Genomic DNA, 63890 nt, shown 5'->3' on the forward strand with positions numbered 1-63890 from the left:
GGACCAAATGTTCCCATAAGAATAATAAAACCTGAGATCACCTACATACTTTTCAAAAGGCTTATAAATCATACAGGATGAGTTTTTTGAGAAAGTAAAAATGCACAATGTTTCTTGCAGTGTAGGTGGATAGATTGTACAGTTTGTATGGTATAAAACCATTACATCTATGGAGAGTCCCCACAAAGATAGTGAAACAGACGTGTGTGTATGTATGTATATGTATATATATATATATATATATATATATATATATATATATATATATATATATAAATATACATATAAACAAAATGCAATTATCTAATCAACCAATCACATGGCAGTTGCTTCAATGCATTTAGGGGTGTGGTCCTGGTCAAGACAATCTCCTGAACTCCAAACTGAATGTCAGAATGGGAAAGAAAGGTGATTTAAGCTATTTTGAGCATGGCATGGTTGTTGGTGCCAGACGGGCCGGTCTGAGTATTTCAAAATCTGCTCAGTTACTGGGATTTTCACGCACAACCATTTCTAGGGTTTACAAAGAATGGTGTGAAAAGGGAAAAACATCCAGTATGCGGCAGTCCTGTGGGCGAAAATGCCTTGTTGATGCTAGAGGCGAGAGGAGAATGGGCCGACTGATTCAAACTGATAGAAGAGCAGCTTTGACTGAAATAACCACTCATTACAACCGAGGTATGCAGCAAAGCAATTTTGAAGCCACAACACACACAACCTTGAGGCGGATGGGCTACAACAGCAGAAGACGCCACCGGGTATCACTCATCTCCACTGCAAATAGGAAAAAGAGGCTACAATTTGCACAAGCTCACCAAAATTGGACATAAAGACTGGAAAAATGTTGCCTTGTCTGATGAGTCTCGATTTCTGTTGAAACATTCAGACGGTAGAGTCAGAATTTGGGGTAGACAGAATGAGAACATGGATCCATCATGCCTTGTTACCACTGTGCAGGCTGGTGGTGGTGGTGTAATGGTGTGGGGGACGTTTTCTTGGCACACTTTAGGCCCCTTAGTGCCAATTGGGCATTGTTTAAATGCCACAGCCTACCTGAGAATTGTTTCTGACCATGTCCATCCCTTTATGACCACCATGTACCCATCCTCTGATGGCTACTTCTAGCAGGATAATGCACCATGTCACAAAGCTTGAATAATTACAGATTGGTTTCTTATACATGACAATGAGTTCACTATACTAAAATCGTCCCCACAGTCACCAGATCTCAACCCAATAGAGAGTCTTTGGGATGCGGTGGAACGGGAGCTTCGTGCCCTGGATGTGCATCCCACAAATCTCCATCAACTGCAAGATGCTATCCTATCAATATGGAACCTTGCCATATTGCACCTTGTTGAATCAATGCCACGTAGAATTAAGGCAGTTCTGAAGGTGAAAGTGGGTCAAACAGCATTAGTATGGTGTTCCTAATAATCCTTTATGCGAGTGAGTGTGTGTGTATATATATATATATATATATATATATATATATATATATATAAATTCTATTTAAGTTAATGAACTGTTTGACAAGCTGAACTAATTTAGGTTGAAAAATGTCATGTGCTGCAACTAAAAAAACATATTAATAAATTAATAAACTAAATAAAACAATTAATAAAACAAAAAAAGCATTAGTAAGTCTTTATATTTGTACAAAATAATAGTAGTAGTAATAATAATAATAATAATAATAATAAGTCTTAACTTTTATTAGTCATTAAACTTAAACTGTTCCTGATAATAGTACTAAAAAACATTCTAAACCATATGAAACCAACATAACCAAAACATTTCTAAATCCTTGGCTGATGTGCTGTAGACTAGGTTTTAAAAAGATTTTTATAATTAGATCACTCCTATTTGTTTATTTTTCTGTCCCTTCCAATCATCTGAGATATGAAACATAGCATTGCATAAGCAAATGCACAAGGACAAACTAACATCAGGACACTTTTGCAATAAAAGAATTCATTTGGTTTCCTTATATCTTCAGTGTCATAATGCTATGGGCACATGCATATTCCGCTGAGTGGATTTAAATAATGATTGCCCCTTATCTGGTGTCTCACTCTAATCTGTGTGGTTCGGGCCTTGCTGTGTCATTGCTCTGCTCTTGGCGTGACGTGCCAGCTGTCTATCTGCGTCTTTTCCTCATCTCCAAACCCATAAAACTCCCTGACAGGCCCTTTATTTGAGACGCGCCTGTAGTGCCTTTAAATATGTGGACTGAGGTCTCATAAGGCATAAACCGTTCATGTTCAGGTCTTTTTCGCATGACTGCAGATTCAAGCCCTTGTAAACACTCATGCTCAAACACATGATTTCCATATACTGTAGACTTTAAAATAAATATTATTTTTTGCTTCTGTAACAAGCTGAGAGACTCAACCAAACATGTTTTAAAGTAAATATATTTCTCAGCACGATTCATTTTCTGTTTGTTCTAATTTGGCATTCTTTAACACTTTTGTAGTGCTGTTTAGGAGCTTTTCCTGCTTTGGAAAAAGAAAGTGTGTGTGTGTGTGTGTGTGTGTGTGTGTGTGTGTGTGTGTGTGTGTGTGTGTGTGTGTGTGTGTGTGTGTGTGTGTGTGTGTGTGTGTGTGTGTGTGTGTGTGTGTGTGTGTGTATACACGCATAAGTTCATTTTGTAAATTTGTTTTTCAAAAGCTGGATGTGTTTTGCCATTTCGTCATGCCCTGCTACACAACCAGCCAGTTTAATAGAAAGTTCAAGTCTTTATTTTCTAATGTGATCATTTTCATTTTTGATAGTGCTTTCTGTGATAAGGTCTCTGCTTTCGCTCACACTGCCGACTGCTGCTTTGCCTCAGGCAAGCGCAGTCTGAATGTTTTGCATATCTGCTCATTTGTTAAGCAAATCTCTCTCCTTCTATCTTTTTTCTTCATCCCTCCCCGTTTTTTCCCTTTCGCTCTGCTTTTGTGAGCTTGAAAGATGTTGTGACCCCTCGTGAATGTTTCTGTGCATATTCATATAGGCTATGTGATGAATGTATGTGTCTGGAAATATTTAGTGTCATGTTGTACTGGCGCTTGGGTTCGGTGTGGATGTGTTAGCGTTGTTGGTTTATACAAGCGGACTGATGTACACTATAGGTCAAATTTCTCTTTTTACCTTCAGGCATTAACAGCTTTTGGCAGCGGACCTATTGAAGGTTTTTTTTATGATGTTGGCCAGTCATAAATATCTGAAGGCACATCTCTTTATTGTTCCTGACAATTAATTCTGAATCAACTGTTTCTGCAAATACAAAACAGCTGCAAAAGCTGAGTGAATTTAACACATGGTATGATTCGTTGGAATATATTAAAAGATTATAATCAAACTTTATACGTGCTTAACTGAATTTATTTCTCATATTTTGATGATCTTTTGATCACGAAACATTGCAAGAAAAATAGTGTGAACAAATATAATTTGTGCTGAAGTATACATTTCTTCACAAAACTAAAAAATGCTTTTCCTTTTCTAGACTGTTTCCCCACTAGATCCACAGGATAACATGGGAAAACATCCCAGGATACGTAATAACTTGGTTCGCTTTTTTACTGCCTTTTTTACCCTCTACCGCACCAGACCAATGTTTTCAACTAACCCGCCCGCAACTCGGACCGCAAAAAATCTACTCGACCCGCTTCCTGACCCGCATTAAATGCTCCCTGGCATAATAACCGTCTCATTTTGGATCAACCCGCGCATCACTGGTAGGCACTTCAGGGTTGTTCATATGACAATGTGCGGTTAAAGATATAGGGTCCTCTTTTAACGATCTAAACACATGCCGCAGGTGCACTTAGTGCGTGTCCGAATCCACTTTTGCTAGTTTAACGGTGAAAAAAAAAGGTCAGTCCAAAAGGGTTGTACCTAGTCTCTTAAAGGGATGTTGATTTTCAGCATCATTACTTCATTCATCATTACAGTCTTCAGTGTCACATAATCTTTCAGAAATCGTTCGAATATGCTGATTTGATGCTCAAAAAACATTTCTTATTATCATTATTCGCAAGAAAAGATTTGCAACATTTTTGATCCATTTAAAATCCTTCAAAATTGTACTGGCCCTAAACTTTACGACGTACCTAGACCTTAAAGGAATAGTTCACCCAAAAATGAAAATGTGATGTTTATCTGCTTACCCCCAGGGCATCCAAGATGTAGGTGTGTTTGTTTATTTGGTAGAACACAAATGAAGATTTTTAACTCCAACCGTTACTCGTATTATGCATGTCAATGGGGTGTTTTTCTATGAGAGTCACTATGAGAGTAAAAAACACATAGACATACAAATCCATATTAAACCCTGTGGCTTGTAGCGACACACTGATGTCTTAAGACACAAAACAATCTGTGAGAAACCAAAAAGTATTTGTTATTTTTTACCTCATATAATACGAATCCGTTGAGTAAGGTCAACATCCCTGCGCTATCACAGATATATTTACATAGATCCCTCATTCGACCGATCCGCACAGGCACTAATGGGCACTAATGAGGAATATATATATACATGGGTGAGGCTAGCCCCTTTTTAGGGGTGCTTCAGCTTGGAGTAAGAAATTGTGTTATTTAAAATTTTTGTTAGTCTTTTACACGGTTAAATAATGTCCAAAACATACTCCGTAGTTTGTGGTTTAAAATGTATGTGTTAAGGAGGAAAATGAAAACATCTCCGAGCAAATGGTGTCATCCTCTTCTCTTCTTCTACTTCTCCTCTGTACCTGTCCTGCACCGCTCAGCACGACGGTCATCCAGCGCGAAACACACGCAGATGAGAACCTGTGATGTAACGTTAGTGTTGTGATCGGTTGAAAGCTGTGTCTGACACTTCTTTCCTTTTACCTAGAGTTGTTCCAATTTCAAAACCATATCGGTGAGTAGGCCTACTGGAGTCAGTATCCTGAATCACCATGTTGGTACACCTATAATAAGTATTTATTCTCTGACTATTTTAGTCCGGTGGGTCGCCGCCGCTGTGGAGTAGCACAGGACCTGGGTGACTCGTCCATAGTCATAAACGGAGAGAAGTAACGCCGGTTACAATTTTCTTCCGCAAGACGCATGCAGTTCTGTTTATTAACTACTAGAGCGTGAAACAAAAACAGAAGTGCGACAAATAAACTGCGTACCTGTGTAGTGAGTACGTGTGTCTCTGTTAAAGTTTATAGTTAATTTGATACTCATTTTAACAATCGAGAGTCATGTAAACATGACGTCACATGCGTCTTTTCTGGTCAGTCGTCGTGGAAATATGAAGCGTTTGGAGTGAAAAAACTCAAGCTTCTCTTGTGAAATTAATTTGTCATTTAAAAAGTTTCTAAGCCCAATAATAATAATAATAATAATAAAGACATTTAAAATGACACGCCTCTGTGTGCCTTTTGATCATATCCTTAGAATCTGTAAATGGTCTCATTTTTGTGACATGACAAACTGACCTCAACTCTTCTGCCTATAATATATTTGTGTATGATTGTCAGTGCCAAGGGAAAGAGAGGGAGATGGCGAAGGAGAAAAGGGAAAGGGAGAACATGCGGGAAGAATCAGGTGAGGAAACAAAAACAATAAATTGACATATAGTGAATAGTGGCGAGCAAAACAGTAACTACTCCTGTTTATGTGTGTGAACTCCTACAAACTTATTGCCATTAAGTAGCCTATATTAAAAAAAATTTAACATTATTTTACACCACATTTTTTCATAATAAAGGAGGAGGAAAACAACAGGGAGAGTCCATAAGGGATGAGAGGGAATTGACTAGTGAAAGAAATGAAGAGACTGAGGGAGTGCAACATAGAGAGCACCCAGCAAAAGCAGCAGAGACAGAAGAGAGCTGTTCAGACTAAGGGGATAAGGACACTGGTCCTAAACAGTTAAAACTGTCTCAATACCCTCTTACTCAGTTTGGCACACAAAAAAGAGCCTTTCAAGAACAGTGGTTCAAAAGTGCTTCAATAAAAACTTGGAGTAAGAAATTGTGGTATTTAAAAATTGTTGTCTTTTACACGGTTAAATAATGTCCAAAACATACTCCGTAGTTTGTGGTTTAAAATGTGTGTGTTACAAGAGGTAAATGAAAACATCTCCGCATAGCAAAATCCTCTTGTCATCCTCTTCTCTAGGGTACGTGTCTCTAGGTTGTAGGTTGGTGGTAGTGGGGCTCATTGGGTGCTCAGCACCCCTAAAGCATATATATATATATATATATATATATATATATATATATATATATATATATGATCTTGGCGGGATTTTGACTCTATTGGACGGAAGTGCCATTGGGAATACTATATGGATTCATGTCTATGTGTTTTTTACTCTCATAGTGACTCTCATAGAAAACACCCCAATGACATGCATTATACGAGCAACGGTTGGAATCTTCATTTGTGTTCTACTGAAGAAACAAACACACCTACATCTTGGATGCCCTGGGGGTAAGCAGATAAACATCAAATTTAAATTTTTGGGTGAACTATTCCTTTAAGGTCTAGTTACGTTCAAAAGTTTAGGGCCAGTACAATTTTGAAGGATTTTAAATGGATCAAAAATGTTACAAATCAATTTCTTGTCAATAATGATAATAAGAAATGTTTCTTGAGCATCAAATCAGCATATTCGAACGATTTCTGAAAGATTATGTGACACTGAAGACTATATATAAATATATATATATATATATATATATATATATATATATATATATATATATATATATATATATATATATATATATATATATATATATATATATAAAACACAGTCTGTCACACCTCTTTGAAAGTATAAGTAGGCGTGTCTAATCTTTTGAAGAAAAGTGTATGTTGTTACTTGAGGTATCAAACCAAAACCGGTTTAATTTTCATAATCAGAAATTACTGTTAGTGCACTGTTGCATGAATGGTGGACAAACAGTTTTCTGATTTACAAAATCATGCAAAATCAACACACACAACAGAAAAAAAGAGGAAGTGGAACTCAGGTGTGTGCTTGCCCCTTCATTTCCCCTTTCTCCATTCAAGGCCACGTCACCCCTCCTTCTTGTCTTAGTCCTAAAATCCTGTTTGCTTGTACATTGTCTGTCATCCAAATCCGACACCGATTGGCTCCCTGACCAGGATTGTGATTTGCTGTTAAATTTACTGTCTTGTTCCAGGATGCGGCTGTAACTGTCCTCAGTCTGACTCAGACCCTGTTGCTGAGGTAATGAAAATAATCATTTGCATGGGCACCACAGATTTGTTTACCAACTGTAGAGAGGCACTGTTTCCACCCTGATGTGGACACTGATTTATGTCCCTAACTTTTTAGACAGGCGAGCAGGTGTGTGAGGCGCAGATGGGGAACAGGTCAGCAGTGGAAGTGATGAGATTTCTGACCAACTCTCTTCAGCTTTTTTCTCATCAAGTTCCTCTTTGCTGAATGACCGCACATACCTGTCCTGACCATGTTTTTCTTTTGTGATCAGGCGCTACCCCTGGTTAAGCATTCTGAGCGAACCACAGAGGTGTGTAATGTGTGATTTGTGTTACAGTACGGTGTAGATGGATTGGATTTTCCTAACTGTCTCTTTTGTTTGAGAGAGGAGGTGTGCATAAAGCTGTGTCAGTATAGGAATTTGTTTGGCAAAGCAGCTTGAGCTCCACTGATGGGGAGTGACTTGAGAAGAGACGTCAGTAAATCTCTGAGTTTTTTAGTCAACATGTTTGCACAACTAAGACTAAGAAGTCCCAGTTGGTCAAAGTTTAATCACAGGAATCATCCCATTCATAAATATACATTTCTTTGTTTCGCAGCACTGCCTTTTCTTCCAAGCTCTGGCCCACGAGGTCCGTTCGTTCAAACACATGAAGTTTACAAACCTGCCAGGCAGGAGATTTGCATGTGGAGTTCCAGGTACCTATTTGAATGAAGCTTTATCTCTAGTCACACCAGAGATTTCACACAGCCTCCGGCAGTGTGCAGAACCATCAGCAGGGCCAACGGAACTGTGTATCCGGATCCTCGACAGGGCGGAGACACAAGAAGACAAACACTGCAAAGCCTTGTTTGCTGACTCTTCTCATTTTTCACTGGACTGATTTCTTACACATTTACAGTACGTGTACCCCTCCCCCTTCTCTTCACCTCTCTGCTAGATTTAAAAATCCACTGTTATGACTTATTGATCACGCGCTTTACAGCTGATTTCAAACAATAGTATTTATTCAGCACAGTTTTTTTGTGACAAGAATTTATAAATAACACAACAAAAAAAAGTTCAATCTAAACACTAACATACAATCTTACTAATTTTTATACTAAAAGAAAATGAAAGACATATGTTTGGACTCCTTCATGATGGCAGTACCTGGCCTGTGGATATCATTTAATAGTTCAAATGGACATTTGATCCATTTTCTGCTTGTCAGATTACAATTACATTATTTCGATGGATTATTGGATTTAAAAAAAAGAAAGTCATTTTGAAATCAATTGAAAGCTCTCAATGAAATGTTTGCGTGACTTTCTTCTGTAATATTGTGACAACGTCTCTGTTATTTTGGACCCCATTGACTTTCATTGTATGAGAAAAAAACATTCTTTTAAATATCTTCTTTTGTGTTTCACAGAAGAAAAAATGTCTTAGGTTTATAGTGTTCAGTGTTATTATTAGTATTTATGAATATTTTCATTTTAACTTGCTCACCCTCAAGATGTTCTTTCTTCTGTTGAACACAAATTAAGATATTTTAAAGAATGTTGTTAACCAGACAGTTGAAGTCTTATTTTGAAGTAGTATTTTTTTCCTACAATGGAAGTCAGTTGGCTAACGTCAACTGTTTGGTTAGCAAAATTCTTCAAAAGAACAACTTTGGAACAACTTGACGGTGAGCAAGTGATGACAAAACTTTTGTTTTAGGTGAATTATCCCTTTAATTTTAGTAGAAGTAATTTTTGTAATATTTATACTTTTTATATTTATAAATGACACCATTTTTACTTTTCGAGTGAACTTATCCCTTTAACAGTCTTTTTTCCCCCAGCAACAGCCATTGGTGGTCTTCATTTGGTCCCCGCTGTCCGCCACGCCATGTACAACCTCCGTTATTTAAGGGTGTGCTGGCTCTCGTGGTGTCTGCGAAGATCTACCTTCCTCTGGAAGCCTTTGGAACAGATCTCGCAGCCGAACGGCTTGAATCCGGTGTGTTTGCGACTGTGTGTGATGAGGTTGGAGCTCTGGCTGAAGGCTTTGCCACACACCTGGCATTTGTGAGGTTTCTCACCTGCAAAACAAACATAACCAATTTTTTATTTTTCTAAAAAGTCATTTGAAGGCCAATTAAATTGGAGTAAAACACTAGAAAATCTTTGCTTTTTAAAAAAAGCATGAAGCATAGATTTGCGTGCCACTCAGATTTGTCCTGTTTTCCAACACGGGAGTGGCTGTCTGCCACACGCAAAGGTAACTTTCCCGAGAGGCATCAGGAAAGCAGGAAGACCAGCTATGCAAATCAAGACGCTATTTGTTTAATCTCCGTTTCTTGATTTATCTATAGCTGTGCCGCTCTTGGAAACACACCCTAGAAAGCAAGCCAACTTCAGCATCTGATGTGAATGTGTCCGTTCAGCATATTCAGTTTTAATCATTTACAGGGAACAAGTGTAGAGATAACATGTATTTCCAAATAATATGGGAAGAGTTTTTTTGGAAACTGTTATTTAGGGGGCATTAAACCACATTTGCCTTTTATCACAGATCTCTCGTCAACCACGACATTACAAACTCACAGTCACACCTGTCTCACCTGTGTGGATGTAGGTGTGTTTCTTCATATCGGATTTCTGGTGGAATCTCTTTCCGCAGTACTGGCAGGGGTACGGTCGCGTGTCCGAGTGGATCAGCAGGTGAGTGGACAGCGTTGAGGAGCGTTTGAAGGTCTTTCCGCACATCTTGCATGCAAAACTTCTTTCCTTTAATCACAACATCAACAAAATGAATTCTTTCCTAGCCATTATCCAAATGCCAGCTGATATCCAATGGGACTATCTGGATTAGCATGGTTAGTTCTTACCTGAGAGTGGACGTTCATGTGTTGCTCTAAGCTAACCGCGTGGCCAAAGCTCTTTCTGCAGATGCTGCAACCAAAGGGACGTGTGCCGCTGTGAGAACGTCTGACGTGAACCTCCAGTCCATGAGGGGTGGAAAACACCTGGGGAAGAGGACAGAAACCACAAATGAAATTGAGATATTTGTTTAATGTTTTTGAAATAAGCTCTTATGCTCATCAAGCCTGCATTTATTTGATTAAAAATACAGAGGAAAACTAATATTGTGACATATTATTACAATTCAAAATAATAGTTTTTGATCTTTACAATTTGATTTATTTCAGTGATGCAAAGCTGAATTTTCAGCATCATTACTCCAGTCTTCAGTGTCACATGACCCTTCAGAAATCAAGGATGTGTTAAATTGATAAAAAAAAAAAAAAAAAAAAAACATAAATATCTATATTGTCTTTAGTTTTACTTTTTGTTCATTAATGAATCCTAAAAAAGGTATAACATGTCCCCAAAAAATATTAAGCAGCACAGCAACATTTCCCAACAATGATAATAAATCAGCATATTATTAACAGCATATTCTGAATGATCATGTGACACTGAAGCTTGGAATAACAGGCTGATAAAAATTTAGCTTTGTATTACATAAATAAATTATATTTGAAAGAATATTCAAATAGAAAATAATTATTTTAAATTGTAATAATATTTCACAATATTATGTTTTTTTCTGTATTTTTGATCAAATAAATGCAGAGCATAAGAGACTTCTTTCAAAAACATGAAAAACAGTAATGTTTCCAAAATGTTGACCGGTACTACACACACACACACACATTCATATATAATAATTTTATATTTATTTTAGATATAAATGATGCGTGTGTTATAGTTTACTTAGAAATTAAAACTATACAAATTAAAATAAATTGAAAATTTAAATTTGTACAATATATTTTTTAAAGAATAATAAAAAACATATTAAAATAAAAATATACATAACAAACAAACTATAAATAAATATCTTGCCTTATCACAGGTGATGCAGTGGTAAGTATCAGATGTAGGCGAGTAGTGTGTACTGCAATCCAGTGGTTGTTGAGCCTCTGAGCTCTGCTTCAGATGAGCTCCGTACAGGCTGCTGGCGTGCTGCAGGAGCGATGGAGAGAAGCCCATCTGCCTGAAGTCATATGTTGTGGGAACATGATCCCAGGCATAAGAGCTCTTGTAGTAGGAAGGGAACTCTGCCAGCTGCGGCTCTGCTGGAGGTAGAGTGAAATCATTAAGATTATGATTGTTATTGTGTCTAAATCTGCCCTAGAGATGTCACATGATACTTAACAATGTGTTTTTTTTTTTTAAAGATGACTTACACAAGTAGGTAATTATGCCAGTGTGCCGCACACACACTCACCAGATAAGTAAAACGGTCGTCTGGTTGAGACGGGCAGCTCAGGTAGAGATGGTACCGGGCAGTCAAGCTCTCGCTCACACTTGATGAAGTCGTACGGGTCTCTGTGGGAAGGTCGAGTGACTGAATCTACCTGGAGCCGCTCTGGGGAATTACGTTCCTTTGGCTCCAAAGGGACCAGTGCTGGGACTAAGAAATCACAAAGATTGTAAAATCATGTGGTTGCAAGCTTACAGGTTGTAACATAACAGCAATCAAAATTAAGTAAATTTGAATAACATTATATATTTTTTCCATAAAAAGTGACTTACAAATGTTTGAATGTCAATGTATTGGAAAACAAAATATTAAGCAAGTTGCATCTAATACTGATACTATCTATCTATAATTTTATATATATATATAGAGAGAGAGAGAGAGAGAGAGAGAGAGAGAGAGAGAGAGAGAGAGAGAGAGAGAGAGAGAGAGAGAGAGAGAGAGAGAGAGAGAACAACTTTACTTTTGCAATAATGATTGCAGGGATGTATGATGTTAGTTTGTTTTTCTTCAGATAAGCTATGTCTCATATATATTAATTCAATGCAATTATTATGCAAAAGCATTCATATATATTTAATACTCGCTGATCTATACAAATATTATCCATCCAGCTATATAAATATTTCACTCATGCATCTCCGCTTTACATATGGTTATTTGTGCAATTAAATGGAGGTGTGTGTGTGCATGAAAACCTATAGCATGGGACTGACAGATCTGAGATTGTTCCTAACACTTAATTACACTAATTATGTTTTCTCCAAATAAACCCTATAAAGAACAGTTATAATCCAGTGACAGTATTCCTCTCTTGTTTGAATAGGCCTAGTTTGCATATTCGAAACATCCACCCTAACCGCTAGGCAGTTTAACTTCCAGGGAAGACAGAGCCATAGCAAGAGCACATATGATAACCAAAATGCTGTCTTGAGTAAAGGTTTCAAGGCTGTCAAGGTTTTGAGACACAGCCCTAGAATCAAATAACAGTCAGCCTGAGGCTGGAGCATCAGCAAACATCAATCTGACAGGTGCACAGCACATCCGCTCACTAAACATTTATTTCCTCCAAATAAGAGAATTCGAGATTTGTAATTATGTAGGATGAATATAAAACCCACAAAGATCAACAACATAGAATTTTTTTAATAAACTATTTAAAACGTATGTTTTTTCTTCTAAATAATGAAATAAAACCTACTGATAATTTTTTAATTCAGTATTACTGAAATATAATAATGCAATTTACTTGTTTTGGGTGCTGGGTTCGGAAGTTTCTGTTCACTTTGCTCGGCGTCGCTGGGTCGGTGCACATTGTAGGACTTTTTACTTTTCACCAAAAATGATCGTGGCATGATTCCGTGATTCTGTAAAAGGAGATTAGTTTACTGTGATACTTCCATTTTCATATTTGTATGATCTAGGCTACGTGTAAACTTTCACATGTCATATAATTATTACAAAACTATAAAATGATCCATCTTGTAACAGTGACAATAAAATCTAATTTCTATAAAAAAAGAAAAAGAAAAAAAAGAAAATCCTGCTCAAAGCTCTTGTAAGATTCTGTCCAAAAAAACCCTCACAAAGTGAAGCATTTACACAGTTATTATAGGCTGCAATATTTGATGCTGATGCTTTGAAAGTTGAACTTTAAGTCGAACTTTTCTCTGGTAGGCTATGAGAACATTTTATAACATATGTTAGGCCTATATAAAACACAAAATTATTGTTGAATAATAATTAAGAATATAAATAGTTATAAATATATTTCAATAATAATAATAAAGGTCTTGAATTATTTTTAAAACTTGAAATATATGTAGGCTAGCTATTATATGAAAGTAACGTTAGCTATCTTACCTGAAATGGTGCAGATCCTGATAAAATAAATGTTTAAACGTCCTTTGATTGTTTGAGTCACAAACTTCGTGAAAAGTGCTGGGAAATCCGTTGTGATGTTTAGAAACTTAAGCACTGCATCGCTGTGAGTTGGTTGCGTTGAGTTTTTTTCAACTCCCCTCCCTGATTTTCAATCCGATAATTCTGCGGTGGAATCTGACTGAGCTTTCAACCAATTACAGGCGGAGCAGGTGCGACATTTGACTACTAAACGCAAACACATCCTGGTAGACACTATTTGGCATAATAGTTTTAAACTAGCATATTTAAGATATTTTAACAAATATTAGTTATCATTTTAAAACGTTAGTCACAATATTTGTTTATATGTTTATTTCTCTACATTCAAAGTGTGAATTGGTTAACAGAGCAATGCGTTAAAGATTCATAATATTTCATTGTCTCAAATTATCTGCTGCCAATTTAGTCATTTATCATCATTGTTATTGGGCATCTGTTGACTTACCGCCTGTAAAACAGCTAGCGGGCTTAAACATAAGACCATTAAACCATTAAACCAGCAACAAACTTTGCTTGAACGTACCCCTCAAAAAATACACACCAAACCTGTAATATTGGTAAGTTACCTCAGAATGTTTGCTTACTTTTATTTGCACAGTTGTGTTTTGGTTGCAACCTCGGGCGTTTTATCTTTGATTATTAAAAGCAGAACTATAGGCTAATAATGCATTGTTTGTAAAACTAAGCGCTGGAAGACACTTAAGTGTTTATTTATCGAGTGTCTATAATCCTGGTGCGTTTTGCCCATTTGATAATGTTCATTTAAAGATTTACCGGGATCACTTTTATTATTGCCTTGAGCGCGCGCATTATGGGATCGATTGATGTATTTACGCCCTCTAGTGGATTTGGTAGTGAACTTTTCAAATAACTGTAAAAAAATATATATAACAAAAAATGTATTGAGGCGCTTAAGAGAGTGTAGCATTTTTTCTTTTTATTTAGCTTTTATTTACCTTGTGTAAAAATAGACGTTTTGCTGAGAACTCAAATATGCTTTTTGTTAAATTAAAAAATAACTTTTTTCACGCTAACTATTTCATAGTTCACTCAGAATCCCAAATTCTATTATCACAAGGATTTCATTATAGTTTATGGCTATTATAAGCACTAATAAAAGAATCGTCATAACTAACAGTCATGATTTTACCTTCCGTTGCCATCTAGCAGAGTGGCGCAGCGGAAGCGTGCTGGGCCCATAACCCAGAGGTCGATGGATCGAAACCATCCTCTGCTAATTACGTTTTTAATTTTGTATTGTGGATTTATTTAAAGATCATAACTAGTAAATTCAAGGTTGAAATACAAACAGGGATGTTATTATAGGTAACTAAAACCATAAAAACACGATTTGAAATCAAATAAACATTAACTGAAATAAAGTTATTATTTAAGCTAGCTTATATTTGCAACAATTTTCACTTATTTTAACTTGATAGGCCCTACATTAAAATAACTTTAAACAATTAAACTGTGACGGCCTATAGACATTAATAATAATAATAATAATAATTAAATTAAAATTTAAAACTAAAATAACACTGTACGCAACTCAAAAGGAGACATGTAAACAGTAAACTGCATTTTAGCCATATTAGTAGGCTAGGATATTAACAAAAAGGACAACGCTATCAACTGCAGATGATTCAGACGTTAGAGCAATTTGTAGGCTACTATTTTGAGGGAATACGTCTTTAATGTAATTAAATAGAAGTAGATGACCATGGTTAACCACTAGAGGGACATCTCCACTAAAACACTCTTATCCAGAACATACCGTTACTTGTAGCTATAATAGGCCACCTCCTTATGTTATTGTTCACTACTTATATTCATGCTCTTTTTGATAAGCATATGGGCGTACAAAATTAGCCATGACTGTTAGATGAGATAAATAATGATTTATAATGGTCTATAATGATTTATAAAAAGTCTATAATGGTAGTGAGTGGATAAGGCTGTGAAGTTATTGATTTTACCAGTGATCTCACCCTGTGATTATATCTTCATGAGATTTATCTTTTTTTGAGTTTCGTGGAAAAAAAGGGTTTACATGGGCCTACAACAGGTTTCGAATAGCAGGAAGGGTGAACACATGATATGTCATCATCGTTTAAATGTAGGATTTTAAGCTAGTTAAAAAATAATAATAATTATGTATAGCTAACCATAAATGTAGGCCTAAATTGTTTGTTAGCCTTTCGATTTTTAAGCTAGTTACGTTCTTTCACCATTCATTCATTCATTCATTCATTCATTCATTCATTCATTCATTCATTCATTCATTCATTCGATTAATAATTTATTTATTTATTTAGCTATTGGGAATTTTTATTTTATTTTATTTGGATTTTAAGCTAGCGTATTACCTATTTATTTATGTAGGGATATATGTATGGACTATGTTAAGGCCTATATAAAGTGCTTAAACGTAAATTGTTTTTATAGGCTTGCTTGAATTTTAAGGTAGTCTCTATTTTATTTTCCTCCCCCGTATTAATGTAGGCCTATTTATTTATATCTAGGCTATGTTTATGAAAAGCTGGTAAGGTTACTTAATTTTAAACGTAAATAATTTATTAGCCTATATTTAGATTTTAAAATAGTTTACTTTCTTTTTCTTTGCTCAAATGTAGGCCTATGTATGTATCTTAAGAAAAAAAAATATTTTAAATGTAAATAGCTTGTCGATTCAGCGTCCCCACTCGCCACCTGAGTCACGCGAAAACCGCATTACAGAGCGCAGCATCCCTCCACCCTTCAGAAAAACAACTCAGGGCCTAGCTGCAGGATTCTCTAAAACTTTCATACAGGAATCTTACTCTCACCACAATTCACCGTATTTATGAAGTATGACCGCTGGTCATTCCTCTTAATATTCACGTCATATATCAACGTTCTGCATCCAGATACAGGCGTGTTTTTGCGCGCTCAGGGATTATTTCTCCTGCACAGTTGCGGATGCTGACAGCGCAGGGAGGGGTTGTGAGGTGTTCAAGATGGCGGCGCCCTGTGGAGTGCAGTTGCTCTAACAGGTAAACAGGTTTATTAAACGAAGATTTTTATGGTTGTATTTTTACATCATACGTAGTGACAGTCTAAATGTTAGATTTGCGTTCTCCTCCGTATGTTACGTGCATTATAGAGTCTTTCAGGCGTTATTTCTGGTCTGCACTAAGCTTGTCGATAATAAGGCTCTCTTGCTTGGGACTGTCAGTGTCAGTGAAATAATAGTCCTCATTGATTGTAACAGTTCCGAAATTAATCTCAACAAATCTCCTCGTGCATATGCACGAGTGTAAGGGGGAAGTTGTCATGCATGGGTGTATGTTACATTTTGCTGGCGCATTTTTTGGAGACAGTCCCGCAGATTCTGGCCATTGTTCTCGTGCGCTGTTTACGCCAGTGGTCATTTCAACACAGCTGCTGTCAGTGCGTGCAGCCTAAACCACAACATCTATATGCACATGTTTGCACTGTTATTTTGCTCCGTGCATAGGTTAAAATCTAGACATATGTTGTGGGATTTGGTGCGCGTGTGCTTTTAAACCAAACAGAAATCCTTTTGCAGGCGAGTCATGTAATGCAGTTTCAAGCGATTGGCTTTTTATTTTATGATCAATGCATATCGCAATAATTTGAAACATGTCTTCTTTGTATATTAAGTCATTTATTTTTATATTTGTTTTAATTAATATTTATTTTGATTTCATATATATATATATATATATATATATATATATATATATATATATATATATATATATATATATATATATATATATTTATATATATATATATATATTCTTTTGTTTAGGGGAAAACAAATCTTTACCTATATTAGGATGTGTAAATGACAAACTTCAAGAGAGATTTGAGACCCAAAACTCAGTTAGGCTTCGAAGAGCAAGAAGTCTCCATGACAGTTTATATACAACCTCTTTAAGGAATTTGTTTATGTGGCTCTAAACGTGGCATATAAAGCTTCTTTGTGCTGTTAACAACCCTGTTTTCCAGTTGGCAGGCACAGCCACAGTTCGCGATGAGGTCGTCCAGAACTTCATCTTATTATGTTTTTTTTTTTCCTCCTTAGTGTGATGCATGCTCATTTTGTAGGATACGGTCATGAACTTAATCAATGAACTTCTTTATATTTCTATTGAGGGGTCAGCTTGCATCACCCTTCCCCAGATAGTTTTCATCTGGCTCAAAGTTATGCTTAGAGCAGTGCTTTGTGTTTTATTACCGCTGAGTTTTTGGTGAATAACTGCAATGGTCTCCAGCAAGGAGAAAGTGTCGTCTTTGCAGTTGATTATGTTGCATACTTGACTATCAACTTGAGGTCTTGGTGACTCACATTATTCTCAGGATTAAGCTGGTTAAGATGTAGGTTAAGACCCAAATCTGCAGAACGTTATTGCTTTGGGAATGTGGTAGCCTTTTCATTGTCAAATGCAAATAAAAATAGCTATATGGGGAAGATGTCCTGATAGTCTGCCTTTTAAAGGAACACTCCTTTAATAGGGCCTTTTCAATAATTTTTTCAACTTCTTTTTTTTCTACATTTAGATATTTGGGCAAATGCATTCTGTCTTAGTGCATGTATTGTTTTAGTTTGGCAGGGTCGCCGCTAGTTTAGCTTAGCATAATGAATGGAACCCTATTTTGCCAGCTAGCATGTCCCGATTAAAAGTGATTAAAAAAAACACCTAATTACTTATTGTGGCCTGCGTATTCACAACGAGTACAAATAGCGATTTAGATTAAGACTAGGCGATTTCCTAGACAGATATTGATTTGGGACTATATTATGGGGAAGCACAGGCGAAGCACTGATATTTGGGCGCAGAGATATCACGCCTCACGTCCTCTGGCTGTTGACCGATGGCAAAGTGTTGCGTGGTATCTTAGGTGGGGTTTTTTTCTGGATCACTTTTACTCAGGACATGCTAGCTAGCCACATAGGATTTCATTCATTATGCTAAGCTAGCGACGACCCTGCCAAACTAAAATAAAACACATTTGCCCACATATCTATATGTAGCAAAGTAGTTGAATAAGCCCTATTTCTAAAAACGATGGAGTGTTCCTTTAAGCCTCAGGGCTAGTGTGAGAGTGTGTCTCGAGGCATCTGTTACTAGAACTGGAACTTTTACTAGTGTTGCATTGTCATTGCATTTTTTTTAAACATTGCCAATTACAACATTTTTATAATCATTTACAATCATACAAACAATCATTCATTTTTCTGTTATGTATTATACACAGTTCTTGTAAATTGTGCTGATTTACCATTCCAAGCATTAGTCCATTAGACAGACTGTAAGATTTTTTAGCAATTAATACATGACTGTAAAGTCATAATGTTACAAAATGCTGTGCTTTTGAACTTTTAATATTGAAAATATTAAGCATCTGTTTTCCACATTGTTAATAATAATTTAAAAAAAATCTTGAGCATCAAATCATTACAATGATTTCTGAAGGATCACGTGACACTAAAGACTGAATGCTGAAAATTCTGCTTTTTATCACAGGAATAAATTGCATTTTAAAATCTTTTCATCCATCCATACATGCATACATCATTATTTATGCATACTTATTCTCTTTCCTTTCATGTACTGATGATGTGTAAATGTTTCGCTTTCGAAACTGTTTTATGATATTTGTGTCAGATGCAGGGCCTGTGAAAATGTTTGTAAGAGATGTAACATTTTGAGCCACTGTTCTAATAGTATGAGCAAAAGCCTCTAAAAAAGCTGCTTTATCACTCCATTCATAGTTACACTTTAATGCTCAACTTCAAATTAGTATGTTACATGTGCACTAGTATGTAACATGATACAGTGTTTTAGTGATGTGTGTAGTCTATTCTAATCAGGAAATTGAGGCATGCCTCATGAATTTTCTTTGACTTCAGCTAAGTGTTGACCTGATGTTGTTAGGCTGGTGTGACAACTGCTGACTTTTGTCGTGTCTGTGAAAAACAGGTCACAACATGTGAATCTTGTATGCTTCAGAATCTGTTGCACAAGTTGTTTACTTTCCTGAAACGTCCAACCACACGATCACAGTTGATGTTAATGATATGAAGTACTCTTTATAATGGTACATCCTAATTCTGTGCGAACTTTTGTGCATTCTGCAGTGTTTTTCTCACTCGATTGGAAAGTTTACTTAAAGGGGTCATGAACTGCATTTTTATGGAAAAGAAAAAAAAGACTTGTGTCCTGTAAGGTCTATTTATAATGTTATCAAGATTTTATACTTCAAAAAACACCCTAACCTAGAAGTAAATAGCTATGTTCTATAATGGTTTTGACCCTCTCTTTCAAAAATGTTGGTAAGCACAGTTTTTTTTCCCCTTCGGTACCAAGTGGGGACCGAAAATTAAAAAATGTGACACTACCAGCATTTCCCTCTAGCATTTTTAGTGCTGTTGAACGGCTGTTAAACACCTCTGATTGGCCATTGTGTTCACATGCTCAACCTATATGTCTCTGATTGGCCATTGTGTTCACATGCTCAACCTATATGTCTCTGATTGGCCATTGTGTTCATATACTCAACCTATATGTCTCTGATTGGCCATCGTGTTCACATACTCAACTCATATGTCTCTGATTGGCCATCGTGTTCACATACTCAACATATGTCTCTGATTGGCCATTGTGATCTCATACTCAACATATATATCTCTGATTGGCCATCGTGTTCACATACTCAACATATATGTCTGATTGGCCATCATGTACAGCATTTGAAAGCAGGAGTCTATCAGTGGATCTGTCTATCAGTGGATATATTAGGGCTCTGCTGATAGACTTTCTTTTCTTTCAAACACTCCTGTGTATATCTGTGTAAGCGTTCGGTGAAGAGCGAGCATCATTGAAGCACTCTGTGAAGAGAGCGTCGATCATTGTAGCCAATCACAGACATGTACAGCTCTGGAAAAATTGAAAAGTGGTCTCTTAATTTTTTCCAGGGCTCTATATTGAGCACGTGAATACAATGGCCGAGGTGTTTAAGAATCCATTCAACATCGCTAGTTCAAAATGCTGGTATCGTCACATTATTTTAAATTTCTGTGCTGACTTGGTACTGAAGTCAGTACTTTTGACAACTCCGCTTTGAAGGCAGGACTTATTGCACCATATTACATGTTGCACTTTCTCCCATTCATACTAAAGTCTTTGATTTGCATCTCTCTCATATTTACTACTATGTGACCTGTGAATCGATGGGGATAAAGCGGCAATGATGTAGAAGTAGACGTTGATGGTCTGCTAAGACGTCCTTACATCATAATGTTTCACAATCCAAAACTAGACTAGACTAGCTTGGTTTGAATAAAAGCTGTTTATGAACTGATAAGGATTTTAAAAAATGCAAAATGTTCTCATGAATATGCCATCAAGACAGGCACTTCTAGACAGTAAAGTGATGTTAGCCCTCAAATGTATTTTGCAGTGGTGCCTGGAGACTGTATTGACGGCGGCCCTGGAACCCTTCCAGGCTGGACAGGACACGGGAAGCTGTGAGAGCGACGTCTGAAAGTCCTTCCCCTCTCCCTTGACTGTTTCAGAGACACCCGCCTCCGAACCCTCCACACCATCATGTCCAGGGAACAGCTCAGTGTAGGGGACCTGCTTCCCCTGCTGGAGACCTCTGACCTCCGCCAGCTGGATGAGATCAAGGGCCTCATCAATGAACACCTCAGCACAGGTCCAGCCAAGTTTAAATGCTGAATTTTCAAACTTCATGATATTTGCTATGTGATTTATATTCAAATTCCTGCTGTTTTATTGCATGACTGAAAGTGAGCGTGGATTCATGTTTTGCAGACCGAGGGTCTGTGCTGCTGAACGGCTTGGTGGATTATTTCCTGGAGACCAACTCCGCCCAGGCAGTGCACATCCTGTCCTCAGTGAGGGAGCCACACGATAAGGTGAATAATTGCTCACTGATTTTTCATTTTTGTTGCTAAAACTGTCTTGAACCTGTTACACAGCAGACATTTTAACACTCAATTTAAAACCATGTTCCCTGGGCTTTTCTGCTAAAATAAAATGTTGATTGTTCAAACTTTGAAAGTGTAGACATTTTGTCATACATTTTTGCATTATAATATAACAGCCGTACTATATTAAAAAAGTATTATTTTTTATTAAAAACTATTATTATTATTATTATTATTACAACATATTTCTTATTTTAATATCTTCACAATACAAATCATAATAGTTATTATTATTAATAACAGTGGGATCGTGGCCTAAGAGAAATCTTTGGGTAAGACTATGGCCCTGTCCCAAATGGCACACTTCATATGCACTAACAGTCTTGCTGCCGCCTGCGCGTGTCCGTTAAGTTCACAAGACAGTAGAGTGTTCCACATGTTATTTTAGGTTTCAGCTCTAATGTTCAACTAACTGATATAGCAAGATATATTTTTCTTGCTGTATAAATGCATTTACATACTCCATATTCTTTCATCTTTAGCAGAAGAGAGAAATGAATCTGATTCTCTCGCAGTCGTAGTTTCTTCAAAGGCATGTGATTGGCTGTTCGCTATATATGTCACACTTTCATGTGCACGTGCTCTATGATCTCAGGATCAAAGCCTGAGCTGAAAGTTGGTGATTGGATTGGTTTGTTTTGTCAACTAATTGTGTAACCCTGAGTTTGTTCGACTACCATCATGGTACCAGCCTCAGATCTTTTTTAAAACCGAAAATATGCTATAGAAAGTTAAAAAAAACTATATTTTGACTGGCCTTATAGAAAACATTATAGTTACTGACAAGTCCCAGAGCAGCTTGGATGGCATTACTATATATAGAAAGTTATTTTCATGCAAATATTTATTGATGGACATGCATTAAAATTGACAAGTAGCTTGAGCACAGTTAATATGTATTTTAATTTAACCTCACTGAAAAGAGGTTTGAGAACACCCCTATTTTCAATCTTTTCCCAAAAAATTCAGCCATCAGTCAAGACTCAATTCTTCAAAGTAAAAGTTAATTTTTTAGCTTTTAACCTACCCTAGAAAAATCACCCAATCATTCTAGAATGATTAATTGTTCCCAAATAGACCTATTTTTATTTCATAATTTAGCTATATCAATGAGTACATACAGTAGGTGTATATAATTTACAGCCAGCCCATATTCTTAAGGTAAATAAACACCTGTGAAATATGAACAAAATAAAAGGAGCTTTTTATCTTGCCAGCATCTTTTAATTTATTTTATTACATTAATATTTAATAACAGTAATAAATGTCTAGGGCGGAGAACAACATTAAGATCTGTCTGGCCTGTAATGTGACTTGGCTTTATTGTCTGTTTCTCAGCACCTTTTTGATAAAATGAATGAATGCATGGCTAAAGCCCCCTGTCGCCTGCCCACTCTCACTCTACTGGGGCACGTTGTCCGTAAGCAGCCATCTTGGATCCACAAGATCGCTCGCTATCCGCTGCTGCTATCTCTCCTCAAATGCCTCAAGGTAAGCTCCTAATGTTAAAGATCTTTTAGATGGGCCTCTTGGTCTTGGAATCAAGTGCCTGGTTGTTTTGTAACATACAGTATATACAATCATTTGTGTGTTACAGACAGACACAGATGTTGTGGTTCTAATAACTGGAGTCCTGGTGCTCATCACACTATTACCCATGATTCCTCAAGCTGGCAAGCAGCATCTCTATGAGTTTTTTGATATCTTTGGCCGCCTGGCTTCCTGGAACCTGAGAAACCCAGGTAAGAGTTTCTAACACTCAAATAATGTATGACTCTTGAGGTTTGTTTTATTATTCATCGAAGCCTCTGGATCATTTTAGTCACAGAAATCCAAGAAATATTATGAGGCCTCTTTTAAAGTACCAAACAAAATGATGGTTAACTAGCTGTATTATCTCTGTTGAAAGGACACGTACCGGAGGTTTATCTCATCCACTTGCACGCAAGCGTCTACTCGCTCTTCCACCGGCTGTATGGGATGTACCCCTGCAATTTTGTGTCTTACCTGCGCTCCCATTATAGCATGAAGGAAAACATGGACACTTTTGAGGAGGTGGTCAAGGTGAGCTGACTCATACATTTGCTTTCCCAAGAGGTTTACTAAATACGTGAGATGTAATGAAATTCATTTAAAAATGAGTAAAAAACATATTTACTTTATTACTTTTTTATGCCCATATTACTTCTTTTTTTCCTTCTTTCAATAAAAGTAAAATGGACATGTGCCTAGTAGTAGGGAATAGGCTGCAAGAGTAATATTGGTTTCGGGATTTTTTATATATATATATATATATATATATATATATATATATATATATATATATATATATATATATATATATATATATATATATATATATATATATATATATTATACATATACATTTTCAAAGTAATCTTTAGCAAATCTCAAAATGAATATCCATGTTTTGTCCTGTATACTATAACACTGTGATGCCTACATTCATTTGTAGCATTTAAAAATCAGGTATTAGCAATAACAAATAATTACTGGTATATAATATCATTCAAAAGTTTGGGGATTTTTTTAAGTGGTTTTGAAAGAAGTCTCTTATGCTTACCAGCACTGCATTTATTCAAAATACTGTAAAAAGGTAATATTGCAAAATATTACAGTGACACTAATATGTTTATGTGGTTTTGTTAACATTTATTATTATCACAATTAACAGTTGTGCTGCTATGTATTTTGCGGAAACTAGTTTTTTTCAGGTTTATTTGAGGAATATAAAGTTCAGAAGAACAGTATTTATTTAAATTATAAAGCTTTTGTAATATTATAAATGCCTTTACTGTGATTTTTGATTAATTTAATGCATTCTTGCTGAATAAAAGGGTTATTTAAAAAATTAAAAAAAACTTTACTGTTTGTTAGAATTGTAATATTACTTCATCAGTAACCTAGCCTGACGTGGTCATACTCAGTTCTAGTCAGAATATGAGTCTGAAACTGCTCCATTGGACTGTGATTATGGGGCGTGTTTAGACCTCAATTGGATAGACCTACAACCAATCAGAGCAACAAAGCATTATTAACGGAGCATTATCAAATGTCAACAGAGCTCAACTGCACTGTGTTGCCAAGTCCGCGTTTTTTTCTGTGGGTTGTTTTCTATGTCCGCGGTTTGAAGCGACTATTATGTGATATATAGACCCATGAGTGCGAATTTTAGCAGGCAACCTTGCCAAAATAACACATTTTACCCCCCAAACACCATTTTTTTTCTGGAGAAATTACTCCTCTATGGATCGAGGCCAGACCGAACTGCCTGACCTAAAACATTTGTGGGCGAGGCTACGTTCGGCTGGCATCCAGTCTATCAGTAACCAGTAAATGTACAAAAAAGTACCCAAAATTGATTTCTGCAGAAATGGTAATGGCTAATTGGCGATTGTTTAATTTCAGTCAAATATAACTAATCATATTTATCTTGTATTAATGTTGTATTTCAGCCCATGCTTGAACATGTCAGAATACATCCCGAATTAGTGACCGGAACCAAGGACCATGAACTAGACCCCAGCCGGTAAGGCAATAAAGAATGGGACTTATTTAATTGCATAAATCATAAATGTAACTGTCACTTCATCCTTCATTTGCTTTATTTTATTCGTACAGGTGGAAGAGATTTGAGATCCATGATATTGTTATAGAGTGTGCCAAAGTCTCTCTGGACCCGAAGGAGGCGTACTGCGAAGAGGGCTATGCCAGCATGCCTGAGCATTTCTGTGCTCATCTACAACAACGTCCGGCTGATTGCACTGCCAGCCCTTACGGCGACTTCCACAGTAGCTACGGTAACCCTAATCCTGCCTGAATTACTTACACAAACTTTGCATAATGGAGTCTAGCCCTCAAAGGGGTCATATTATGCTATTTTAAAAGTTCATTATCCCTCTGGTGTTGCTTGAATGTTGGTCAAAAATGGCAGGATTATATTTTTATTTTATATTAAAATTAAATGAATATACTATATTTTATTTTGATACTGTTTTGGGGGGGTTTTATGGTGCTAAATTATATTCATGGTGGAATGGGTATAATCCATTTAGCACCTGTTTGAGCATAGACCTTAAACTTATAAATCTGGAATAATTTGGAGGACAGACTTAAAGAAGACACTTGGCAGATTATTGCTGCAGTGAAGAAAGTGAAACGAAAGAAAAGTTGTAGAAGTTCAAGTTTATTATTATGTCTAATAAAATATGATTTATACAAAGTGATACAAAGCCCCCCCTTTCTGAAAACAAGCCAGAGTGCTCTGATTGGTCAGCTGACCCAGTCCATTGTGATTGGCCAAAAACCTCAAGCGTGTGTCAGAAATGTAACTCCCCTTACCATAATTGTGAATTTCTGCCTCTAAAGCAACTGTACACAGTTCTTAATGTTGTCAGTATTTCTGTGTAAGCGCTAGCCTGAGTGGGTTTCTGAAAATGTGGATAATCAAGCTGAAGTGACCTGAAGTGAACAAAGAAAAAAGCCTTTATTTAACTGGCTATTTCATAGTAGGAAATGTAAAATATGCTGTACACACATGCTAACTTTTTAGTTTTACTGTTCAGGAACAACGTTATAAATTAATCTAAATCACTGATTCCTAATTCCATCCATTTTCAGAATGCCAAAAAAGGGGGGTTTGCCATTGGGGGTTTTGCCATTGGGTGGGCTTTATGCTAATATATCACACTGTGACGTAGGTATTTGCGGAAATAACATCTGGACTTAATAATCCCTTTGTGGGAGTCTATAAGCTTTGTAGCTTTGCAGATCATAAACATACACAAACAGATACAATACACAATAAAGGAAAAGGAAAACATTAAAAAGCATCATATGACCCATTCAATTTTTTTCCCTTCATTCTAGGGATGGTGTAGTGACTATATAAATAGATGCAAGGACATGAGAAATGTGTGGGAAGTGATAAAAAAGTATATCTTAGATACATGACGGAATAAAAGCATTGGTAATGCATAAATGTAATAGGAAATTAAGTTAGACAACATAACAAGCATTTTAATTCAGTTACAGTCTATTTTCAGACAAACTCTGCTTTTCTAGCAGTGGCAGGATGTTTTTTGTGGACTTATTTTTTCTGTCCCTTTGCAGGAAGTTCTTCCTCAGCTCATTTATCCACCCCTCGTCAGCCTGTTGTCCCTCCCTTGGCCCTGTCCTCTTTCTCAGGGAATCAGCCCTCCTATCGCAGCCCCACTGGAACCCGTCGGCAGGTAAGAGCACAGCCAATGGTGTGAGTTTGGCGTCAAACTACCTGTTTGAATCCTGTGAATCTGTGCTCTGCATATAAACTGATCCAGTGCAGGAATCGGCATCTGCTTCCCTCCTCCCTCTTGTTGTTTGTCAGCTTGTCAGCTGTTGTCCATAAATCACCCATCCCTGAACCCCTCCTTTCCCGTTGCACACAAGAGCTCCCCCTCCTTCTCCCTCCATGAATCATCTCCTTGTTCTCCAGGCAGGCTGAGGAGCTGAGAGGAAAGGAGGGGAGAGGTGTTGAGTCATTCCGGTGGGTGTGCAGGGTTTTAAAAAGAGAGAAACATGCAATCTCTTAGCTGACGCAGAAACGGTTGTCTTGACAATGTGAATGACGCCATAGCGCTTTCTCCTGGCTTGTCAACTCCCACTGTCAGGACCTTTATTCTGAACCCTCTGCTGATTGAAAACAAACTGCATTGTGTTGTGTTCTAATGAGGCTCAGTGCCATTAACATTTGTTTATATGTTAATGTTTTTTTGGTCTGAGGATTCAAATTTCAATTCAAGATTAGGCTATGTGATCACAGTTTTGCTGTAATTTGGTAGATAATGGCTATTTTAACACTGACAATCTGGGGCCATATTCACAAAACATTTTATCTTACCACTAAGAGTTCTCCTAAATGGCAGTAAAAGTTCTTAGATAAGAGTTTTCTCTTAAAATCTATTCACAAAGCTGCTGAGAGCAACTTTTATTAAGGAACAGAGAAGTCTTAAGCTAAGAGTAAGGGCGGGGTTGACCTCGTTGCTATGGATGATGTCATCACGGTTGCTAACTATGATCACAGTGATTGGCTGATAGGGGAGGGTTCTCTGTCAGTGATTTAAATATAGAAATATTTTGTTGAACGAGGTTTCGTGTTGCTATATTCAACTACAATGTTTAAAGTAAGAATGTTGGCATATTTAAATAAAGATTTTAAAATAAAAGTGTTGCCATATTCAAATAAACATTTTAAAAAGTAGGCTAAGTGTCACAAATTAAACTAGTATTCTCACCTAGTTGTCAGACTCTAACATGTCTTTATCTCGAGAGTTTGCAGAATTCAAGCGAAAATGATGTTTTATAAACAAAGTTTGTGAGGAGCACGTTCAAACTGTCTTATCTAATCAGCGCGAGGGATATGTATACACACCTGAGAGCCAACTCACCTGTTAGTTTTCTGTATCCCTCCGCCACCCCGTTCCCCACTCTCAGTCTGCGATACGGGGCAGAACTCACTCTGGGTCTTGGGAAAATTTGGGAGTTCAGAGCCCTTGATCGCTTCAGACAGCACGTCAAATATGCTTATATTGTTTTATTTTATTCAATCATTTGTAAGCGTGAACTCATAAAAACAACTACCACAGGTAATCTGACATAATTATTTTGTTTTATTAAAGATACATTAATTATCCCTATTGCCTCAACGTTGTATATAGGGCTAGTATCTTTGGACAGATTGCAGCAACAGCCATTAGGATTGTTTGTGATTTGGTCTTAGTGATTTAAGAGTCCTCTTGACTACTACTAGCGTTTCATGGATTTAGGAGCTAGTTTTAGTGCTAAGATGCTTTATGAAATACTCTTAGAGTAAAAATTTAGTAGTCCTAAAATTAGTACTGACATGCTCACTATTTTTAAGAGTTTCTCCTAAATCAGCAAGTTAGGAGCTACTTTTAGCCTTAAGATGTTTTGTGAATACGGCCCCAGATCACTATTAGTGCTAGATGATGATCTAAAACTTAAAAAAAAAAAAAAAAAAAAAAAAAAAAAATATATATATATATATATATATATATATATATAATATATTATGGGAAGCACATGACTTGGAAAAAAAAAAAAAAAATATATATATATATATATATATATATATATATATATATATATATATATATATATATATATATATATATATATATATATATATATATATATAATGGGAAGCACATATTGGTTATGGGCCTATATATACAGGTCCTTCTAAAAAAATTAGCTTATTGTGATAAAGTTCATTATCTTCCATAATGTAATGTAATGATAAAAAATAAACTTTCATATATTTTAGATTCATTGCACTCCAACTGAAATATTTCAGGTCTTTTATTGTTTTAATACTGATGATTTTGGCATACAGCTCATGAAAACTTAAAAAATAGGCATATCATGAAAAGGTTCTCTAAACAAGCTATTAACCTAATCATCTGAATCAACTCATTAACTCTAAACACCTGCAAAAGATTCCTGAGGCTTTTAAAAACTCCCAGCCTGGTTCATTACTCAAAACCGCAATCATGGGTAAGACTACCGACCTGACTGCTGTCCAGAAGGCCATCATTGACACCCTCAAGCGAGAGGGTAAGACACAGAAAGAAATTTCTGAACGAATAGGCTGTTCCCAGAGTGCTGTATCAAGGCACCTCAGTGGGAAGTCTGTGGGAAGGAAAAAGTGTGGCAAAAAACACTGCACAACGAGAAGTGACCGGACCCTGAGGAAGATTTTGGAGATGGACCGATTCCAGACCTCAGGGGACCTGCGGAAGCAGTGGACTGAGTCTGGAGTAGAAACATCCAGAGCCACTGTGCACAGGCATGTGCAAAAAATGGGCTACAGGTGCCGCATTCCCCAGGTCAAGCCACTTTGGGCTACAGAGAAGCAGCACTGGACTGTTGCTCAGTGGTCCAAAGTACTTTTTTTCGGATGAAAGCAAATTTTGCATGTCATTCGGAAATCAAGGTGCCAGAGTCTGGAGGAAGACTGGGGAGAAGGAAATGCTAAAATGCCTGAAGTCCAGTGTCAAGTACCCACAGTCAGTGATGGTCTGGGGTGCCATGTCAGCTGCTGGTGTTGGTCCACTGTGTTTTATCAAGGGTAGGGTCAATGCAGCTAGCTGACCATGATATTACTGTGCTCAATTAGCCTGCCAACTCTCCTGACCTGAACCCCATAGAGAATCTGTGGGATATTGTGAAGAGAGAGTTGAGAGACACAAGACCCAACACTCTGGATGAGCTTAAGGCCGATATCGAAGCATCCTGGACCTCCATAACACCTCAGCAGTGCTGATCGCCTCCATGCCACGCCGCATTGAAGCAGTCATTTCTGCAAAAGGATTCCCGACCAAGTATTGAGTGCATAACTGAACATAATTATTTGAAGGTTGACGTTTTTGTATTAAAAACACTTTTCTTTTATTGGTCGGATGAAATATGCAAAATTTTGGGGAATTTGGGGTTTTCATGAGCTGTGTGTCAAAATCATCAGTATTAAAACAATAAAAGACCTGAAATATTTCAGTTGGTGTGCAATGAATCTAAAATATATGAAAGTTTAAGTTTTATCATTACATTATGGAAAATAATGAACTTTATCACAATATGCTATTTTTTTGAGAAGGACCTGTATATATATTGGCCCATTTTACTTTACTACAATTTTTACAAGCACTGTGGTATATGATGCCGCAAAGTGCAAACATGTTGTGAAACTGCTGGCAAACTTCACATTTTGTGAAATGTCAATGTGTATATACACTGCTTTTGCTTACTAAGATGGCACTTAATGTATTAAAATTACTGTGGAAACGGAAAGATTGTGAAATATTGTCTGTCAGTGACTAAAATTTTTAACCTAATTTATTGCACAATGTGCAGAATCTTACCCTCTGTATAAGCAGTCAAGAGACTTTTTGTTTGCTTGTGTTTATTTATAGAACTCCAGCTGTGAATTTAATGCCACATTTGGTGTTAAGGATTCCCTCTGGAGCCCATCCTCCCAGTGTGGCATGGCCACGCCCCCTTCCTCCCGTGGGATGTCACCGAACCCGGAACTGTCCCAGAGTGCCTCACACCTACCGAGCCGCCTCTACAGCACACCTGGTGACTATATTGTCTATGCTTGTTCAGTCAACAACAGTTTGATATTTATTTAGCATGGCAGGAAGGCACATCAGGGTGTCCATTCCCTCAAGCACTAGTATGAATTTGGATTTGTCAACTTTCCTGCAGCAGGTGGCAAAGCCACCCCGTCCTCCAGCACCCCTGCAACCGCCTCACCTCCTCCCAGCCTCTCCGATGAGTTTCCCCCTGTGTCTCTGCCATGCAGTACCGCCAGCCCACCATGCAAGGTACTTTTGTGATAGATGACTTTTTGTGCAAATCTTTTTGTTAAGTATTTCCTTAATGAGAATACAAAAAGATGTTTTGAAAATGTTTTTGTTCATAGATTGAAAGTCAATGGGGTTCACTGACTTTTATTGTATGGACAAAAATAGTTAAAGCATCCTTCAATGATGACAGAATTTAAATTTTTGAGTGAACTATTCCTTTTTACCTTCCGTTGTTAAAAGAACTTCAAGTCTGCTCTGAGACCATTTTGCTTGTGTATTGTTTCACTACAAGCTGTTTTAACTTTTATGTGCTCCATAGGACGGTAGACCTTTAGATCACACCAAACCCATCTTGGTCAGACAGGAGCCTGTCAGAGAGATTGATAAAATTGGACCTGAAACGATCAATCACAGAGGTATGTTACTAACACAACAGCCTGACATTTGAAGTAAAATTTTGATTCTCTTTAAAGAGTTAGTAGAACAATTTCTTTAACCATTGACATAGTTAACATTTTAAGTGTTGAGCGGAAAAGGCATATGTTAGGGGTCATTCACACCAATGACAGTATCTATAACTATAACTATAATCTTCAACAATCATTGTAATTCTTTCAGTCCATACCACAACTGTAACAAGACACAGAGGATTGATATCGTTGGAAACACTGTCAGAATGAATTCTTCCAGCTGATTGCTGGCCAATCAGAATCCACCGAACTTTTAAGCATTTAAAGCGGCATTGTGCATGGATGCTAATGAAGTTTTTGTTATAATTATCATTCTTGTTGTGAATGAGCCTTTAGATGTGTCTTTTATCTGACCCAGATGGCAGAAGTGAGAACATGCCAATGACCCTGACCGAGCTCTCCATGTACATGAAGGAGCAAGAACAAGTGAGGATCGAGAAAGAGCGGGAGGATGGTATGAACTAGTTTTTCTTTCACACTGAGGGGTTGTTTATGACATTGTGGCTGTAGTTTCATGCCAGTTGAGTTGTTGTTTCCCAACTAACAAACTAATCAATTAAACAACAAAGATCTGGAATTTTCTTCACATCTTTTTCTATTTCCCATCCTCTCAGCTGCCATAACAGAGGAGCTTCTGAAGTTAACTGAGGAGAAGCAAGATTTAGCTGGCCTTCGTGGCTTTGACTCTCCGTTCTTCAACACCACAGAGACCCTGACTGGCACGCAAGAGAAACCCCAGCCCTTTTCTATCCTGTGCGGCTCGATTCGAGACCCTCACAACACCATCTCCACTCCTGATAAGACTGAGATCACACCTGGGGACAGAGGCAGAGTGAGCAGAGGCCCGTCCCAGGAGCATCCCTGGTCTTTCCAGCCAGTGTTCATGCCCATCGAACACCCAATGCACAGCCAACTCCATCGGAGCCCTTCTGCACCAGAGGACGAGGCTCTGAAATACGGCCTGTGCTCCCCAAGTCCGTGCAAACCGCCACCCCTGCCGTACGAGGCTCTGTTTGACATGGCCCTGCCTCGGGCGGCCTCTCTCTTTGTGGGAAGGAAGACCTCAGAGATTGTGCAGCGAGTAGCCTTTGAGAGGGTCCAGAGAGGTGATGTGAGCAAGCAAGGGGAGGAGGAGGGTGTGGAGGGGGTTGTGTCTGCCTCCCCCCTGGAGGTGCTGGATCGCCTCGTGCAGCAGGGTGGTGACGCCCATGACAAAGTGCTAAAGAGGTAAGCCCTTTTTCTTTCTCTGTTTTTCTTTGCTATAATTCAATGTGTGGTTCAAGATATTGGCTTGTAATCAAAAAGAGTGCGTTGTTTCTGTGTTGTCCTTGAGCAAGACACTTAACCTCAGATTATAAAGCCTAACCAGACTTTCCACATTTCCACTGAAACGTGTGACATGACAAAATGAAAGCAAATCAAGGCATATTTGGTGCTTCATTTTTGGAGAGAACCTGGAAATGTCATACCCCTAAGTCATCTGCATTTGTTATTAAGTCAAGTCAGCTTTATTTACAAACGCTATATGATTTCACAGACACGGTGAAAGTCTAATCCTAGACTAAAATACATGTTTGGTAGCCTGACAAGCTGGGCCCACATCAAGATGTTAGGTCTGGGAACTCACCATTGACAGGGCTCAGTCCGAGGGGCGGGAGAAACGGTTGTCTTTCAAACTCCCTCTGCACACAATTGGATAGAGCTACAACCAACCAGAGCAAGGTGAAGTGGAGCTAGTTGACAGATTAAACTTTTGCCATATCCGGTCGGCAAAACTCCGAACACATCTTCCCTTCTTAAGAATGACTTCAGTGCCGTTCTTTTCTTAAAGAAATGCTTCTCTCCAAGTCTTCCAGAGTCGCTGTCAAAGCCGATTAGAAAGACCGCTGTCCGCCGGCTTCCGTGTTTACAAGAAGCACGCGGAATCTCCACAACTCCGCTGTCATCATGTTAAGCCCGCCCACCAACTCTATACACGATGTGATTTGCCTGCCCGGAGTTTGTTTTTTCCAGCTCGTAGGTCTACCGAGAGTTGCTAGCCTACACTCGCAAGAAATTAAATTTGCTGCCGCTAGGGTGCGTCTAGATTTCTAGGCTACATGTTTGGGACTTGGCAACTTGTTTCATTGGTTTGTCTCAAGATGCATGCCAGCAATGTTTTTTTCCCCCATGACATGTTTATAAAAGTTACTTAAATGCCCTAATTGAACTAAGGCTTAATCTTGGCTTAGTCTAAGCCCTGTCTGTGAAACAGGGCCATAGTGTTTTATAAAATACAGATTGTTTCAAAGCAGCTTCACAGTAATAAATAGGAAAAATAATAGAATCAATAATGCAAACATCTTCAAATATAAGACAAATTCAGATTCTCCTGTAAAGTGCCTTAAAAAAGACAATACTGTCGCCATTTAGCACAGGTCAGTTTAGTGTTGATTGAGTTCAATGACTGTAAAGTTAAAAAATTATGAAACAATAAGCAATTCTACTCAAGGCAACACTGGTGTTATTCAGCTCAAATCAGTTCAGTGTTGATTTAGTTCATTTCAATAACAATGTCAATTTTGAAAAATGTATTCATTATGAAACTAATCGTTTCAGCTGTAAAGAAGCTCTACAGAAGGCACGAGTGTCATCATCCAGCTCAGCTCAGTTCAGTTCAAGTTTTGTTCTCATCTGCCATTAATATATTATAGATCAGTGTTTTCGACTGGAAAAAGACGAGATGAGAAAGAAACACTGATTCAGATTTCAGAGTTTCTCACTCTTAAATAAGATTTTGCTTTGTCATTCATATGCTTGGAAGTCTTGGAATTTCGATATTTATGACTCCACTTAAACATTAGCAACATGCTAACAACCCAGAACACCCTTAGATTTGTATAACACGCTAACAATCTCTCTGATCATCTTCCTCATAATGAATAACTTGTTTTCTTTACAAAATGTAAAAAACTTCATTTAATTTCCAATCTATAAGACCTGCTGGTGTTGCTCTGAGGCTCTTTAAGAAGAACTGGATCAGACTAGTTGCAAATGTGCCCACTAACTCGCTTTCACACTAAAACAACTGTCTGCTTTGTCCCGTGTCACATCCACTGCCACGCAAATCAGTCCACAGCGTAACAGCAGATCCTGTGTTAGCCAAAAACAATCAGAGTTCTTTCTGTCTCTCTCTCTCTGCCCTGCACAAGCCATACTAGAAGACACATAATTGAGTTGGGTTACTGGGCTCACACAAATTTAGGTGTTTTGGCTCTGGTCAGAGAGAGTTCTGTGAAGAAAATCTTCCTCTGCCAGAAGAGCAGTGTGTCTGAAATTATTGTCACATTGCCACTGACCTTGTTGATTCCCTGTCTCTCTCTCTCTCTCTAATCCCCCCTAATATTTCCGCAATTGCTGTCAGATTGCCCCTGCCAAGCAAGTCAGCTGACTGGACACACTTTGGAGGTAAACAACATTGCATGAGCAGAGCACACATTCAGCTAGTTGTGGAAAAGTAGTTTTTTAAAGGAACGCCCCACTTTTTTTTGAAAATAGGCTCATTTTCCAAGTCCCTTATAGTTAAACAGTCGAGTTTTACCGTTTTTGAATCCATTCAGCCGATCTCTGTATCTGGCAGTAGCACTTTTAGCATAGCTTAGCATACATCATTGAATTGGATTAGACCATTAGCATCTCGCTCAAAAATGACCAAAGAGTTTCTATATTTTTCCTTTTTAAAACTCGACTCTTCGGTTGTTACAAGTGTACTAAGACCAATGGAAAATGAAAAGTTGTGATTTTCTAGACCAACTATACTCTCATTCCTGCGTAATCATCAGAACTTTGCTGCCATAACATGGGTGCAGCGGCACAATTATACGTTTTAAATAGGAAAAATATTGAAAGTCTTTGGTAATTTTTGAGCGAAATGCTAATGGTCAAATCCGATTAAATGATGTATGCTAAGCTATGCTAAAAGTGCTACTGCCAGATACAAAGATCGGCTAAATGGATTCAAAAATGGTAAAACTCAAGTGTTTAACTCTAAGGTACTTGTAAAATGAGCCTCTTTTCCAAAACATTGTAGTGGTCTTTTAAGAGTACAGAGAACTAATGCTGTGTTTTCAGCCTGGGATAAACAACACAAAGGAGTATTAAAGTCCCAGTTAACCGGAAGTAGCAAGTGAGTTTTCTTCAGTGCTGTGACGTATTTCCAAGTGGAATGGAAAACTGAATAGAGGGCAGGGTATTACCTCAGCACTCCTCTCCGTCCATCGCTCATAGCAGCCTAATGGTTGAAGGGGTGTGTTTAGCATTTTCAAACCTAAGCCCTCAAACTGCCGTCATCTGAGAGGGAACGCTGTTTCCAGACCAGAAGTTACTTCTCAGATTTTGGTTAAAGATTACTGCAACAAACTGTTTTTTTCTGTGTATTAGCTTGCATGGATTAATTGTTTACCAAGACTTGGAATATGTGCTAACAAAGTAAATGGGGTCAATTTTTATTTCATGAGAACTTTAAAGGGATAGTTCACTTAAACATGAACATTTTGTCATTATTTCCTTACCCTCATGTCATTCCAAAGCCGTAAGACTTTCGTTCATCTTTGGAATACAAATAAAGATCTTTTTGATGAAATCTGAGAGCTCACTGTCCCTCCATTGACAGCTATGCAACTGACACATGTTGACGCTTCAAAAAGTTCATAAAGAGATCGTAAAACTAATCCTTATAAATTGAGTGGTTTAATCCAAATTTTCTGAAGAGACTCGATCACTTTATTTGATGAAAAGATTGAATTTAGGCTTTTATTCACATATGAACATTGATCAGTGAATATAAACAGAAGCTCAATCGAACCTGCTTGACGCACGAGAACAAGCCTCTTGCGGAAGCTCAAATAAGTTGAATATTTTTGTCAATTTAAAATTTAAAATATGAATATTTATGTCAGTTTAAAGCCTAAATTCAAATCTGTCTCTTCAGAAAATTTGGATTACACCACTCAATTCAAATGGATTTGTTTTACGATCTCTTTATGAACTTGTGTAGCTGTCTATGAAGGGGCAGACATCTCTCAGATTTCATCAAAAATATCTTCATTTGTGTTCTGAAGATGAACGAAGATCTTATGGGTTTGGAATGGCATGAAGGTGAGTAACTAATGACAGAATTTTAATTTTTGGGTGAACCAACCCTTTAATGGATAATACAACCAAAACTGAACATTCTGCCATCAGTTGCTCACCATCATGGCTTTTAAAATATGAAGTATTATATTTTAAAGAACAATGGTAATTAACAGTTTTGGACAAACATTGAGAAATTTCTCAAAATATCTCAAAATATTCTATAAAATATATAAATTTGAGTAAACTTTTTTTTTTTTTTTTTTTTTTTAAATAAAGGTTTATACCTGAAGTTACTCATTATGCTTACGACATATATGTTAAAAATGTAAACTTACTTATATTTTAACCCCTTAACTGTCACCCCCCTTTTTGAAAATAGACATGAAAATGCACTATCCAAATATAAATGGCTCTAATTCAAGCATGATTTGGAATATATGGAATATAATCTCAGTTTGGTCTTGTTTTAAAGATAACACTCAGGAGATTATTGTTGAAGTGAAAGAAATTCAAAATATGAAAGTATAAAAAAAGTTATAGAATTTTAAATTAACTGTAAATGAAAAAATACTGTCTTAAAAAATGTCTTAATTACTTTAATGTTTTATGTCTAAAAAAAAGTTATCTTTTTTTTCCTCATGCACAGGTTCTGCTCCTATGGATGAGCTGCAGACACTGCGCAGTCAGCTGCTGCTTCTTCACAACCAGCTCCTGTACGAGCGCTACAAGCGAGAGCAGCATGCTGTACGTAACCGACGTTTGCTCCGGCGCATCATCAATGCTACCGCGCTTGAGGAGCAGAATAACGCCATGGTAACTTAAACACAATTTCATGACATTCAACACATTCAGGTTTGAGCCATCGGTCAGAATGAATGCCTCTAGATTAAAAATAGTGAACTAAATAGTTCTGTTTAGTGGCAAAAGACATTCACCATTTTTGACCACTAGAGGGTGGCAGAGACTAATGTAGTTGATTGTATGTCTGTGTGTTTGTTTCTACAGAAGGACCAGCTGAACCTACAGAGTGTGGATATCATGTCTCTGAGAGAGAGTCTGCAGGTGGAGCAGCAGAGATACCGGCAGCTTTGGGACGACCGAGAGACTGTAGTTACACGCCTGCACAGCCAGATTCGCCAACTACAGCAGGCCAGGGATGACTACTACACCAAAAACCAAGAGTTACAGGTGCTTTAAACACTTCGGTCTTCGTAAGATTGTTTGCTAACACTTTATAATAATGTTGTATTAGATTAGTTAATGCATTAGTTAACATGAACTAACCAACAACACCTCTGTTCGGCATTACTTAATCTTTCTTAACATTAGTTAATAAAAATACATCTGTACATGGTTTGTTCATGTTAGTTCACTGTTCATTAACTAATGTTAACAAGATTTTAATAATGCATTAGTAAATGTTGAAATTAACATTAACAAAGATAAACAAATGCTTTATAAGTGCAGTTCATTTTTAGTTCATGTTAAAGGGTTAGTTCACCCAAAAATGTCATTAATGACTCACCCTAATATTATTCCATACCTGTAAGAACTCCATTCATCTTTGGAACACAGTTTAAGATATTTTATATTTAGTCCGACAGCATATCTAAGTGTACGCACACTTTACTGTCCATGTCCAGAAAGGGAATAAAAAAATCATCAAAGTAGTCCATATGAGACATCAGTTAGTTAACTAGAATCTCTTGAAGCATCGAAAATACATTTTGGTCCAAAAATAACAAAAACTACGACTTTATTCAGCAGTGTCTTCTCTTCCGTGTTTGTTTTCAATCCTCAAATAAAGATTTGAACGGTTATGAATCATCATATTGATCTATGATTCGGATCGCCAATGTCACGTGATTTCAGAAGTTTGGCAGTTTGACACTCAGTCTGAATCATGAATGAATACGCTGATTCATAACCGTTCAAATCTTTAACTAATGTAGTTAACTAATGTTAACTAATGAACCTTATTGTATAGTGTTACTGATTGTTTTTATGTTTTTGAAAGCTATCTCTTATCACCAAGGCTGTATTTAATTAATCAAAACTGCAATAAAACAGTAATATTGTGAAATTTAATATTGTTTTCTTATATTTGAAATATAATTTATTCCTGTAAAAAAAAAAACCTAAATTTTCAGCATCCATTTTTCTTCAGTGTCACACGATCTTCCATGATCATGCAATAAACTGATATACTGCTCAAGAGACATTTAAACTAATTATAAATGTTGAAATAAAAGAAAACAGCACTTCCTCAGGGTGTCCGCGGGGTTTTAAATAGTATTAAAAAGTGATAAATCAAAATTGTCATATTTAAGGCCATTAAAAGTGTTAAATGTGGTCTCGGAGGTATTATTTTTTTCCAAATTAGGTATTATTTTTTCAGACTATCAGGTGTCCTATTCTATTGAAACTCTATCTGCGTTCGCGTTAGTTCGTTTAAATATGGGCTTTAGCATATCTGGGCACATAATCAAAGATCGTCCGTCTCCGTCTCGGCGTGTGTTTGATGCTGACGTCATATTCAGCGGTTGTTCGGCATCATCTCAGAGCACTGTGCGCTCAACAGAAGTGGCTGGCTTACGTTTTATTTTAGACTTGTTTCAAGGCATATCTTCAACGACTATCCTCATAAGAGCAATCTTAAATGATTTATATAAAGTCTAAAATGAACAAAAAGAGTTGTGAGAGAATGAGGCGCGATCCATAGACAGTAAACAGTGAGATCCGCGTGTCTGTCTGCTCTTAAAGGGACAGCAGCCAATAAAGCTTCCTGTCAGTAAAGTTAAAGAACAAAGCGAACAGAGAAAAGGACTCGCTGCTCTTGACTAAATAACTTTTGTAGCTTTAATAACGATTAACTATTTAATTTATAGTTTATGCAGTGCAGACTGTATATATAACTTTGATAACTTTATTACATTTCTGTATATTTCCTAACTGTTAAGACAGGAAGGGCAGGAATAAACATGACATTTATTATGGGTTTATGTTAGCATTGTTTTAAGTTTACTTAAATTAAAAACTGTTATTTTTTTGAAGCCTAATAATAAATGTAAAAAAAAAAATCAGTAGCAGTATTAATATCAGTAATAGGCTACTGGCCTTCATTCATAAAAAGATGCCATTTAAACAAGTATTTAAAATATACTGTCTTGATGTTGTTTCTACATTAATTTGATTAACTGTGAAATTATTATATTAAAAAATATAATAAAAATGTACAAAAACATTTATTTTTAATTGCGATTAATCACAGAAAAAATGTGTGATTAATCTAGTTAAAGTTTTTAATCGATTGACAGCACTATTTTTTAGTATTTTGTTAAATTCAACAACTTATCACAGCTATAGAAATGTAATATTTGGCTCAGGTTTTGTTGGTGGAAAAAAAACACTAAATAATTTAATTGCGGAATTACCAATTATTAATTGAAATCAAATGTGTATGCAGTAATACTTCTCCTTAACCAACCTTTGTGAATGTTGAGATGTATTTTACTGTGTCTGAATGATAACTTATAACAGATTTCCTCCTGGTATCAATACTAAATCTATTCTTTTTTGTATGTTATATGTCAAAATCTGTGTAAATAATAGAAAGGTCGCTGATTAACACTTGCAATTCAGTGTCGTGATGGTTTTAAAAAACATTCTGAAGGTAGTAAAAAAGGTATTAAAAAGTAGTAAATTTAACTTAACGATTGCTGTATATACCCTGTTCCTTGAAATAGAAATCTTGTATAATAATATTATAATATTTTTACTGTCACCTTTGAGCAATTTAATGTATCCTTAACAATAAAAATAAGTTGTAATTTGAAATTAAATAAAAAACATCTTACTGTGCACAAACTTTTAAATGTAAAATATGTGTATATAATTTAGTGATTGCAAATGAGATGGCCAAAACAGAAACAGAAACAGCACGATCATTTATTATGCATCTGTGATCCTCCACTCAGAGTAAGCTACAAGAATGCCAGAAGCGAATAGGTGAGATGGAGGCAGAGCTTCAGAAGGCGAATAACAAGGTGTGCCACACAGGGCACCTGCTGAACCAGCTCACTGCCAAGGTAAAAATCATTTTTACTGTCTCTTGAGCTCCAAAAAGAGCTTTCAGTCAGTTTGAGTGTATTTACTGTATTAAGTGATCGTTGGTTTTTTTGTATGGCAGGATTGTGTTATTGTCATCATTGTTCGTTCTTTTTTAGTTGTCCTCGAGTGAAAGTATTCAACAGCAGTTGAGTTTTCTGAATAAGCAGCTGTTGCTGTTGGGAGAAGCTCATAAACTGTGTGTTCAGGAGCTGCATCAGGCCGGACCGGATACTAGCAAGGTACAAGTCAAAAGAACAAGAAGCCCAGCATCTCTTTCATCTTTGCCATGAAAATATGATTTGCGTTATATTCTCTATCTTCTTCCACTTCTCTCTTGTAGGAGGTGCAGATGCTGCAGATGTCCTGGGGGAAGGAGACCGAGCGTCTTAAGCAGAATCTGTTACTTCAGAGCCAAAAGCTGGATGCTGCTCAGCAGAGAGTGGCGGAGCTGGAAACTCAACTCTCGAAGAAAGAGCACCTGATCGCAGAACAAAAGAAGTTTCTTGAAGATGTCAAGGCTCAGGCCAAGTATGACCTGTTTTGGTCTCGGGGAAGGTTATTTACACCATACAAACAACTTATCTTCACATTTATTAACTCTTGAACATTCTCCATGTTCTATATCAGGGGTGTCCAACCCTGTTTCAGGAGGGATACCGGTCCTGCAGATTTGAATACCATGATTAGCTGGTTCAGGTGTGTTTGTTTCGGGTTGGAGCTAAAATCTGCAGGGTGAGAACCCTCCAGGACCAGGGTTGGACACCCCTGTTCTATATGATATGCCCTTTTGTTATATTCCCTAGTTTTACAATGTCTCATAATTGTTTTTATTTCCCTTCACTTAGAGGGGAACTGCAGGCCTCTGAGAGCAGATATCAGGCACAGAGGCGGGTAACTCTGGCTCTGCAGACTGAGCTTTTGCAGCTCTACAGTAGGTTGGAAACAGAAGACTCCTCTTCCACTGCTTTATCCTTAACGGGAGAGATCGCCACTGAGCCTCGCAGTTCCATCGAGCCAAGGTAGGGCTTCAAAAAAAAAAAAAAAAAACTAAAAACCTTAGTTTTATTCAATTATAAAGATTTGCATTGTGGTTTGTCCAGTACAACATGCAACAATTTCTTTGTTTGTATGATTTTATGAATAGGGTGCCAAGTCAGGCTTTTTTAATTTAAATTCTTTTTAATTTATTTTTAATTATTTTTATTAATTATTTATAGGTACACTTTATTTTATATTAGGTTCACAATTTTTGGTATCTCTGATCATAGTTTAGCAGTTTGATATAGTGGAATGCTTTCCATTCATTGTTAAAAGCACAATTTTATATACTTTGCTACCACAGCAAAAGCCACTTGCCTAACTAGTAAAAGACGAGTGAACGGTCAGTAATAAAATAAGAACAAATACTCTATTTACAAGCATAGACAAATGCAATAGAACAAAGTTACAAATAAAGTAAGGCTGACAGGAATATTAATGACATAGCAGCAGGTATTTATAGGCTGTCACTTTAAGACTTAATTCATGGGTCTGATGTAATGATACACATCCAAAAATTTACGAGAATACCTGCTGAGATGGGTATTTTGACAAAGCGCAGGGAGACTCGAAAAAGGAATCAATTCACTGTTGGAGATAACAGCGCCCATGTTCAAAATTGAGTTCTTTTTTCGCCTCTTATTGCGCTTGAATTGTTAAAAATCTTGAGCTTGAATGTATGTGATATGTGTTATGTGTCATGTTTAAAAATGGGTTTACTTGATTATTATGCATTTTCTGGCATTTTGGGCCCCCTCCCTTCTCCCACATCCTCATCCCTCCCCTCCCCAAACCTCAATTTATTCTTGCATGAAGTTCTTAAGATTGTGACATTTTTATCTGGTTGTTTCCTGTGTCACAGTGTCATAGTGGTGGACGGCGCAGTAAAAACAGCCACCAAAGAGGGCGGCAAGTCATCTCAGTCTCCGCGTGGTAATGGCAGCACTTTATCACCAGGGCAGCCCAAGGCCAGCCCTTCCCCGGCCAAGTCTGTAAACGGCAATCGAGACACTCCCCCACCTGTCCTGGTGGAACCACCCCCTCACCGCCCTCATTCCCCGCTGGGACCCCCAGGACCCATGGTCCCTTCTGACACCCCACTCACCGTAGGCTCCTACCCCAGCGCCAAGAGCTTTCTAGGTATGCGGGCGAGAGAGCTCTTCCGCAACAAAAGCGAGAGCCAGTGTGACGAGGACGAAGCCCCGCCTCCACGTCTCACTGGCCTATCGCAGGGCCTGAAGACTGAGCTCTGTGTGGAGCCGACAACGAAGAGTACGCCCACCTCCACTGCTGCGCAGAGCTTCACGCTTATCCCATCTGCTAAAGAAACGCAGCCTGATATTCAAAGAGCCAAAAACCGAGACACGTATGGCTCAAGATGCCCAGAGAGGCCCAGGCAGCAACCGTTAAGGATCATGGACTATAACGAAAGTCATCAGGAGCACAGTTAAAGTTATGGATTAATGATGAAAAAGATGAAGGTTGAGATGTGCGAATTTAGATTATTAGAGCGTAAGGCCAGACTCTTTCAATTTTCAGTGTCATCTGTCACATTTCCACAAGCCGACAACAGGATTTGGAGCTAATAATCAGCAAAACCCTAACCCTCAGACTAGACAATTGGAAAGCATGGACTAAAACAGTGTTTCTAGAGGTGGTCACTGGTCACACAATGTCTTTTAGTAACCCCACTGCGTTGTTTACCAGAAATGTCACTGCTGCATCTTTTATTTTTTGCTAATTAATCTGCTCCCAAGCAACTGTTACAGCATATGGAAGCTTTGCATTTAGGCTGTTAGAAGCAATATAAGTTGATGCATTTGTAGTAAGGGTACAATGCTTACACCCTCACAGCTCACCCGCACAGAGCTGAAGTGTGTGTTTGGATGTCAGGAGGCGAGGCGGTGTGACGGTCGTCTTGTGCCAAGCAGGAGTCAACGTTTCTTTAAAACCATCAGGTTTTACTTTTAGACGTCAAGTGCATTTTCATGTGCTCAAGTCACGTTTATCTTTACTGTATGTGTGTGTGTGAGAGAGTGTGAGTGAGAGAGAGAGTGAGTGAGTGAAAAATGATGGCCTGTATTCCAGACATGATTCTGGGTAAAATTGCACTGTCCGTTGTTACTCATTACAGAAAAAAATCTGTTGTAGTCTTGGACCAGACAAAATCTGGATTCAAGAAATGAATACAACCAAATGAGAGGAAGGTTCAACATCTTTTTTTTAATATATTTTTTTAATTATTTATTTTTTTGTCCTCTCCTCCTTTTTTAGCTTTTTAAGTATCACCGGTCACGCACCAGTGCTTTTAAAATTTATAACGCATTAAAATCGAAAAGCGGCCATAGATTACTAGTTAAACCTAGGAATCTTATCCTTCCGTAATCTCAATAAAACATCGTAATTAAAATCTAGGGGGCCATTTTGAAGCCTTATACTGCTATTAAATAAAAGTCAGACGTCAGTCAAGTAATTTGCTTTGCTGATACTAACCTTCCGTCTCAAGCTCAGTCATCATATACGCTCAGAACTCAGTAGGTAACTGATAATAGTATGGATGATCTGTCTTTTACCTCTCATCTATTTGGCGCACTGCAGTTGTTCAAGTATAATATTACTAATTTTACTTCCTGAGTGCCAAATAAGACAATGTATTTTGTAGAGCTTAAATGTACTGTTTTTTGTTGTATTATTTGAGCACATCAGTTCTTATACTACCACATATCAGTTTGAGGGGGTAAAGATCAAGATTTTTAAGATTTTGTCGAGCTGGAAGTATGCGATGAGTGAGTGAATTTCCACAAAATGGCTATGTTAATAGTCAAGTGTCATATACGAGATGTGATAGTCATACTCAAATTGTTCCCAAATCCTGTTGTCCCCTTGAAGTCTCTGCTGTTCCTTCTGCCTTGCTATCTAGAGCATGTACAACAATCCTCTTTTAATGCCAACAACAGGAACTATGACTTAAGATACAAGGTACAATCAGCTGCAATGAAAGGAACGTTTAAATATTAGCTCCTTTGCTGGAGATGAAGGTTCTGGGGGTTTGGTGTGGGAGGGAAGGCAGGTTCGGTTGGAAAAAGGTTCTTAAAGCAGTTGCTTGTGTTAACTGTGAATGACAAAAATAAAAAATCGTCTTCAATGTTTTGCACTACAGATTTGGGATTGTCCTGATTATTTTCCACCTTCATTAATTATGCTATAAGTTCTGGAAATGGAAATGAAATGCATTTTGAGGCCTACAAGCAATGCTAGGACAAAAGCATTACTTCCTTGGCAGTTGCCTCTAATGATTTGAAGCTGCTACAAAAGACAAACAATTGCCATTTAGGTTTTTAGGTATATTCTGGCTCATTTAAGTCAAAATGAATGTATGATTAATTTATTTGCATTTCAATTTCACTTATTTCATTTGTTAAGAGCAGAAATAGCCACTTCTTTTGCATTTTAACTTAGTTTTATTTTGTCCAGCAGCTGGTGAAGTGATATTTGGATGTGCGCACACTACCTTGAATTAATGTTTCATAGCTATAGTTAATACATTATAATTTAAAACCTAATAAACAAAATATTTTCCTCACATAGGCTTTAGAAGACTTGAAACACACTATACAGGAGCTGAACAACTTTTATGGTGCTTTTTTTTGTCTCTTTAGGTTTGACATCTTTCGTCACTAATTGACATGTCAAATTTCTTCTTTTGTGTTCCACAGGTGAAAGACAGTAATTTCTGAATGAACTATCCTTTTAAGTTCCAATTAATGTTTACAATCGTGATATTTTAACATTTTTCTCTATTAACTGAAGACTTTTGAAACCTATGAGTGATTCTATAATTGGAGACACATTTGGCATTTCAAAAAGTTAAGCGGGGAAAAAACTTCACTAACAGAAATCGTTTCTAGGGTTATTAAAGAAAACATATTCAATTTATATAAACCACTGCTTGCCAAACAAAAGTAACTTCCTTTTTAAAAAAACTTTTAAACTTTTAAAACTTTTAAAAACAAATTAGGCAATGTGTAGAAATTACAGAGTTTGACAGTGACAGGATTGACAATTTTAAACTTTTAGCCAAAATCTCCACTTGCTAGCTTGCTAAGAGCACATGGTACTAATGAACCGTTTACGCAATACAAGTAACTTTCTAAATGCATTACAAGTAAGGAGTAAGTAAGTAAGTAAGTAAGTAAGTAAGTAAGTAATCAGATTACTTTACTAGTTACTGGAAAAAAGTAATACATTACTTTTAAAATTACAACTAAATATCTGAGTTACTTTTTCAAATTTATTTGACTGACAGCTCTCCTGTCCCCATATTGAGAGAAACCGTGAGTAGAGAGTGTAATCATGAGGAGCATGCATTTCACTGGCACAAAAAATTCTGTATTCCTCAAAACCGAGTAAAATCAGTTAAATGCAAAATCAGATTACTATGCAAACCTCCAATACTCAAATGTTAAATAAAATGTCATGCATTTAATCTGACCAATTGACCAATGTCTTGCTGCTGAACTTTGATGATTCAGTTAAACCATGAACCAAAAATTACTTTAGATTTTTTTGTTTTTATTGAAAAAGAAAGTTTCCCCCGTGTCCTTCCATTATCCAGAATGGAAGCACACACAGCTGAAAGGTTTGTTTGAGCCGCGCCCTCTACTGTACACATGTGGATGTGCATTTTTACCTCAGCCTGAGGTAAAATTGAAAATTATTTAAATTTTGATGTGAAAGGTTCTTTAGGCCTACATTTTCACAAAAATATAACTTTTTTGATATTAAAAAAAACTATACAAAGAATCCCGTAGGAAAAAAGTAGGCCTAACGCAAAAGTAATGTAACTAATTATCAAGTAACGCCATTTGCTAATTATGATTAAAAGATAACAACCCCTGTGTGATCAGTGATAACTAATACATATGGGACTGACTACACTGACTATTTTGGACAAGAAATCATGATTTTCAGCTATATAAGACACTTTTAAAACAGAAAATATGATTGTAACATCTTGTGATCATGACAATGTTCAACACATTATTAAAATAATTTACAAATATAACCATTTACAAAAAATATTTGGAAACCAAATATACCTGCAATTATAGAATAACACAAATAAATTATTATTATTATTATTATTATTATTATTATTATTATTATTATTATTATTATTACAAAAAAACTGATAAAACAGTTTGACAAAAATTCCAAGAAATTATTATTATTATTATTATTTACATTTTTCTTAAGTTGTATTCATGTTATTAATTTTGTTACTTGGCTATGACTAATGAAATATTTCTTTAAAGCAAGCAGATAATCATCTGCAATATTCATCCACAAAGAAGTTCTTCACGTCATCGACGACTAGAGGGCACTGTTGCTCTTGATTTATCAACTATCAATCAACAGGTACAGTCCAAACGCTATCTGCAGATTAGCATGCATGTTCATTTGAGCTTTGAGGTCAAACGATAGATTACATGCACGTGTTGGCCTTTTCCTGTGAAAAACATACTATTCTGTAAGATTTAGTAGATATCCTGGTCCAAAAACTAAACAAAAAATCTTGAAAAGTCTTGAATCAGTCTAGCTTGCTGGGCTTGGCTGGCCCTCCTCGTCTGGCCAGTTGGCTGGTTTTAAGGTGGTTTGTTCATCACTTCCAGTTAGGCTATAATCCATTTTTAATCAGGCTGGGAGACCAGCAAATTGAGTTTAATGTTTCAAACAGCTTATATTTTATGTAGATAGTGACCTAAACATATGGCACATATGGTGCAATTATTCCCTCTCTGCAGTCCTTGTTTAAATTCAGTGGCAGAGCGAAACACGACGAGAGCTGCTACAACTGAGAAAGTAAGATTAGTTTATCAAACGTGTGCATATGTAGGACTATTTCATGACTGAGTCAAAAAAAAAAAATTCTTATGTTTAATTTAGCAGTACTCTGAGGGGTCAGGGAAACTGATGCAGAATAATTGGACGCTGAGGGAATCCATACCAATTTGTGATTTCAGAATCTACTTGAGAAATTAGATGTCAGTGCAAATATGAAATTGCTCCTCAATGTTTTCAAAGATTGTATGAAATTTTAAGTATAAATCTTAAGTATTCACAGCAAAGGGATTTTTCTCTTCTCTCTTTGCCAACTTGAAATGCAACCCAGTGAAATTGTCAGGACACAGGAGGAGGCGAGCCGTGGAGTTAAAGCAGTGCCATGCAGTCATGATTGGGCTATAAAGAGTCTTATTTTTATTTCATTATTTCTCCGTTTTCTCTTGAAAGTGCTGTAGATTCCTGGTATCAAGGGCTCATCTTTATTTTTCATGCATTTGAAAGTTATAGCCTAATTAAAGGATAACTGTATCCAACTGTGAAAATGTGTGAAATTCTTTCAGTATCTATCTACTAGATCTGGGGTGTGAGAAGCCCAGTTAAGGCAAAACTAATTACAATTAACTTTTTTAATTAATTATTATATTTGCAGCATAACATTAGCAACATGTTATCCTTCAGGAACTGATGCGTCACAGTGTGATAAAAAAAATCATAGAATATTATTTTAATGTTGCATTTCTCGGCATCCTAAAATCCCGGTTATATTTAAATGTTGTTGTTTATTCCACATGGGCACATGCTGAAGCAGAAATGCAAAACAAGATCATTTTGGTAAGCATATTTCATACTGACACTCCTAAAAACGACTTCATTTGTCCTCATTAATAGCTTAAAACTCCATGAATAAATAATCGTTAAAGAGGATACTTTTGCTTTATGTTTAGCTAACGCAAAGTGCACAGAAATAGAATGAATATGAGCGTTTATCCCTGAGCCCACCCCTGCAATCAGATTTAGACAGCTGACACGCACACACACACACACACACACACACCTCCACATCCGGTTTCACAGGAGGGGGCTATAGACCTTTGAGATGAGAGTAAATTCAATTAACTGAGGGTGGTTTGTGCTTTCTCACTTCTGAATCTGTTAGCCAACTAGACTCAAAACTTAAAAAGGAGAGAAGAAAGGAAAAGAGAGCAAAAGGGGAAAGAGAGAGAGGGAACAAGGGATGCGCGCCAATCCCAGAGGTTTAATTATTTTAATTATCATCCTCTTTCGGCTTTTCTAAAAAAAGGGGCCATTAAAGGATGCCCATTTGGGTTAATCTGATTTAAAAAAGCAAGATGGAGGGAGAGATAAAAGGCTGCGGATGTCAGAACTAATCAGGGGAGTTAAAACTGTTATTTATGATCTGGGACGGGTGTTAAAAAAAAAAAAAACTTTTCAAAATACCTTTCTCCTGTTTCAAATATACCAGCAATTCTACTTTTTGCAACCACTGTCCACAATCCCCGTTTTTAATATCAAACGTGAATAGAATGGCTGCCTTTTTAGATGTTTTAAGTTAGTCGTGACCCGGCTAGTGTTATTTTGTTGTGGTGTTAGGCGAATTTTCGCGGGCACGAGTTTTCATGCAAAGATACAAATATTTCTTCAAGTGGACCAACAGAATCTGCTTGTTGTTGTTTTTTGTGAGTGCTTAACACGTTTCTTCTTCTTCTTCTTCTTCTTCTTCTTCTTCTTCTTCTTCTTCTTCTTCTTCTTCTTCTCTCTTTGCTATGTATCTTTGTTTAGCGTGGTAGTATTCTGGAATAGGCCTAGACCAATTCTGATTGGTCAATCTTTGACTTGGTTTATTGAAACACTAAGGCGTCTGTTATCGATTTTAGATAAAATTAAATCAGGACTTTACTGTTAATATCACTGTAATGTTTATTTTGCTTATTTGTTGCTGGACTGACTATTTTGTGCTTAAGCAGAAGCTTAAAGCTAATATCCAGGTAAGATTAGCCTTTAAAATATCTCAAACTCAAATCATTATTTAATGTCCAGGTGTTTATTTATTTGATGAGTAGCTGCGTAAAAGCATTATCGTTTACAGTATACAGTGACATTTTTGATGTATAGATATGTTAAGGCTTGATGTGACTTGGAACTGCCCCAGGCCACCATCACATCTTAATTGAACCGTTCAATTTGCCTTAAAAACATTGGTGTGACGGACACTTTATATCTTTTCATTGAAAGTTACATAGTACCTGACATACCATACTCAAGTGCAGAAGCCTGGCTAAAACCTGCACAGGTGTTAACTTGAACCACAGCATGAAAAGGAGCAGAGAAAGATCCACTTTCTGAATAAATCAAGTAGAAGCAATATCCAGCATGTGTAGAGAGATGGACGGGAGCCCATGTAATATTAAAAGCGCCGTGTCTGGCAACGCAAGCGGTGCCACTCCTTTCATTGCTCCTGCTCCCTCCACTACCCGGCCACTGGCTCTTCTCTCAAGGTGACACTTCAAAGCACCAACGCAGACGTGGAAGGCCTGGCTGCCAGCATGGAGCCAGCACAACCCTCCTCCACCCCCTTCCTCAAACGCGCTTGCTACCCCCGCTGGGCCAGGTCAACGCCAAGAATCCACACCGCTTGCCACTCGGGAACCCTTGTCAAAATCTGCTTCGTATCCTTAATTAATAACACTCCTTTCCTATTGCAAACACAAGGGGGGAGAGAGTGCCCGTCTGGAGTCCACTGGCACTGTTCCTTCCTGGAGTCTCCATTCCGACGTGCTGGAAATGGAGGTGGTGTTATCTATTATACTAATATCTGTTATAATATGTGTGTTATTGCATTAGTGGCCCTTCAATCTCAGTGTTTTTCCTCACCCTTTTCATCTTTGTTTTTACTCAGGATGCCCCTCACTGAGACTGAGACAGAGGAACATGCATTTGTGAACATTCAAGTGGGAGGCCTTCGATTTCGGCTTCCTGAGAGCTGAAAAATGCAGCAAACGGAGGTAGGAAGACATCAAGACACGTCCAAATCCAGTGTTCTCATTCACCTGCAACATGCCTTTGCTGTCTATTATATCCCAGAATCCTGTGCGTAGGGCTTGGTGGACAGAAAGAAAATGTCGACTCCCAAGTTTTGAGCGTAGCTTATGGGTCTTAAAAGTATGTTCAAATGGCGGTATGTCCAAAATTGTTGGTGATCTTTCATACTTGTTAAACTTCTTGTTGAAATTATGTCTAAATTATGTCTTAATGTAAAGCGGAGGTTCACACCAACACATGATAACATTGTGTTTATAATACACTAATTGCGAATTTTAATCTATGTCGCCTTTCACTTAATAGTCTATAATTGATTGTTAGTGTTTTTATTGTTCATCAGCTGGAAACGGTATCGTTCCTCTGCGTCATTATAATTATAGCTGTGGTATGGAGTTTCCTATATTGTCATAGAATTTGAATGATTATTATTATTTATTCACCCTTATGTTGGTTCAGAACAGTATGACTTTTTTTTTATTACAGAATCCAAAACTAGGTATTTCGAAGAATGTTTCTGTTGTTTATACAATTAAAGGTCTATGACATCTACAACAACATTGGATCCCGTGGACTTACATTGTATGAACCTCTATGTATTATATTTATTTGTGTTCCGATGAAGAAAGCAAGCCATGCGAGTTTGGACGGACATGAAGGGAAGAATAAATTGTTGCAGAATTTTAGTTCTGGGTGAACCATTCCTTTAAAAGAAACACATTTTAGCGTTTTGTGTGAGTGAAGGAGTACTTGAGCCCCAGTAATGGGGCTTTGGGGGCTACGTAAGGCAAAAAAAACACTGAGAAACACTGATCGAAAGGGTAAGAGCAGTTCACAAATGATGGGATTGTGCTATGTTTGGATTCTTAGTTTGATCACAATCACCCACCACGCACACTCACCCAGACAGTCACACAGCGGCATCAGCTGGGTCCAACCATAATCACCTCTCAAATCTGAAGGGAGAGTTTTACGAACACTGCCGTGATCGATATTTGCCAATCCATCCTCCACTATCAGCCCAAATAAAAGGCACGGGCGTCAGACATGGCTGCCGAAGCAGGTCGTAGGGAGGTCCTCTGTGCCTGTTTGATGTTTGTGCAGCGCTCATCAGTGTGTTGAGGCTGGTTCACCTCTGCTGTTGTGGAATCAGCAGGTCATCGCTGTCTCAACCCTGCGCAGTGCACCGCTGATTGCCTAGCAGTTGCTGCGAGATTGCTTTTCCACGGTTAGGGGATGCGTGTCCTGGCAGTAAGCTGGGCTCTGTTTTAATAGGGCCTCAACTCCAAACTCAAAGGTCGAGGTACTCCTTGCTGCTCACACAGGATTGTTTATGGACTTAGTTCACTGCAGTTTTCTGCCCATTAGCTGTGCAATGTGTAGCATGTCTGCTTATTTAGCCTCGCAGAAGATGTGTTTCTCTGTTGTCTCATCTAACACTCATGTTGTTTTAATACTGAACCACAAATTTATAGAAAAATACTTGGCATACTGTGATATTTAATCATCTTGAAGGAATACTCCATGTTCAATGAAAATGAAGCAGTTTGCAGAGAGATAATGCTGATCAACACAGTCAGAGCTTTCGGTTTTTTTAAAAAGTTTTTAAATGGCATAAATCACAGTTACACACTGTAAAACTGTGCAACAGATGTTTTCACATTGTTAACAATGTTTTCACATTGTTTTAAATCATCAAATTAAGTTAAGGAAATGTTAAACCTTTTACAAGATGTTATACAAGACGTAACAAATTTTTTAAAGACAGTTTAACATTTATCTAAGTTGAAATAACTTAAACATCCAAGTCAATTTTACTTGGGGGGGGGGGGGGGGCACTCAGTTTCAGTCGATCTCACGTCAATCTTGAGTACCTATAGAGTAGTATTGCATCCTTCATACACTGATAAAAACAACTTGTAAGATTTACTTGATAAAATCTTTGTAACAATTTGCACTCAGTTTTTCTAAGTAAAATTTACTGCTGCGATATCAAGTACAACTTACTTGCAAATATCAAGTAAAATGTACTTAACTATAAATGTAACATTTGCAAAGACATTAAGTAAATGTTACTTAATTATATTTAACTTAGCATGTTGTATTTATTAAAGGTAATCAAGTAAATTTTATAAATCTGTATTATTTACTCTTATGAAGTAATTAAGTAGATTTTATAATGTTTGTCCATTTGACATTTTGAATAACTTAGTTGAATTAATTTATATTACTCACTATTATTATGTAAATGTTGCTATTTTAAACCAAATAAATGTAATAATTTTCTCTGCATCAAATACATTTATCACAAATCACACATAAATACAATAAAGTTGAACAGTTTATTATGTCAAAATTTACAATTAACCATTAAATCAGTAATGTTCACATCAACTGATTAAGTAGTTAAGGTACATTCATTATAATTTACAATAACTGTAGAATTAACCATGTATGGTTCAACTAAACATCAGCAGCCAACAGGGGCATAACTAACATTAAAGGGTTAGTTCAGCCAAATATGAAATGCCCAAAAATAACAAAAACTACGACTTTATTCAGCATTGTCTTCTCTTCCGTGTTTGTGTTCAATCCTCAAATAAAGATTCAAACGGTGAAGAGAAGCCAATGCTGAATAAAGTCGTAGTTTTTGTTATTTTTGGACCCAAATGTATTTTGGATGCTTCAAGAGACTCTAATTAACCCACTGATGTCTCATATGGACTACTTTGATGATGTTTTTATTCCCTTTCTGGACATGGACAGTATAGTGTGCATACACTTGCATACGCTCTCGGACTAAATATAAAATATCTTAAACTGTGTGTGAAGATGAACGGAGGTCTTACGGGTGTGGAGCGACATTAGGGAGAGGAGTTAATGACAGACATTTCATTTTTGACTGAACTGAACTAACTTAACCCTTTAATGACGAGCACATGCATAGTCCAGCTGAAACAGAATGGTCACTTTTCCTTAATGCTCATTCATCGACTGGATCCTCTCGATCAGCTCCATGGATGACCATCTTAAGGATATGTTCAGCAGCAACACTGCGACTGTCCTCCTGCATACAGTTTGAAAGAAAGAAAGAACACAATTCCATTTAAGAAATAGAATTACATTTATAACATTACATTTTATTTTCATTAAAAAGGTGACCGGACCTTCATGTCGTTAGCTCACTAAAATAGAATTGCTGACATTCATGCACTTGTTGCTAACGTTATACATCAATGCTTATTTGGTATCAGAGTTCACCTGCCATCCAAACTTTCCTTCTTTAGTGCAGAGTGCAGACTAACTTATGCTTTGATAAAATAATTGCTGTGAAATTTTCAGTGGATATAAAAACAACTTAGACACTTTAAAAAAATGCTAACATTAGCTAGAGGACACACACACAGGCAGCCAGCACTTAATCACGGCCAGCTAACATTAAATTATTTTGAAGTTAACCAGACAGGGTGACTTTTTCTACAAGAACGTGGCTAACTACATTTAATCCCCTCTATCTTTGACTAAACACCAGTCTCAACTTTATAGAAGTGGATAATGCTTTAGCTTTAGCTACCGTTATTGTGATTAAAACTCACTTTTAGTCAATTTTAAACCGTAACGTCTATGCAATAATCAAACCATCAAAACGAAGTACATCGTTATCACAAATCTAAAATAGAAAAGTCAGAACTTACCGAGAATAAGTCAGCCATGTAAAAGCAACATCCCAAACCGACCGTCTCTGCCTCTGAACCGTGATCTTTTTGAGCAACAACAAAAACGGGGCGGGCAGATTCAAACACACTTTGCTTTTCAGATTAAAATTTACTTAGTATTTTTAGGTGAATGTGCTGTGACTATAAAACATTAAATACTATTTGTAAATATATGGTAAAATGTACTCTTTCTTCTCAGTTAATTTATTACATTAATAAATCGTGTAAATTTTACATAAGATATATAGTTCCAACTTAATCTTGATTTTACAATGTATAAATTACATGAATTAATGTAATAGATTTTACAATACCACAAAGTCATTTTTTTCAGTGTATCTCCGAAAAGTCTTTAGTTTTATCATATTTATTAAAGAAGTATAGGCTGTACCGAGTCTTTCCGGAAAAAACGAGCGTATCGTGTGGGCGGAGCTAAAGAATGACGCGTGCGCACAAAGCGATGACATCCTCAAGCGTGGAGAAACCCATGGCTATCGATCAGATTCAGCTAATACAGATATGATACAGATATGGGGCCCTAATGACGACGGCCGAGTTGCGTTTGCGTGCTTCTAGTAATCACAGAAACTGGCGAACGGCGGCGGTCTTTCGAATCAGCTTTGACCGCGACTCTGGAAGACTTGGAGTTAAGTTTTTCTCTGAGAAAAGAACAAAGAATGGCACTGAAGTCATTCTTAAAAAGGGAAGATGTGTTTGGAGTTTAGCCGACCGGTGAATGTTTAATCTATCAACAAGCTCTGTTTCACCTTCGTTGCTCTGGTTTGTGTAGCGCTATCCTATCGCGTGCAGAGGGAGTTTGAAAGACAACCGTTTATCCCGCCCCTCGAATTGAGCCCTGTCAATGGTGAGTTTCCAGACCAAACATCTTGATGTGGGTCTGGCTTGTCAGGCTAGTCAAAATGCTTATCTTCTGTTATTTTACATGGATAATTCCTTGGTTTTTCACCTCTCTGTGGATGATAGCTGTAGTTAATGTAGGCTTAGAGATTATTAAGGTAACTGAATTCATTAGCAGGTGTACCAGTTAAACAGAGTCTGTGGCTTATGAGTTTTTGAGGGCAGAAAATATTTAGCAGAGCTAATGCGCTGTGGAAACATTAGTGCCCTACTTCCATCAGCTGCCAATGAGGCCAGTCCACTACAGTCCCTGATGAGCTTTTGCTTTTGTTAAACTGAATGCTGTTTTTGCCAGCGCAGAGTAATATAGGAGGTCATAATCTCGTGTCTGTTTTTAAAGGGTGTAGCGCACTGATACCACTGGTGAAACAGTAAATGGTGTTCTCGGTTCGATTTTATTCTCAAGACAAATTAAGCTAGTTTAATGCACTGTAGTTTTTTTTGGTTTTTTAGGACTTGCCTTTTTGCATTACATATTTTCACATTTTGTTTGGGTCCATAAAAATTGTCACTTAGATGGATAGAAAGTCTGATATATACATTTTCTATAAGCACAATATATTTCATGCCATGTTATTCCCTTAACTAAGACGAGCTGATACATACCTCTCTCGTCTCAGTGCGTGCACTTAATCGCTCTGACGTGTGGTGACATTCTGATAGCACTTATAACATTTTGATAGCACTAAAAAGTCACGGCTGAAAAATTCCTTCTTTTGATGAAAATGAGAGAGCCGGGACTTTTTACTGTGCCGTGTCGAAGTGCTATTCCGCCATACATTATAAGTTTTGTTTTATTTATTTTGTGTCACCATACTAGGTCATTCAACTATTCATGTAACTGTATTTAAGGGAAAACGTGGAGGCATTTGGTCGCTTCTAATTTGAGCTCTGTTTGGTACCATAGTGAATGAACTGGGCTTAGTGGGATAAGCTAAATGCTGTCAGATCTTCACCGCGCGTCAGAGAGATTAAGTGCATGCACTGAGACGAGAGAGGTATGTATCAACTCGTTTTAGTTAAGGGAATAACATAGTTTAATATGAAAAAGTGGTGGAGTATCCCTTTAATACATTAGCTCATCCATGAATATGATTTCTGCTCGAGTCCCGTCGGATTATTTTCCACCGGCTGTAGAGGTGAAGGCAACAAATCCTATGATTCCGCAAAATCACGGCGTCATCAAGATACACCTTTGTTTTTAATATCGACCTCTAGTGGTGAAAATTACATATTGTGCCTTTAATTTTATTTTCCAAAAGACAAATCACTGAGACTGCTGTTTAAATGTACTTTAAACAAAGTTTTAGGATTGTGATGTATAATCTATATCAGATAATCCCATTTTATGTGTCAGTAAAACAGTCGCTTCCCGTTTAACCCTTTAAATCCTGACATCATTTAAAAATGACAAAATACACATCTAAAATCTAAAAGTTTGCGTGTTTTTGTTTTATGGCTCATAATATGATATAGGAGAATATGGACCTCACACCTGAGGAGGAAAAACACCCAAACTGAGCAAAGACATGCAGTAGAATACATTCTTATGTAAATCAATTAGATCTTTATAATAGTACAGCAGACTACATACATATAAATATTTGCTGTCTTTCTATATCTCCCAACTATATCTTAGCAAGATAATATTTAAATGCTGACATTCATGATCAAAGCTTTGAAGTTTTTATTATGGGGCAAAACATATAATGCAATGCAGTACATTACAAGAATGATTGAGAGATTAACATTATATTTTTTAACATAAAGTTATGTAAATAATAAAGAACTGCTTCTACTAAGGTTTATTTCTAACACTATAAAAGTTATTTACAGTAAATTAAAGTATGAACTATCAATCCAAGGACAATGTAGAGGCCTTAGAATTTCGGATATAAAATATGATACAGTAGGTTAAAGGGCAGTTCTTGGCCAATGACTGCAATGAAAACAGACTTCATGCCATTTAGTCAAATGTCTAGCCATGCAAGAATAGACCTGCACAAGCATAACTCGATATCATTTCCTTGCTTTTTGTATGAATACAGCATCTTGGATTTCTTTTCATTTTTATCAGACAAAGAGATCCCATCTTTGTGGAGACGGCTAGGACGTGAGGTGGGTTGATTGATTCACGGCCTGCAGTTGATCAGAGGGAAGCCATAGATTTATTAGTAGGCTTGACGACAAAGGGAGGAAGAGAGTCTGCATATGTTAATCCGCTGGCTGAACGATGATCAAAGCTGAAACATGCTGGGCCCTTCTGAACGCCCCAGGGCAAACCAGGCTCTCCAGCAGTCTACTGAAAAGTGCAGGAGAGGAGTAAACAGATTAGAAAAATCAATACGCCATGTTTGGGGCTTGGCTAGATGTTATGGCTCATGGGGAGCTGGTCTTTAAATCCATACTGTACTATTGCATCAGGAAAGTCGAGTTTAAGCTCTGACAACCAGACTAAGACTGTCAATAATTGCAGAAAAGTAGAACACTGTTTGTTGATTTTGCATTGGTACACATAGTAGATTTCACTACAGTATTATTTACAGTATGCTGACTGGTCAATACATTTTTTTTAAAGAAGTGAATACTTGTATACAGCAAGGAAATTGATTATGAGTAATATAACAGTTAAGAGTGAAAAATACAATGTTACAGTGTTTGGCACCTTGCAGTCTTGGACTCCCCGAGTGGGACAGGGATAGTAAACTTAAGTCTAAAGACATTTATAATGTTAGAAATTCCTGAGAATGAGAGTTTCCACAAAAATATTGAGCAGCACAACCGTTTCCTACATTAATAAGACATTTTTCTTGAGCACCTGTTGTATCAAAAAAGTGAGCATAAGAGACTTCCTTTTTAAAACGGCAAGAAAAACCTTTGACTTTTGTAGAGTAATGTATTGCACTCAGAATCTATATGTTTGGCTGCTGGGCGTGATGGAAGCAGGTTGGACATCAGCTGCTGAGCATCTTCTTGTAGCTGCTGTACTCATGACTACACAGTAAAATCTTCAGCTCATTCAGTATCATTCTTGGCATGTGATGCATCTCTCTGATAGCAACTGGTCTAGATTTCAAAGCACAAATGAACACTGTGTTTACTTGCTCTGTCAGACCCTGAATCCATTATATGTTCCTCACCACCAGTAGGCTATGCTTCAACCCAGTTGTGTGCGAGCACCTGTATTCTCTATGGCCCTCCCTCTCTGGAGTTATGGCTCCCAGAGGATCAGCTGTCACTTTTCAGCTTCTACCTGCTCACCGCACTTAAACTCCCTGTTTGTCGTGCTTGCTGGGACTCCTCAACAGTTCTCTTGTATGAGACTGTTCGCTCCATAAATATGTAATTAATTACTCTCAATTAAGGGTGTTCTGCAGATTATCAAGGATGGTTAGTGGCTCCCTTAAATGTCACTTTCTTTGTACGAAAAAAAGCAGGCACTGAATAATGAAAATGTTGATTTTCTTTTCTCTTTTATGAAAAATTCCGTCAATTGTTTTGAAAGGATACATGAAATGACTCTCTCCCCACCCCCTCCCCCTCCCCCCACTCTTAGCTTGCCGTCTTTTAACTTCCTGCTTTTTAAGATAAGTGACTCGCGCTTATTATTTTTGTTTAATCTGCTAATAGATGTTTATCCCCTCAGGCTAATGTCTGAAAGTAGCTATCAGTTTTACTTATTTATTATGCACTTAATCTACATAAACGGCGTGGAACTCCACCAGGATGTTCATGTGTGCTCTTTCCGTTCCGTTTCCAGCTGTGGGTTTGAAGCGAAGCAGGTCTGTATTTTAAGAAAGCGGTTTTGCCGGCACCTGTCATGAACTGGCCGTCGAGTGATTGGCAGATAACAGGATGTGATGCGTTCCTGCAGGATGATTGGCAGATGACTTCAGAGCTACTGAGTGGGGACGATGTTTAATTAGAGAGCTATTAGTATGCCGTTGAATCGCAGTATGGAAGATATTTCTGAACACCCCCCTCCACAATTTAATGAAACTACAGGATTGTTCCAATTTACCTGTCATAATCTTTTCCTTGAAAAGACAGTTATTTATCATTTTTATCATTTACTCACCCTCAGTGTTCTAAATCTCTGATTTTTGAACACAAAAAGAGAGATTAAAAAAAAATGCCCCAAAATTTGGACCCTATTGACTTCTTTGTATCAATAAAAACCACTCTAAAAATGCTGGGTTAAAAACAACCCAAGTTGGGTTGAAAATGGACTAACCCAGCAATTGGGTTGTTTTATCCCATCGGTTGATTTGTTTTATCCCAGCGGTTGATTTGTTTTAAACCAGCAGTTGGGTTAAATTTTTGCTTAAGGCAACCGAATTGCTGGGTTAGTCCATTTTCAACCCAACTTGGGTTGTTTTTAACCAAGCATTTTTGAAAAATTCTTTTAAATATTTTCTTTTGTTCTGCATAAGAAAAAAAAGTCATGCAGGTTTGGAGCGACATGTGTAACTGAATGATGACAGAATCTTTATTCCATATAAAAACTCTGTTTTAACACAAAATAAATACAATCTCAATGACAGATGAGTACACAAGTTTCTGGAAAATAAATATTCTGAAACACAACTGAAGTACAAAGAAGATGTATTAGTTTTCTTCTACAGTTCATCCATCTTTAATTTTATTAAAATTGTTTTACTTCTATTTGTCAGAACCTCACTAAATCCCTTAAAGGATAAGTTCATTTCACAATTAAAATGTCCTGATCATTTACTCAACCCCATGTCATCCAAGATGTTCATGTCTTTCTTTCTTCAGTTGAAAATAAATTAAGGCTTTTGAGGAAAACATTACATATTGTGGAACCAATGGGTTGAAGATCCCAATTGAAGCTTCAAAAGGCTCTGCATGATCCCAGCCTAATCTAGTGAAACTATCTGTCATTTTCTAAATAAATAAATAAAATTAAGAAAAACTATATACGCTGGGTAGGTCACGCGTGACGTAGGCAGAAGTACTGCCCCAGTGTTTAGACAGCAAACATGCAAAGACAGATTCAAAGGCCCTTTCCAAAGAAAAAAAAAAACGAGTTTTTCACCGTATAGTGTATACACTCTTAAAAATAAAAGACTGTCAGCTAAGTTCAACTGTTTGTTCTTTTCTGTGGCGATCTTCAATAAAGCTGTGTTGAACTCGTCCTCCATGTCTGTCCATCGTCCCATGTGACAATATTAAATAACCAAGGAGTTTTTCTTGCATTAGTCAGTGTTAAAGGGTAGACACGAATGAGAAATATCAACAGAAATGAGTAATTGCAGCTAATAAAAAATGAATGGGGTTGCTGGGATTGCCATTACTGTGGTGAAGTTATCCCTCATTACTGGCGTGTGATGAAAGTGCTATTGCATTTGTACCCCCATACCATTGGAACCCACAATGCTTTGATGTAGTGAAGGCCTTTTACCCCTCAGTGATGCTCCTGACTCCATTTATTTATTTATATGTTTCTGGATAAGAAGCGTAGAGCCATTTCAGCTGCCAAGCTCAACTCCAACTTCAAGTTGGAAGGGCCCATCAGAGCTGAAAATAGCTAAAACCACGCTTATGCTCAGCGTTAGTATTCAAATCTCTTCTAAACATTCTGACTGAATAGTCAACAGCATAATATGTTATCTGTTGCTTGGCTATTGAGGTTATAATAAGAATATTTTACCCACTACAAAGCCTCCATGGTATCCTCTCTCCTTTTCCCGATGTTGCCTGTTCATAGCTTGGCTTTTCTACCCCATCTATCTCTCTCCCTCTTTTCCCCTTCATGTCAGAACAAATGCTTATTTATACTGCCTGGGAAAACAGCTGTTTGGAGGCACCAGTCGACTGGGTGACAAAAACAGTCTGAATGTGTAATGAGAAGAACACGGCAGCTTGTCTCCACGCTCTGCGGGACGCCTCACTCTGCAAAACAAATAAAGGCAACAAAACGAACGGAAACGATGTTGGAAAGTGCTGTGGCAAAGTTTAATGTGCTCTCTAATTACATTTAGCCACAGTAGCAGATCGAGAACATGGACGCAGAGCTAAAGGGTTGGGGGTGAATCAGCGGTTGTTCGGTTGCCGCCACATTCGGCGTTGGAGGTCAGCGAAAGGTATTTGTTTCCAATCAAGGCCCACTGCAGCAGAAGATATCCGACAACAGCATGGGGAATCAGTTTAGTCGAGCGTACGCTGTGCTTGATTGTTCTACGCAGGCTTTGGCGTATCTGCTGGTAATTGGGAGTGCAACTGGTCCGCTGCAGTAATTAGTGCAAGCGCTGCCTGATTACACTGCGCGGATCGCATTTGGACAGCTCTGATTTCAGAGGATCTGTCAGTTATTTCCCTCTTTGTAAAGTCGCCTTTTTTTTTACTTTTAACATGTTCAAAATAAAAGCTATTGTTAAGGTCACATTTATTGATACAAAACAATTCCAGGAAAAAACTTGCTACTACAGTGATTGAAGGCTCTACCGTAGCACTAAGGTGTGATGGTCACATTAGCAAAATTTTAGCTATGGGCTGAAAAGTCATTTTAATTCAGCTTTCTGCTTCAGCTTGAACAAGAGCGAAATCCCCTTTTCGCTTATGAAAACTTTTTCGCCCTCACATGAAACACTCCCAATCTCGCAGGTTCCTATTGAAGTGACTGAATTTCACCACAGAATTTCACAGTGCAATGGTATCATAATTTTAGGCTATTCAGAGGTTATTAATGAAAGTCTTCAAAGTTTATTATATAGTTTCCATCGCTCTCCATTGACTTTGTATTCCGTGAAGCGGTCGCCTCGTCTTTTTTCACTTATAACAAAAAAACTGAACAATGTCTAAAAGCTGATATATGACACGGTGTACAGCAAACAAGCTAAAAAAAAAAACTCATAACTAAGTTTTTATAAGCTGTCGACCCCAAAAAACGAGAGTTTAAGGAGACAAAAGTGGATAAGAGGTGAAGCTTCAGCAGGAAGAATAGGTCAATTTTGGGATCTTGACACTCAGTATGTCTCAGTATGCCTACATATGCAGTAAACATTTTGTCAAATATCCAATTGCCAGTTTTATATATTATATTTCCTGTCTCTGATCACTTTCCTCTCCAGTGGGCGTAGTTCTCAGTGTAATATAACATGTCGCGCTCTGTCTCAAGTGCCTGTATCCACTTTTTTGTCCTTAAATGCTCGTTTTTTGGGTCAACAGCTTATAAAAACTTCTGGGTTTTTGTTCCTGTGTTTTTTAGTTTTCTGTACACCTTGTCACATATCATCTTTAAGACATTGTTCGTTTTTTTGTAATAAGTCTGAAATGACAAGGAGGCCACTTCCTGCAATAGAAAGTCAATGGAGATGGTTTCCCCCCGGTGGGCGTGGCTTTCAGATTATGACGCGTGTCGCTCTGTCTCTATAAAATAGACTTTATTGCCCCATTCCTGGGAAATTGGCCAGTACACAAAACATTATATAAATAATAATGCCTTTGTGCTTTACCATAGAGAGAGGGCTGGGTGATATGGTGATCTAAAACAATGATAGAAGTGATTCCCCGGAATAAAAGTGCCTGGTCTTTTTAACAAGGGTGAGATGAAATAGTGCTAATGTTAAGTGATGTGACAGACAGCTTGATTCTCCCTTAATAGGTCTGTATATTTTATTTAAGGGCCTTTTTGGTTGCGGGTCCATGGCGCATGGCTTTCTGTGCTAGAGGGTCTATTGAAACAAAGGCTTTGAGCGTGTCTTCTCCCAGCCGGACCCACCCCGGTGTCCTAACCATCTCCTGCATGGCACGAGAAGCCCTCGGGGAGCACCCCGGGACGACATGGTTTTAATAATTGAAAAAGCACATGGACCATGATTAGATTATTAGGGCGAGGGTAACTAATTATCTAATTTTATTGTTAAAGGGGGCAGAGGGGGGCAACGACAAGGAAGGTTCTGGATCAGAGGGTCCCCATGCAGCAAGAACGGCCCCGCTCTCTCTCAACCTGTTGCAACGTGCCTCACGGCATCCCTCCCCCGTCCTGCTGTTCAGGTTCGTGTGACATCTGCTCCGAGACACTGCGTGTCCCCCCGTGAGACACGCCTCCCCTCCTCCCACCTCATGCAGATGTTGCAGTCCCCTGGTCTGGTGCAGGCCTGCAGAGCGCGCCAGGCCCGTTTGAAGTGTGATGAAACGGAATGGAGCGAGCCGCTCAGGGGCCTTGGGAGCTGGTTGAGGTGTGTGTGTGTGTGTGTGTGTGTTAGGGTGGGGGGTGGGTGGTGGTTGTTGAAGGGCCAGTGAAACTGGCTCATTACAATATCACTCAGAACCAGAGCCGAGGGTTGAGTTGTTCCCCCTCTGCTGGTGCACGTCCCCACGGGATGGAATGGAGAGTTGTCTGGAGCCGGCTACGAGTGTTGCTTTCTCTGTCTGTCTCTCCCAATTTTGCACTCATCGCCTGTCTTGTCTTTTGCTCCATTTTCTTTAGATTTATTTTACTGTGTTTTTCTTTCTGGGATGTTTTTTTTTTCACAGTAAATGCCTGCATTGAGCGCCCTTGCTTTGCTGAGTAAGTGTTTGGAGCATGTTGTATGATGTAGCTGTTAAAAGATATGTATTAACGAAGATTGCAAAATGAATTATTATAGAGAACAAGGAAGAAAATGTAAATGATGCTTGCCTCTGACAAACTGGCCATGTTAATTCTAGTTTTTTGGTTTTGGTTTTCTTGGCGCACCTCTCCTCAACAAGTCATGCAATCTGAAGTATTAATTTAACTTTGTAGCCAAACGATGCAAAAGTTTCTT

General features: G+C 37.5%; 2 protein-coding genes across 6 annotated transcripts; one reads left to right on the forward strand and one right to left on the reverse strand.

The window, feature by feature from the left end:
- Window positions 1–8209: 8209 nt before the first annotated feature.
- On the reverse strand, window positions 8210–13522 carry gfi1b (growth factor independent 1B transcription repressor). 2 transcript variants are annotated; one of them, XM_067423354.1, is made up of 7 exons: window positions 13380–13522; window positions 12766–12883; window positions 11484–11669; window positions 11099–11328; window positions 10078–10215; window positions 9811–9976; window positions 8210–9288 (listed from the first exon to the last, which is right to left on the reverse strand). In XM_067423354.1, the coding sequence occupies exons 2-7, from the start codon at window positions 12869–12871 to the stop codon at window positions 9110–9112; spliced, it is 1005 nt and encodes a 334-aa protein (XP_067279455.1). In that variant the 5' UTR covers window positions 12872–12883; window positions 13380–13522; the 3' UTR covers window positions 8210–9109. The 2 variants fall into 2 exon arrangements, with proteins under 2 accessions (XP_067279455.1, XP_067279454.1); XM_067423353.1 differs by having other exon boundaries at window positions 11099–11331.
- Window positions 13523–16352: 2830 nt separating this feature from the next.
- tsc1b (TSC complex subunit 1b) lies at window positions 16353–44740 on the forward strand. Of its 4 annotated transcripts, none has more exons than XM_067424616.1 (22): window positions 16353–16474; window positions 20913–21167; window positions 21287–21390; window positions 22801–22953; window positions 23060–23204; window positions 23372–23526; window positions 24939–25012; window positions 25105–25283; window positions 26596–26714; window positions 30453–30618; window positions 30748–30866; window positions 31168–31264; window positions 31677–31772; window positions 31933–32545; window positions 34722–34765; window positions 37080–37246; window positions 37439–37621; window positions 40411–40521; window positions 40660–40782; window positions 40884–41098; window positions 41389–41562; window positions 42444–44740. In XM_067424616.1, exons 2-22 carry the CDS (start codon window positions 21059–21061, stop codon window positions 43030–43032), a joined length of 3735 nt encoding a protein of 1244 aa, XP_067280717.1. In that variant the 5' UTR covers window positions 16353–16474; window positions 20913–21058; the 3' UTR covers window positions 43033–44740. The 4 variants fall into 4 exon arrangements, with proteins under 4 accessions (XP_067280717.1, XP_067280719.1, XP_067280718.1 ...); XM_067424618.1 differs by having other exon boundaries at window positions 40884–41071; XM_067424617.1 differs by having other exon boundaries at window positions 30751–30866.
- Window positions 44741–63890: the final 19150 nt, after the last annotated feature.

The sequence above is a fragment of the Pseudorasbora parva genome, chromosome 18 (assembly GCF_024679245.1).
Source record: "Pseudorasbora parva isolate DD20220531a chromosome 18, ASM2467924v1, whole genome shotgun sequence".
NCBI classification, from domain to species: Eukaryota; Metazoa; Chordata; class Actinopteri; order Cypriniformes; family Gobionidae; genus Pseudorasbora; species Pseudorasbora parva.

Excerpts from the sequence above, each read along its gene's own strand:
- gfi1b (XM_067423353.1), bottom strand. The coding sequence starts at position 12,871 with ATGCCACGATCATTTTTGGTGAAAAGTAAAAAGTCCTACAATGTGCAC. Across the intron at positions 11,670-12,765 it reads GAACCCAGCACCCAAAACAA|TCCCAGCACTGGTCCCTTTG; the intron begins GTAAATTGCATT and ends GTGATTTCTTAG. Across the intron at positions 9,289-9,810 it reads ACACACCTACATCCACACAG|GTGAGAAACCTCACAAATGC; the intron begins GTGAGACAGGTG and ends TTTGTTTTGCAG.
- tsc1b (XM_067424616.1), top strand. The coding sequence starts at position 21,059 with ATGTCCAGGGAACAGCTCAGTGTAGGGGACCTGCTTCCCCTGCTGGAG. Across the intron at positions 40,783-40,883 it reads CCGGACCGGATACTAGCAAG|GAGGTGCAGATGCTGCAGAT; the intron begins GTACAAGTCAAA and ends TCTCTCTTGTAG. Across the intron at positions 41,563-42,443 it reads CGCAGTTCCATCGAGCCAAG|TGTCATAGTGGTGGACGGCG; the intron begins GTAGGGCTTCAA and ends CCTGTGTCACAG.